We start from the raw sequence: 70,578 nt of genomic DNA on the forward strand, positions 1-70,578 counted from the left end.
AGCATCTCACACGGCACAAAGTGCACAGCCTGAGGTAACCCAAGTCTCTCCCTTGGCCCAGTGCAGCCTTGGAGGACAGGCAGAAATGGGTAACTGTGATCATAAGATCTCAGCAACAACCAGGGCTTCCTGTAACAGGAGGGGGAGTTTCAGAGGTAGCTGCAGGCAGAAAAAGATAAAAGGCACAAAGAATGCATCTCAAATTGCACTTTTCTCACCCAGGGCATGAAACACCTTCCTGGACAGCTTCACCTCCCCAGTTTCAAGGCCATGTCAGCGCTGTTTCTTAACACAACCTCCTCCTACCCTTGACTGAACAGGTAGAGCCCTCCAGATCATGGCAGAGGCCCTGTGTGCTCTATATGGCTGGGAAAACAGAGGTTGTGAGCCCTAGAAGCACACGTCACGCCTGGCAAGTTTTGTATCAACACTTCTTGGAGGAAGAGAAGCATTGCCTCAGTGTGTCTGCAGGAGAGGAGACTCCACTGCCCTTATAAGGAGCGCCCTGCTCTGAATCACCCCTGGAGAAGCCTTGGAGACTCTGAGCCCGCTCAGGGAGCTGGCGTCTGTCTCCCGGGGCGATGGAGACGAGGTTGCTAAGAGAAGCTCCACAAGCAACTCCTCTCATAAATCTCCCTCTCATCTTCCTGCTGTAGGGAGAGCAGCTGTCACGTGAGGAAAACAGGCCCAAGACAATAGAAGAGACAGCAGACAGTGCTGCTTTTTCAGTAACTGGCAGTGCTGACTGAGGCTGGGTATTAAATACCGCCTTTTTTCCCCTTCAAGTGATGGAAGAATAATGGGATTTTATTTTTTATCCCTTAGCCCCAGTGAGGATAAGAATGAGAGCTCTACAAGCACATCCAGGGAAAGGCACAGCACACTGCCACAGGGGGAGTATCAGTGATATGACCCAGATTCTTCCATTTATTGACAAAGACATTGCCATCACACTGCTGTAGTTTGAAGATGATGTCTGCTGGGCACTGCCATCTTTCACTCTGCTTCAGGGCAGAGTCCTGCTCCCCCAGAACAGCAGAAGAGGCTTCTCCTACCTGACATTTGTTCCTTCAATCTCCAGCACCAGTGACTGAATGTCATTGTCCGTGATTCGTTTGATGTGGCCATTGCGCACCTGGAACAGAAGTGGGGCAGACAGCACAGACGTCACTTGAGAGGGGAAAAAGAGGCACACACAGCTGCATTAGGAGAAGGACTAAGACCCCAGGAGGACCCATCTACATTCACCTGGCTCCTACTCTCCTGGACCTTGCTGTTTCCAAGGATTTGATCACTTCCCCAGAGTGCCAGCAAGAGTTTACAGCCCAGCATGCTGCACATAGACTGAGTGCAAGACTCTCATCTATCAAAATATGCTGCAGTGAACACAAGGGACTCAACCTCATATCAGACGCCCAAATAAACAAACATAAAAGAGTGAGAGTCAAACTTGAGTGCAGTAAGGGGTAAAAAAAGGACAAGCAATACAGGGGAGCCACCAGCCAGCCACTGGTCACCAAGGGAACTTGGTTTGTACTGCTGGGCATGGCTGACTGCCTCTGGGGAAGGGCTCACACACTCAGGCACACCCACACACACACACTCTCTACCAGCACAAGCAGTGCACGTCCTACTAAGGCCAAAAAATATATGGGTTTTCCCCACGTCACAAAAGCTTGAGATATTCCCTGAGATCTACAAAAAGTAAAAATCACAGCCTGCTGGTTCTTTTTGCGAAGATATGAAAGTCTACATTAGGACAGCTATGAACCCAGTAATCTCAGGCATGTACCCAGGACACAGGAGAATGTCAAATACTGTTTCCAGTTCTCACCAAAACGACAGGGGCATTCCATGCACTGCTGAAGAGAGCATGGCAATCCTCACAACAAGCACACCCAGGCTGGCCATGCTTCATGCAAGAGAGACTACTGCAAGGCAATTGCAGCTGAAAGGACCACTGCTGACATCCACCCTGCAAGTAGAGCTCCTGCTCCCACTCATGGGCCACACAATCATAACAGCATCACCCTGCACAGGACAATTCACATGGGAAGGTGCCTCCAGAGGTCTCCAGTCCAACCTCCACCTTCAAGCAGAGTCAGCACAGCCTGCTTATGGCTTATCCAGTCTGACAGCACACCCCTAGTCTAAGAGTCTTTAATGTGTCCTGTCCTTGCACCATCCAAATAAGCTGTAGATCCTTTTTCAAAGTCACAAATATTTGTGCAAGACACAGACACATGCACACGGGCAGTGTGTGGCATCCCAGCTCTTCACAGAGCTACATGGGTACCCACCCATGGGCAACCGGATAGGTCTGTGCTTCCTGTTGCCCATCTCACAACTTGTAAATGCTCGCACAAGCCCACTCAGGTCAAACATCACAGCACAGTCTGAACTGCTGTGAAGGCTTTTGTTTCTGCTGAAACCACAAAACAACTCAGCTAAGGCTCACGCACAAGCAACCAAATACAGGTTGTAGCCTTGGTCTCAGAAGTCACAACAAGTATTTTGCAGAATCACTAAACCATGGATGGTTTGTGATGGGGGAAGCAGCACAGCTCAACATCTCCAAACATCCCGAGGACGGCTCCTTGATGAGAGATAGCCTGGAGAAAGCACAGGGCCCTGAGCAAAACCACTCTAAAAACTGACAGGAGGGAGAAACAAAGTGATGAGACGTTCCCAACTTCTCCTACACCCACAAGCCGCCACGCAGCCCACTTCTGAATGTCTCTGGAGAGCCTGTCTGAAGGTGGGTCACGCACCAGGAGACCCCACCTCGGCCCCACAGGGCCCCGGGCATGCCGCAGCCTATGGCCGCTGCTGGCCACTCCTGCAGCTGCCCCACAGCGCTGCAGCTCCTGGTGCCGGGCGGGCTCCTCTGCCCGGCAAAGGCAGAAAAGGCTCAGAATAACACATTCCCCTCAGAAACACCCCAGGGGCCCGGTACCGGCCCCGGGGCCGTGCCGGTAACCAGTACCCGAGAGATCCCGCTACCCCGTTCCCGGGGTCCCGGTAACCCGGCCGCCGCAGCTCCGGCCCGGCGGGGGCCGAGCGGCCCCACAGGTGTCCGGAGCGGCCCCACAGGTGTCCGGAGCGGCCCGGGGGTTCCGGCGGCCCCGGGCCTGCCCCGGGAGGCTCCGCCGCTCCCCGGGCCGCGGCGCTGGCCGAGGCCGCCGCCTCACCTTCTTGTCCCAGATCTGGAGCGGTTTGCTGCCGATGCTGTAGAGCACGGAGAGGAAGCCGCTCTGGAAGGTGTTCTTGAACATGCCGGGGCCGGGCGGGCAGGGCCGCGCCGCGGCCGCCGCTCTGCCAGGACACGGCGGATCCCCCGCGCCGCGCCGCCGCCGTCACCGAGGAACTACTTGGGGCGGCCCCGGATGCACTTCCCGGTGACGGGGACGGCGTTGCGGGAGCGCTGCCACGGCAACCGCGGCTCCGGCCTCTGCCCTCCCTCGCTCCGGTGAGCTTCCGGAGCCGAGCCCGCTCCAAACCGTGCCCGGTGCCCTGGGGTCGGTACCGCGTTCACCCAACGCCTGGGCTGTGGCAGGGACGCCTCTCAAACATCTCCGTTCTTCACGACCCTCAGCCAAAGGGGACGCCGTGGTTTGCTTTTCCCTAGGATGGTTTTTGCTTTTTGCCCGGGGGATGTTTCTCGGCCTGGGCTCTGCTTGTTCCTCCCAGGGGTTCCCTGAGCTGCTTTTGCAGGACTGGAGAGCGTTTGCTCCACTTCATTGCTTCCTTTAACTGCACTCAATCCTGGGTGCCCTTGGAGCCTCCTGTGTGTTCTTGCTGCTCTAAGCCAGGCAGGGATAACATACAGGACCCTGGCAATATTGCTTTATGGCTGTGAGAATCTCTCTGAGTAGAGACAAGGCCTTGGCACAGCTGAAGAGGCTTAACAGGAACAGCTTGGGCTGGAAATTACATTTCTAAGGAGACATACATTTCTTCTGGCTGTAATAACAGCTGTTTACACCATCTATATTCAATGTACAGACACTAAACAGCATAAAAATTACCATTCTGCACCAGCTTTATGGTTCTTCAGGTTAACTCCAGGCCTCTGTTGCTGACTAATGCCCCATTCAAATCCTGACAATGTTGACTGCTAGGTGTGCTCGTCTCTCCCAGGAGCTACAAACACTCCCTCACAGCAGCTGGGTTAGCAGCACTTTCTATTTCCTTCACAATTCCTTGCACAAACAAGTAGAGCACACAAAAAGCAAGGCATTAGTTAGAAATGATCAGCTATATTTAGTCAGAGGGTTAGAGTACACTTTATATGGCAGGATGAAATAACTTGTTCCCTTAATCAGATGGTAGGAGACAACTGGGACAAATATCCAGCTGCCATTCCTGAACAGCCGGCTCATTCACATGCTCTCCACTTACCCCTTTAATGTCATGTTCTGCTGAACACAGAAATAGGTTGTGGTTTCAAATTTTCCCTATTTCTCAATTAATTTTAAGAAAATGTAGCACCCGTTGCCCCTCCTCCTTCCCTGGGCATGTGTGGGCAGAGACAGAGAGCCCTGTAAATCATTAACCCATATTAATAATTGAGGCTGGCATTTGGGAAGAGGTCTCTGAGGGATGTATTTCAGAGACTCACACCCTGATGTTATCCACCTGGAAGATTGGTAGGAAGATGTTGGTATGTTACCTTACCCCTGCTTCCAATTCCCAGGGTGTACAGGGATTGAATTTGGGGGAGCAGATGGAGGAAAAGGCCCATCCTAAGAAAATAATCTGGTCCAAGGAGTGAGCAGAGAGTGCCTGCTCCAGAAATAACTGCCCACTAAAGCATTTCCTTCCCTTCAGAATTCTCAGCAATCCGATGCCTTCAGAGGAATGAGATTTTCAGGAAGCTTCTGAAATGTTGCTGCTCTTAAGTGTCACATTGCTGGGTGCAGTTATGACACCAAAATGTAGCAGGTCTCTCCAGTATCACCAAGTCTGTGCTTGCCTTGGAGCACCTGGTCCAGGTTCAATGGCCTGGGAAATCCTAACCCAGGCCATTGCCCTCTTGACTGAGGCTGGAGAGCAGATGGCCAGGGCTGGGCCAGCTCCAAGGACAGAGCTTGGACCAGTAAAAACAGCACCAGATTCAGTCAGTTCCTTTGTGAGCCATGGCAAAACCAAGAACAAAGTATTGGTTTGTTCAAACCAAAGAACTCCTGCAAGGACTGTGAGATCCTGGGATTTGTCCAGATGACTCCAGCTGGCTCTTCCAGCCTGGATTTTCCTACAGGAGCAGCACTGGGTGAACAGCAGCTGTAATAGGAAAATCGAAAAGACAATTGGGCAGGAGATCCATAACCACCACATGCAAGGAGAGGCAAGGCCCAAAAGTCGCTCTGGGTGCTGAGGCAACCTGAAGGCTTTGGGCCTCACACTGGCTGAACTCTGAACAGTGCACAAGGAGGAAGAGGAGGAAGCTGGGCTGATGCTGAGCAAGGGATCAGAAGAGAACAGAGGTGTAAACATCAGGGGGTGCAGAAGGAGGCAATGTCAGCATGTACTGGAGCAAGGTGGCAGAGAAAAGCAAGGAAGGAGGACACACTGCCCTGGAGGGACACCTGTGCAATCGATGGAGCAAGGGGCCAGAATGAACAAAACCTTTTTGACTCCAGACAAACTGGAGACAAAGAAGGATAGGCAAAGAAGAGTTTATATCTGACAAACAACAGTCTAAAAAGTCACTGAGAGCATTCTCTGGGGACAAGCTGTTAACTTGGAAAGGATATGGGCTGCAACAGGCAGCAGGTGGCAATGGGGAACATGATCCAAGAGCATCAGGAGATGGATAGATCCAAGCAGCAGCAGTGCTCGGATGTGCCACCTGCTGCAGGGACCTCAGCTCAGCACATGCTCACAGTGCTGCTTCTGCCCAGTGTGGGCCCACTGTGGGCTCTGCCATGGGCTCTTCTCTGCTCTCACTGCTGGCCAGAGCTACACCCACCAAAATCAGTCTTGATGAACGTAGATGCCAGAGATCAGCACAGTACTGGATACAACAGAGCTGCCATTAAACTGTTCCTTGGCAATGGACCATGCCCTGCCTTACAGCACCAGTAGGTCAAACTTACCTGATGCCCATGTCCACATCTGGGCCACAGCAAATCTCCATGTGTGACACACCAGGACAGTGCCTTCCCACACCTGTACCCATTTACAGGGGTAATGCAAGGACTCACTCGTGCAATTCCACTTTGGCCAGTGCCCAGGGCTGGGTGAGAGCAGTGCTGAGTGGTTCTGTGCTTGGCAGGAGCCCATGGCTGTGCTCCCTTCCCTGGAAACCAGCAACAGGTCTCTCTTTCCCAGACAAGAGCCTTGTCTCAGAGGTACCCTTTCCCCAGGGCAGCTTGAGAATAGGGGAAAACTCTATAGGGAAAAATATATGGGCAATGAAGGAATGGGACAACACAAGAGAAATGACCATGTACAGTCATACAGAACCCAGCTGGTGGCTTTTAGACAGAATTTCAAGTGGTTCATTAATACCTAAGACCAGAGCCCAGCTTGGCCAGCAACCATTATTGCAGGCAGACTCTCCTGAGCTCTGCCAGTGAAGGACCGCATCTGAGAGGAACTCCTGCAATGCAGTGGCCCTTGGGCAGGACCTCCAGGCTCACAGCTTTGTGGTCATGGTGCTGGGGAGGAGGAGGAGAACCTGAGCCCAAGAAAGAGGAAGAGATGGGAGCTCCAGTGGTTCACAGACAGAGCCATGCCCAAGCCTCCCCAAGGCCAGAAAAAACAGGTACCAGCATTAGCACTCAGGCCACCACTCAGGCAGGCACCTTCAGAAGAGTGTGGGGGCCTAAGGAGGGAAAGGAGAAACACCTGCAAAGGTGGCAAGTGGCTCCTTTGCCTCTGCCCACACTGACTTTGTACGATTTTCTCTTGCTTTCCTCACCCAACCTGTCCTAGCTGGGCACAGGGAACAGCTCACTCTGCCAGCACTCTCCAGCTCCCTCCCCACTGAATACTCCTCCTTGCATGCTTCTTTTAAAACTTTTATTCAACAATATAGAATTCTTTTAATTATAGTATAGAACTGTCCATCACGATACTACATCCCCTCCATGTCCTGGAAGAGACAGGCACAAGCTGTCCAACCATGGTCCATCAGAGGTCGGGGGGGAACAGCCGGAACAGAGGAAGGAACGACTAACCAACAACTGCTTTGCACACCCTTCACATTTCCACGCTTTCTGGGTCAGGAAGAGCTCAACAAGGAAACAGAGGCAGAAGAACCTTTAACACTCGGAGGGAAGGGCTGCGGTCATGGCGAGGCGAGTGCCGTCCAGCCAGGCGTGCGCCCCGCTCGGAGCCCTGCCCGCGCCGCGCAGTCCGCCCGCCGTCGCTCTACCGCGCCGATGGGACGTTTGATTTGGTTCTCATTCTGCTTATGGAAAATTGGGAGCAACAGCATCGGACCTGAGGAGAGACGGGAGGAGGGAAGTGAGCGTCGTGGGGCACTGCCAGCTCAACAAGGAGCTCCTCGGCTGGGCACGCTGCCCCCGATCTGCCACCCCACCCCAGCCAGGCCCAGGTGCACCCTCCATGGCCCTCTGGAGCTGGGGACAGCAGGGAACCTCTGCAGGGACCTGGGCACAGCATGGAACCTCAGCCTGCTTTGGAAGAAGTGAGAAAGGAAGGCAGAGCTGAGCAAGGCAGGAGAGAGATGCAGTCCCGCAAAGCAGAACTGTCACAGACATCCAAAGACAAGTTTGGAGTTTTTTCCATGACCTGCTGTTTGGAGTTTCCCTCCACTACCACAAACACCTCCCACAATTCCACTTAAAGCACCCATCGTGCCCAGCACACTTGCAACAGACAAGCTGGCAAGGCTGCTTGCTGCATCCATTTCCTATTGCATCCCTCAGTGGCTGTGGGGCTCAGTTTTGAGTCTTTCCTCTTACAAGGCACTCAGCCAAACCAGTGCTCTACCTCTGCTAGAAAGCTGGAGCCAGGCCAGCTGAAAGGCCAGGAACATGCACTAGGACTCTCCTAACTTTCTCCAGGGGAAAGCAGATGAAGATGCATGTTCCCCAGTCCTCTTAACTTCCTAGGTACAAAGCACTCTTCCCCAGCTCCTGGCTGTCCTTGCAGCCAGGAGAATCTTTGCTAAGGCCCAGAGGAGAGAAGGATTTCCTGCTCTGAGTGCTGGAAGAGCCACTGGCTGCAGAGATAAACTGGTGCAAGCTGCAGTTAAACATCCCCACTGCCCTGGGATCAGGAGACTCCACACCCTCCTCATTCCCAGACTACTCTTGCTCAGCTGCTGTTTCCCTCCAGGATGAATCTGTCACTGCTCATCCTACCCTAGAGCTGGGGTAGGGATGTGGGGAGATAAGGGGCAGGTTGTTCCAGCCTCTCTGCTTACTGCAACCAGGGAAAGCCATTTCAGTCTCTGGAAGAGCAACTCTCTTCCTCTGCTTGAGGGTACCAGGAAAGAATTCCTGACGCAGGTTTACAGAACAGACACTTCCCCAAGTAGCACCCTGAAATTTCACCATCAGGATCAGACACTGTAAAGCATTTATATGCAGCACACTCATACACAGTGGTCAACAATGTTCACCTACCAAAGTTCCCCCACTCAACCCATTTTTCTTCTCTCCACCTCTTCTGCCTTGCCCCTCCAGAAGCTGGGAATGCCAACACACAAGAGCTGGAAAACAGACAAGCTTCTCCCATAGCAACTTGGACAGACCACGAGAAACATCCACTTCTCAGTGGAGCAATTCAATAGATATTTAAAATCAGTTCAAAACTTGATATTAAAACCCCAAACCAACCCTGCTGCTACTGGCACAGAGTAAGAGCACAAGAGACCCCCCTGCCCCTCAGGCCGGGCAGCCAGGAGGGTGGGCAGATGGAAGGAGGGCTGGGAACACTCACCAATGCCCTCAGCAGCCTCTGCAGGAGAGCAAATGCTAGCAAGGCCCTGCAGGATGGCAGCAATCACGGGCTGCACCTCAGCCAGACACCCAGGACAGTCCCCAGGTGCAGGGAGACAGCTACTCCCTACTCAGCACATCTTTAGACCAAGCCATCCATGCAGGCTGAAAGCAGATGAGCAGGGGGGTGCCCAGGTGGAGAACCCCGAGTTCCAGCTGTGCACTGGTGCCCTGGTCTGACCCACCAGGTAACAGCAGTCAGGTCTGTCCCTCAGTGCAGCACAAGAGCTGAGCCCCACGCTGTGCCCAAACCCTCACACCTCCTCTGCAGTGGAGACAATCTGTCCCAGAGAAACTCTCAGGGCTGACAGCAGGAAGAACTGCAACCAAAGACTGAGTGAGAGATCCCAGAAAAGCACAGACAAGAGGGGCTGGAAGAGCCGACCTGCCCTCCTGGAGGAGACAAGGCCTCCAGCTCTCAGGCCTTCTGGCTATCCCAGAGATTTGAGACGGCAGACGTTCAGACGTATAGATATTTATTGGTTTCAGTGAATTATACAAATGGATTGACCTGCTGTCGATGCCAATAGAACTTTATTGGAATATGGAATGTAAACAGATGTTTCAAATAGAAACATTGCAACCTTATAAAAAATTAACTATTTCAACAATGCCGCAGAAGGAAATTCTGTGTTTAGGTGCTGGTGGGAAAACACTATCTCCAGCGTCTAGGTTTGAGTGTCACCAGAACCACTTGATGAAGTTACACACAGAACAAGTAGAGGAGGCAACTGTGAATTGTGGGGCTATAAAGCCATCGAGGGATCTGATGAAAGAACCCATAAGACGAACCCCCCACCCCCCAACAGGATCGGCACCCCGGAATTCAACAAACGGCTGACTTTGTTCAAACACTGTGTGGGATTCCAAGGCCTGGATCAGGAGCTGCACAGCCCCCGCCCTGACGCCGCTGTTTGTTGATCCTCCCCCCTCCCTGTGCTCTCCTCCCCGGCCTCCTCTCCACTCCTCCATGCTGCGGTGCTGGATTGAACCGCTCCAGAGCTGTGCTCTGGCACAAGTCTGCGTCTGGCACGAATTCTCATGGGAGCCACGTCATGAGGTACGTGGTTGCACACCTATCACAAGAAATCTTGCAACACTGACTTTCCTGAGCTCGGTGGGAAAGTCTGGATAGTCCCTCCCCTCTCCTGCCACAAGAGCAGCCCTCACATTCACAAGTTTCCAAAGCAGGTCTATTGAGTTTCTTCTCAGAGCGAGCCTTTGTCAAACACACTGGAGGGGGGGATCTCCTCTCCCCAGCAACTCGGATCAGTGCCTTCGTGTTAATGCTCCAAACCAATCCCGAGATGCTGCTGGGTTTGTGGGTTGTTTTTTGTCGAACTCCCCCCCCCTCCCCCCCAACCACCCCGGCATTCACAATTGAAACTGGAATTCAAGGGCCAAATTCAAGCCCAGAGTGAGCAGTAAAGACTTGGACCTCAAAACAGAGTTGCACCTGCTGACCCCCAGCCTGAATTTGGTTCATTCAGAGTCTACAAGTCAGAAAGGCAAGTTTAGAAAGAGGCATGCTAAGGGCTGATGGTGGAACAACCAATTTGTCCTCACCAGCATGGTGGGGAAGGCTGGACTGAGAAGGAAGAGAAGGATCCATAGAGATGTGAACCAGAATCAGTTGTGTGGAGCCCTGGGGATATCACTACATATTTAGCTCTTGCAAGACCATTTGCCCAGGGCTTTGGTACCACAGGGTTAGAGTTACATTAACCACAACCACCAGAGAGGAACTGAGGTTTAAGACCCCCCCCAAGGTTAGATTTCTGCCAAGTATAAAGGGGAGGGAAAGGAGGGGGGGGTCCTTGGTTCTTTTCCCTTCACTGTGTGACCGAAGGTTTTGCTTTTATTTGTAAACATCTTGAATTACCCGTCGTTTTCCAGTCCTCATCGTGCTGTTGTCATGCCACTGGAGAGCACAGCATTTTCTGAGCTGGGCTGGGACTGCTCCTTCACCACTGGATCTGCAGGAGACAGACCAGGCAGGAAAAGGAAACAGCATTTAATAAAGCGGAAGCTCCACCCAGGCAAATCCTTCCAGAGAAACTGCCCTGAAACCCCACAGAGCTGCTAAGGCTTTTGCAGAGTGGGGAGCCAAAATGTGCCCCCACAACTCCATCCCTGCTGGCCCCAGCTACTGCACAGACTCACAGAAATAGGGGTGATCCATGGCCTCCTTGGCAGTCAGCCTCTGTTGATGGTCATATCGCAGCAGCTTGTCCAGGAGGTCAAGGACTTCAGGACTGACCAGGTGCCTGTTCTCACTGTGGATGAAGTTCTCCCAGCGCTTCCGGGAATGCCTGCAAAGGGACAGAGGGACCAGCTGTCACTGCACAGCACTGCCCCCATGTCCAGGGGAATCACCTGCCACCAGCCACTTCTGAGTATAGGTGGCTGTGATAAACAGCTCACAGCTCTTTCTTACACAAGCTACCGCCCAGAAAACACCTGCCAAAGGTGGAAAATCTTCTTCTTTATGTAGACAATTGTATGATCTCCTGTGCCAGGAAAGGCACAACATTGCACATTCTCTTCTGTCTACAGGGACTAGACAACAGCATGTGGTAGGCAGGGTGACACTCTTGGGACTAGAACTGGTCTGGCTTGCCAGCCAGCCTCACAGAACCTGTCCTCACTAATCCCAGCCTCACAGAAGCTGCCCTCACTATTCCATCCATTCCACTTGTACTTTTCAGAAATCTCAGCTGGAAGACTCTGAGCTACTCAGCCCACACTTAACTGCAGTTTCTACAGCTCCATGTAAAGGATGTGAACATGCAGGAGAGAGAAGAAATAGGGGATGGCACATGAATCATGGGAGACACAAAAGGAAAGAGCCTGCATTTCAGTGACTTCCTGAGATGGCACGAGCAGCTAGATGTGAAGCCTGCAAGCAGCACCGTTATCCAGAAGATCGAGCAGGCCTTTGTTGAGAGTGCCTCAAGGGTACAGACATCAGTTTATCTCCCTCTCTGTGCTTACAAGGAAAAAAAGGCAGCATTTCACTTCTCCACTTACTGGCCCAGGATGTCATTGAAGTGTGGGTCCAGTTCTATGTGGTACTTCTTGAGATACCCATACAGCTCATCTGTGCCCAGGACCTTTGCGATGCGAACCAGCTGGAACAAAAGGAATGTTCAGAGAGCAGAAGGGCACCCCAGCACTCTTTTGCAGAACCAGAGCTACCCAAATCTAAGAGCCCTCCTTCTGGAAACATCCAGACAGAAGGATTTTCTCCCTTGAAACTTGCTTTTGCAAGATGTGCAGAAAACAAGTTTCCTACACAAGGCAGCAAAATCAGAGATGGCTCAACCAAACATAGCAGCATCCTCCCAGCCTGGCAGCCCCATCCCCAGAGCCTCCCCACTGTACACACAGAGATGAACTGGGGACAAACTTTTCACAAAGCAAGCCAGGTAACAATGTCTTTACTTGGTCATAATTGTCCTGGCCGTGGAAGAAGGGCTCCTTTCGGAAGATCATGCTTGCCAGCATACAGCCTAAACTCCACATGTCTAAGCTGTAGTCATACATCTGAGGGAGAAAAGGAGAACCTGTCAGAAAAGGCACACTCACCACAGCCTGGTTCCCCACAAGCACAGGCAGCCTCAGTCTTTGCACTTCACAGCCAGCCTCTCTCCAACCCAGGCAATGCCCTGACAGGCAAAACCAGACAACCCAAAGGTGGCTGAAGTGCAGCCACAAGTGTTATCACTGGATAGACAGCAAGGAGGAGACAGACTCTTACTTGGTAGTCCACAAGGAGCTCTGGTCCTTTGAAGTACCTAGAGGCCACACGGACGTTGTATTCCTGAGCTGGGTGGTAGAACTCGGCCAGACCCCAGTCTATGAGCCGCAGCTGGGCAGGCAAGAGAGACACGGAGTCAGCAGCCAGGCAGGAGGAGCCACACTGGCCAAACCTCAATCCCCTGCTGCAAGGGTGGAGCCCAGGGTGGAGGGAGGCCCTCTGTGGACAGCAGATGCCCTCAGCAGTTCTCTGATCAGGTTTTTCCCTTTCCCCTAACATCAGCTGGTGGGGTAAAGCCCAGCTTAGAGAGCTCCACTGCCTTCTGAGTCCAAGCACACTTTTACTGCTGGGCAGCTGGCTCCCCACCAGCACCACCAGGTCCTTGAGTACTAAGGGACAGGCAAAAGTCTCATCCCACTGTTTAGAAGGGCTGAGCTGAAGGCAGTGTTGATTTAACCTGGGGACTGAGAGCAGAAAATGGGGCAGGAGGGGCTCAGCACATCCTGCAAGGCAGCCCCTCCCCACAGCTGCAGGGATGGACAACCTGCTTACTAGGGATGGACTCCAGTAAGAGATTCCCTTTTTTATATACAGCCACTGCTGATTTGACAGAGAGGGACCTGTGGACCACCAACTAGTTCCCTGACACAAATTCCAGGTCCCTGGGGCAGGCACGCTCAGCACTCAACGGGACAGAAGTACCATGATGGGATGGGGTAGGCCCCTGTGCTGCCCATTTCCTGTGCTCTAACCAGCACACCCCAGCAGTGAGGAAGCCATGGACTCCCACTGAGGTACTTCCCTGTGGGACTTTGACCATCTCCTGATGCTGGCACAGGTGGAGGGGAGCCAGTAAAGAAAGGTTACAGAGGTTTGTGCAGATTAGAGGGGTATCTGCCAGGGCTATGGGCACAGAGGCAGCAGAGTTTTCAGTTTCCCTGGAAAACCCCTGCTTGTAAGCCCTGGTGTCACAGTACCTTTTTCTGTTGGTGGTCTATCATGACGTTGTGGGGTTTGACATCCCTGTGCATGATTCCCATGCTGTGACAGTAATCCAGGGCCTGGCAGACACACACACACACACATTAGACATGGCTGTAACCATGGGCACAGCATTACCAATGAAACAGTTCTCAGCCAGAAGCAAGAGCTCACAAGATGTGCCATAACCCTGGCACATGAAATGAGCAGTTTCAGCTCTTATGCTGCACATGATAAAATGACAAGCTGGCAACAAGACTGTATGGACCTTGTGCCCTACTGCAGTCACAGGTATTCCCTGTGCTCCCTGCACAGTGGTTGAAGAACACAATGCAGAGAGGTGTCCCACCTGGTGGTAAGCCCAGTGCTCCAGCCTGGGGTAGCCCTGTGCTTCCTAGGTCAGGCGGTCTTCCCTAGCAAGGGAATGATTCCTACATGCATGCAGTTTCATGGCCTTCCAGTGAGGCTTTCCACTTGTGTCCCAAAACACACTCAAGTTAGAAAGTCACCTCTGCCCTGCTGATTTAAGCCAAACTGCACTTTAAAAAGGCAAGTGATAGCACATGAGGGAGAGCAAAGCTGCTTCAAGCTTGTAGGCAGGAGCACATATAAGCTCCCCAGCTCCATGACCTTGCACCACTTGCCCACCCAGCGCAGCTGTTCCCTTGAGCAAGGGGTGAGAATGTTGTTTTCTCATCTCCAAGGGGAGGGAGATCCATCCATCAACATCTATCAGATGCTATGGCATCTCCAGCAGCACAGAAAGAGGGTACAGCTTGTGGTCATTCAATATCCAAGACACCAGTGCCAGGGAAGCAACGCCGTCCTTGGGCCTGTGCCACAGAGGGAAGCAAGGAGGCAACAGCTTCCATCCCAGCAGAGAACAGCCCTGCAGGGACATGTGGCCTCACAGGACTCACACAAACTGTGCTCCTGGATCTCCAGTCCAGGAGATCTCTAACAGGTTACACAAACTGCTTCCAGGGATGAAGCTCTTCTAGTGTCTTGTGTTTCAAGTATCAACTGAACTTCATCACCCCTCCCATCCTAATCCCAGGGTGCCTCAGGCTCACTCCCACACCCAGCAGCAGGAAGGTCCTTCCCTTGGAGGGAAGCATGGGGCTGAAGAGAAGAAAGCCTCCCTTGAGCCCACTGGATCTGTTTCAGGAAGTCTCCTTCAGTCATCATGTCCTGGAGCACTAAGGGCTTCCCTAGCCTGCCCCACTCATTTCCAGACAATGGGAGCTGCAAAGTGCCAGCCCAGAAGTGCCAAGGCCCTGCTAGGACCTGAGACAGCCAAGCTGCTGCTCCAGCAGGTCAGCCCAGAGCAGCCCTGGGATGGGTCAGAGCTGTCAGCTCTCCCTTGTGCCCTGGGGCCTCCCCTGTCCTGCAGCTGGAGAGCCCCAAGAGCCAGAGCAGCACATCCCACAGACCTGCCATGGCTCCTGGAGGGAATTCCCATGGGGAAGTGCAAGCTAGGCTAGTTAAGGGGAGGTATTTAGGGCACTCCTCATCTTTCATCAGAGGGGCAAGGAAAGCTTTGGCTGGGAGGTGTCAAAGGAAAATCCTGATGTTACATGTAACAGCTGCCATAACTAGTGGCAGCATTCACCTTCTGGGGCTGCATTTGAATACTGCAGCAGAGGAAAGCCTGGAGCTGCCAATCCCTCTCTTCTACTCTCCCTGGCATCACAGCTCCCCAGCCCTGCCTCAAGGGCCTTGTCCTGGCTCTGGCTGTTTTTCTGGGAGTTGATTTTCCTCACAGCAGCCCAATGGTGCAAGAATCATGGGGAGACCAAGCACAGCTCTACCTGGTGACACAATCACAAAGACTTCAGACCTCAGAGAATCACAGACTCTTTGGAAGTTACCAAAGCCCCCCAATTTGGCTGCAATACCTCACAGCAACAAGCCAGGTAACCTGATCTCTTCCCAAACCTTCCCAGGTTATGAGACTTGGATTCTGCACTGAACACAAGGGAAGGAACCTCTTAGCAACAGTGCCCCATGAGCCCCACTACTGCCACCCTCATTCCTGGTCTCCCCATCCAGACTGCCATGTGCAATGCCACTCACCTTAAGCAGCTCATACATATAAAACCGAATATCAAAGTCTGTCAGGATCTGGTACAGTTGCTGAAACAGATTTAGGGAGGGAGGAAAAAAAGAGAGAAAATAAATACTCCAGATTTGGATTAGTTTAATTTCCTGAACCTCACCTGCTTCCAGTCATTGACCCAGTCCAGATTCCCTATGAATGCTACCATTCCTGAGGGCTCTCCTGATCTCAGACTGATCTCATTTCTGCCAGGAAATCTAGAAAGGATGCAAGAGCTCCTGTGAAATGCTACTGGCATCATTCAGGCTTGTCACAACTTTCCAGCAGGACATGTCTGGCTGTCTGTCCAAGGTGAACAGAGCTCTGGAGGAGGCACAGACAATTGTGACTTTCTTTCTGTTGTCAAGTCACTGTGATGACTTTGTAGGTCAGCACTGACAACGGCATTCAAAGAAGGCGGGCTGGGAACACATGGGAAGGTGTCCAGGTGTTCAGGGTGTGACAGGGAGAGGAAAACATCAATCTAAAGGAGCATGGGATTGGGAGGCACAAAGAGAGCCAGCCTTAGAGCCACAGGGCTGTATCCTCTCCTCTATCCCAGGGTAAAAGCTAATGCAACTGAAGAGCACAGGAATGCCTGTGGGACCAAGGAGAGCACAACTCGAGTTGTGGGGAAGTGCTCACTGCCACCACTCTGCTGTCCTGTGTCCTGCAGCAGCTCATGTGGAGGTGACAGAGCTCCAGGGGGGCATTTTAACCTGCCCTGTGCCACCAGCACCATCACAGGAAAACTCATCTTCCTGCTGCTCCCACACCAGGTCACAGCTGCCCCCAAATCTGCCTTCAGAATCTTTCACTGGCTGTGGAGTCAGTCCAACCTTGTTGAGCTGTTCTCTCTCTCAGGGAAAGCAAGGCAAGATGCCAGGGCAGGGCAAGGAAGGACATTCACAGGGCAGCAGTGGGACCAGACCTCTCTGGCCTTTCTTACAAACAAGGATCATCTCACAGCTCAGACAAATCACCAATTGCATCAGCATTGGAGCCCGCTGTCCATCACAGGCACCCCTTGGCAGCTTCAGGAAAAATCCCAGAGCAAGGGATTGAAATTCACATTCCAAAGAAGCAGCTCTGGCCCTGGCTCCCCTCCAGGCCCATGCTGAGATCCTCAGGTTCCTGCCTTACTGAGGGCCATCTGCAAACAGCCCCTGCCCAGCCCCAAAATCAGAAATCATTTGACAATATACAAGTGTCACTTACACACACAGAGCTTTAACAGCCTCCAGGACACAACTGCATTGTATTCTCGTGAGCTGGGATGATCCTAATGCTTTGGAGCAACCCAGTGAAGCAGACAAGTGAGCAGGGAGCAAAAAAGACATAGCCACAAGCTACAGAGCCATAGCAGGGATGGATTTCCTGACTTGTCCACAACTGATGCAGGACACAGGGCCAGCAGAGGACAGCTGAGTCCTTCCAGGTCTGTTTAAATGGCCTCCTAGGTTACAAACACTCTAAGAAATGTGTAAAATATCCCCCTTCTGGCATTCACTGCCCTGTTCAACTTCACCTGGCAACACCAATGCACCTGGGGAAGAAGGAGAGCAGGAAAGGCAGTGGCATTACCAGTCTAGGCCTCATTTTCCCTATTCCCTGGCTCTCTGCCTCTTGCTGCCTGTAAGTGGGAAGGGAGGGGATGGAAGGGAGGTCACCAATGTCTTTCTTCTCAGACCTGCAATGCTGTTGCTTCTCTGGCTCGTGGCCTTCGGCACTGGGCCATGATAAGCCCAAACACTGTTGGGCAAACAGCATTCAACAGATTTCCCTGGGAGAGCTGCCTGTGCAACCCAGCCCCTGTGACCTCTGGCAGTGCCAAGGCCAGCAGTGCCCAGCTCTGCTCACCACAGGGAACAGTCCCTGCAGGAGCCTGCTCAGCCCTGCAGGCAGCCAATGCATGCAGACAGCTCTGAAGGACAGAGCCAAGGTTTCCACTGCAAGCAGCTCCTGCACAGGCAGCTGCCTCTAGCAGGCTTTGACAGTGGGCTCCAAATCCCCTTTGCCCAGCCTAGCAGGGCAGGACAGACACCCCCTTTGCAGACATACCCAGCTCAAACATCTGCTCAGCACTCAGGATCCCACAAGGCCCCAGAGGACCTGGGCTGGTCTCCTTTCTCCATACAGAGCACCAGGAAAGGCCAAAGCCACCCACAGGCAGCCACTACCCCTCTCCAGCTTTCGGTGATATTTTGGCACACATCACAGAACCAATCATAAACCAATCCTGTTTGTGCCTGAGGAGGCAGAGACACACTTCCCCCAGCATGGGGCTGACAGGAGTTAAATGCTTATTCCTCTCCCTTGAGTGAGCAACACAGCTGGCTACGTGCAGGAAGCAGCATCTGCAGAGCAACAGGGTGGCTGTGAGGAGACACACTGCTTTGGGGTGCAGGGCAGCAGCAGCAACAAAAGGAAAAAAAAAAAGGAAAACAGTTCCCAAAGCATCCAGTCTTGGCAGCCGCCACACAAGGGAGGAGAATCTTTTCTACTTTTGCATTGCTTATGCAGGGCAACAACCATTTTTTTTAAACAAACTCTGGATGTACAAGGATAAAACCCATGCACTCATTTCCCTCACAGCAACTGGGCCTGAAAAACCACCAAAATGCAGGTGAAGTGGAAGACTTGACTCAAAAGCCCACTGTACCCACAACTCCAGCAGGCTGAACATCCTGGAGCAGCCTTCCATTGCTCACATTTCTTACCCATCTCATCTTCAGCTCCAAACCTGCTGCTCCTTGAGACCTGTCTCTGGCCCCATTTGCCTTTTTGGGGCAATGAAAGGCACAGTACCAGGTACAAAATACACGACAGCTGACGGTGGCTGAAGTGCAGGCGTCTCATTTCTAGTTTGAAACCAATTAGCAATAGACATTTAATTTCACTGATGGCTCCTCAGTTGCATGTGGCTCTGCAGTGCAGCTTTCATTTAAGGCAAATTGCTGTGGGGAGCTTGAATGCTCTCAGATGACAAGTAATGCAGCAGGTCTGAAGAGAAACACTAACCCTGTACACAAGCTGCTGTCCTCACACAGCAGAATACAGAATACATATCCAGCCTGGCTCCAGCTCATCCTCCTGGCAAGTGCTGTCACTTCCAGAAGGGACCAGACAGGTAATTTAAGAAAATGTAATCAGCTCTGGGGGGGTATCACCTAAGTCTCCTGTTTATACCATCATTTAAGAATAGTGAAATAAAAGCTTGTGCTTCTGATCTGGGATCATCACAGCCCCAGCTTGGATCCCACAGAACTGCAGCTTCTGCCCAGGCACAGAGAGCTGAGGAAACCCAGCAGCCACTTCCATGGTGCACTGACATGAACAGTGTTCTGCCATTTGAACAGGCAAAGGGGTCAAAGTATAAGCATCAAAGCAAAAAATAAAAATGCTGGAGGAAAGGAACTTCCAGAAAGGAGACAACTGAGCAGACATCCAAGTTTGTGAGCAATTACTGCCAATGGGACAGAGAAAAATGAAAGCCTGTGGAGTGGTCAGCAACCACCTGGTGCCTGCAAGCAAGAGGAGCTAAGGCCTCCCAGCCTTCCTCACAGGAGGAAGGTCAGCCAGGACTGCCAACACTGCAGCAGCATTTCCCCTCCAGAGCTGCCAGCAGGCTGGGAGTCACAGCCCTGAGCCACACAGGCTGCCCTGGGAACCCCTCACACACCCTGAAGGTGATTTGCCAGTGACATGCTGGCTCTCATCAATGCTGCTGAATCCAGATGCCAACACAGAGATGGGCACATCAGCAGCAGCCACATCCAAACAAAGAGAAGAGGTCCTTGGCACCTGGATTAGCTCCTGTGGCACTTAACTCCAGCAGAACTTGGCTGCCCAGGGAGGTAAGGACTATGGAGCAGGGGGACAATGACTGGGTGCTCTCCAGCTGCTTCACATGTGCAGGCACAGAGCAAGCTGAGACCAACACAAGTGGTCTCACATACTCTGAACTCACTGCTTGGCACTTCAGAGCAAGAGAAGAGACATCTTGGGAGTTTCTATATAGAAGAAGACACCCACAGGCACCCTCAGTAGAAGCAGCTCTATAATCTGCAATCAGCTGCAGCCCCAAGAACCTACTCAAACAGGCAGACAGCTCATGGGAGTGGAGCATCAAACAACCCACACACTCCATACACAGCTAGGGAAATTCAGGTTACAAATAAGCTCTGAACACAAGAAGCCACACTGCATGCCCTGGGGACACACTTGCATTCCCAAGACAAGTTATTCCTGCCTTGTACCAATCAGCATCAAAAGCATCAATACCTTCTGTCTTGGACTTGTACAGCTGTGAATCTGGACTTCCCCAAGGAGCAAGGCTTTCTCCCAGGAGCCTACAAAAGTCTGCTGCAAGCTCATGTAGTTGTTTCTAATGCAACAGCCAGAGCTGAGCACTGTCCCTTGTGCAGTGCCAGTCCAATGCTGCTCACTGCTGCAGCAGTGCCCAGCCTGGCTCTCCATGTGGCCAGGATGGCCAAAGGACCATGGACTCCAAGCCCAGCATTTTCAGTTAGGAGTCACCAGCCCCAAGGTACAGCTGAAAACTTCACTCCATGGACACATTTCAGTTTCTGGGGGATATCCTTGAGGAATTTTTTTTTCCTCTAACGATACAACAGAGTGGTGTAATCACATTTTGACTTGGAGACAGAAAGCAATCCCCAGCAACGTGTACCAGTGCCTGAGCAATGTAGCTTATCTCAAGACATGTATTAAAAATAAAAATCAATGAAATAATTAAAAGGTCTCTAAAGAGAAAGTTAAAAACTTCTAGGACCAGCATTCCAAGGAGGCTGTGGGTCACAGAAGCACAGAGGCACTGGCACAGCTCAGCTGATGTCAACAAAGCCCAGGCAAACCAAACCTGCTTTAATTAGCCCTGAAAGGTCACCACAGAGCACTCCTCTCATGGCTGTTTACTTGATGGAGGCAACACTCCTCCCCACCCAGAGCTGTCAGGGCAGATGCTGCTGCAAGTTGCTCTGATTGTGGCTCCTGCAGTTATATCTACATGAGATTAAACAGCACTCAGACCTTCAGTGCAGCATGGCTGCAGCTCTGGCTACATACACACATCCCACCAGGCAGCATCCAGCTCACCAGCCCACCCCAGAGGGACACAAACTATGTGTGCTGCCCCTCAGCATGCAGGGCTGCAGGAGCTGCCTCCCTTATAACCAACACCAGCCCAAGATCCTTCTCTGGGTGTTTGGTACATCTGCTTCCTGCAAAACGTGTACCTACATAATGATCTGTGATAGAAAGGAAGAAAAATCCACCATCCCATAACATGGAATGAAAGAGATCCCTGAATGGAGCAGGAGGGATGACTGCTGGCTTTCTAATGGCAGCTGCTCAATTAATTCCCCACCACTGACTTAGTGATTTAGGGTAAAGGCTCACATGGGGGAAGCAAAGGTACCATTAAGATAGGTGTGGCTGCTCATTATAGATCCCTTTTGTCTGGAAGCATTTTGGAAGCAAAGGCAGTTGTAGCTGCACTCAGACAGAAGGACCCTCATTTTGGGAACAGTAATATCCCTGGAAGTCCCCAGACATCAGAAGAGCCAGGGAATATGCTGCAGCCTCAGACAAGGAAAAAAAGCTCTTAAGATGTATTCAGGAATGTTCAATCCCTCACTACCAGGCCCACTAGCAGTGGGAGATGAGCTCTCCAGCCTCTGCCACCCCACAGTTCCCAGGCCTGAAGGATTCCAGAATAAATCAGTGTCATCAGCTCCATCAACTGCACTGCTGTAAACAGAGCACTACAGCTCAGGGATTAACTTGGGCTGAATATATAGCACAGCAGTGATTACTAAATTGAGAGGGGAGCAAGAATATCTAAACCTGTTGACCTTACTCCTCAGAGTTGGGACATTCAGCACACAAATCTTTTATGCCTTTTCATCTAGAGCCCATTAACAGGTTTCTGATTTACATTGAGAAAGAAAAGTGAAGCTGACAATTGTGAAAACTCTAAATTCCCCCCACAGCTCTTGAGAATTATATGAAAATCACAGCATTTTACAGAAATGGGAAGCCTCCCTCCCCTACACTCAGGCAAACTCACCTTAAAATCTGTGTTATTGATGTACTCAAACACCAGAGCAGGGGTCTTTGACTGCAAGAGAGAAAAAGTCATGGTTTAAAATACACACTTGACCTTTCTTTGGCTCCAAGAGACCTGAGAAAGCCTTTGCTTCCTGCCCAGCCCTCACTAGGGACAGCAAGGTGGGAGCAGGACATGGCAAGTGCAGCCCTGCTCATACCCCACACTCTGAGCACCAACTCAGCATTTTGGCCAGCGCTGCTCCCCCCTCGCCATGGAACAGGGAGAGCACTGGGCAAGGCAAACCCTGTCACCAGCAGCTCAGGCCTCCCAGCCTTCCTCCCAGGAGAGGGGTCAGCCAGGACTGTGACACTGCAGCAGGATTTCCTCTCCAGGGCTGCCAGCAGGCCAGGAGTCACAGCCCTGAGCCAGCTGCCAGTCACAGGAAACTCCCCAGGAATGGGGTAACTGTGGCAGTGCAGACCATGACATGACCACTGGTCACTGGGTAGGACAGCAACCAGAAGGATTAAAGGACTTAATATCCAGTTGCCCTGGCTGGTGCTTAAGTTACAGATGCCAGACAGAAGGTTACAGGCTCTGCTTTCTTACAGAAAATTTGTAGGACTTCAAAACTTTCCCCCATCAGCTGGGGCAACTCATGAAGGACACAGAAGGGTGTGGAGGAGTCTGGGGAACATGGAAAGGAAGAGGAGCCCATCCAAACCAACCAGCCTGTGCCTTCAGCTGGTGGGAAGGCAATCCCAGCACACCCTCCCAACACAGGCACCTACCACTGGATCCTTGACAGTGTCAATCAGATTAATGATGTTGGTGCCACCACGGAGATTCTCCAGAATCTTAACCTCGCGTTTTATCTTCTTTTTCTTCACTGGCTTAAATAGACAAAAGAAATTAGAAGTGAGAGTCCTTTCAGAAATTAACACTGATTTCTGCCATTGATTTTGACTGGAACAAATCACCTCCCCTCCTCTCTCTGCTCCCACCCTCACATGGGAACATTTTTAGCACCAAGAGGAGACAGACACTTGGCATGAGCTAGGATTTCCCTCTCATCCATGAAACCCTTCCACACATCAGGGGGACAATCAAACCGTGCCAGACAAACAGAACTGTGACTCCAGTAACTGTGGTTAAAAGTGCCTTGGACTGCTGGGTGGTAACCTCAGCATACTGATTCATGCTGTGCACTCAGAGTCACAGGACAAGCATGGTGGACCTAGCTCTGCTTTTGTTTACCAGCACTAACCAGTCCTTCACTTTTCAGCCTGTTTCCCAATGAGTACTTGAATCCCATGAAATGATAACTTGAGAGTCTCCAGCACCAAGATTACTTGTAAGCTCAGACACTGCTGTGCCTCACTTGCAACCACCTCAAATGCACAGAGCCAACTGCACTGCATGTCACTACATCCATAACCATGATTATTTTTAAAGCCTGAAGACATTTTAAACAGTTTTGACTCCTCCTCTAATCTGCTCAGTCTCAGGAGCCCTCTTTGCAAAGTAAGCTTTCCTTTGGACATCCCCCTGTGGAGAGTGACAAAGAACAGCTGCTCCCAAGGCAGAGGCTCAGTGCCTGGGCTGGCTTTTACACTCTGCTGATCCAGTGGTTCCCTTCAATGCAAATGATCCTTTCTGTAACTCATCCACTCCCAGCACAGCCCTAGCTCCATGTCTGCTGGAAATGAAAGGCAGTTTAGAGCAGATAAAGAGGTGAGACTTTTTAATGAGCCTTGGCTATTGACCAGTGTGGGCAGCACCAGCTGCAAGTCACCAAGTCTGGCAGTCCTTCATTCCATAGCTGGAACATCCCCTCCTGCCCCACCAGTACCACTAAAAAGAGCTGCAGAGACATCTTGCAGGGACTGGTAAAGCCCTTTGCTAATAAAGCCCCATCTCTGAGGCTGCTGATGAAAGCACTCCTCTCCAGACTTCTAGCTTTCTAAAACATTCATCATCTGGCACTGAATCTGGTATGTGTGGAGGGGTGTGATGAGGAATGGCAAAGGTATGAGGCACCTTCCCAAAGTAACACACATTAGCAGATGTCTGTGTGAAGGACAAGGAGCTACAGGAGCTCAGCAGCTCATGCTCACCACCTCACCTCTGCCACAGCCTCCCACTTCTATGACAGCCACAGAATGCTGATGGTACAACTCATACTCCCCTTACAGGCAAATGCAAGGCAATCCCTGTTTTCAGACCCCTGGCAGAAATGTATGAGCAGACAGGAGAAGGAACAGAAGGTTTTATATAGTGGGAAAATATGGCATTTATGTAAGTGATAAAATATGCTGTATTTCCAGGCTCTTCAGGTGGCTGAAACCTTCAGATTCGAATCCTGCTCTTCTCCTCTTGCAAGTTAAAAGGCATGAGCTAGACTTTAAAGCCAAAAGATGAGAATCTCAGCCTGAAGCAAAGTGCCAAAAATAACACCAATGCCAGCACAGGGAGCGTCAGCACCTCATAAAGCCACTGTGGAAAATGGCAGCAAGGCCACTGCAGCTGTCAGAGCTGGAGTGATGCTGGGCAAGGCTTGCTGGGGAGTGGGACCAACAGCCCCAGGGCAGCACCCAGAGAATGCTGGAGCTCCTGGGAGCTTGGACACAAAGGGACAATCAGCCAGAGCAGGGGCATGTAAACCAGCAAGAGTGAGGGCTACATCTGGGAACCTGAGAGGAGGATGCTTCATTAGGAACTAATTTAATTTATGTCAGCATGGAGACAGACACCGCCCTTGTGTCACCCACATGCACAGATCTTACCAGAAGGCCAAGATGGAATTAGAGGATGTAATTTGGTTACTCTGCTTGTCCAGTGAGGCAGATGCACACACAAGCTGTTTTCCAAGGAACTTCAAAGAGGAATTGAGGCACTGATATCTTGAAGGTGCTCCCTGAATGGCCTGGCTATGACAGACATGCCTTCCAGCCTCTCTGCTGCAACACTTGCACTTGATTGGGAGCTGAAACAGTCCCTGAACACAGCCAAGAGAACCCAAAGCCCAGTCTGAAACACCTTTTCCTTTGTACTGTAGTTATTTCAGGGGCCTTTTGCATCAGCTAGGTAGGGGAGGATAACCCTCAATCCCTCCAAGATTCCCTTTTCTTCTTTCATAACAACCACTGCTCCCATTGGGGCAGAAGTTGTTGTCTTCCAGTCACTTCCACATGTTTCTTTCACCTTTTGCAGGATGGGAGAATGATGCTCTGCATTATCTCCATGAGAAATTCCATGGAGATAATCTCCATCTACCCTTACCCAATACTCATTAAAACACTAGAGCAGACAAAATCAGTGACTTTTAGAAAAAAGGAGAGAAGAAAGCTGGTCTTTTTTAATGAAATGCCTGCAGATAATCACCACCAGCAGCATCTCTGACATCAGCAAGGGAAGACACTCGGGTGAACACTGTCTCAGCAAGAGGGAGAGTTAAAAGCCACTTGCTGTTTGCACTTTTTCTGGCTAAGCTGCAGGACTGCAGAGCTCTGGCCAGGCTGGTCACACCATCCCCACATCAGCTGTGAGCTGAGGCCAGGGCCCCACCAGCCTCCAGGCAGGGCTGGGGCTGGGAAGCTCTGCATCCTCAGATGCACTCGGAGTGGGGTTTTCCACCACTAAGTAAACAAGGATGAGGCAAAAGAAATGCCATTGGCTGAAGTCATTTCAGAGGAAAAGCTATTGCCTAGAAGTGTCCTCAGAGAGAGCAATGGGGGGAACAGTTTCCCCATTTCTGTGGTGACTGCTGGCCTGCACCCCATCCTGCACAGCTTTCACCTACCCAGCCTCATGCCACCTCCTTCCCACAGGTCCCACACCACTGCTCCAGCCACAGCTGCACAGTCCCTGGATGTGCTATCCAAGGGCACATCACTGGGGCTCCTTTTTTTGCCCAGTAACCCATTCCAAGCCCAAGCTCTTGCATCTGGCAAGTCAAACACCTTGGTGCAAACCACTCCAGCACATGGCCAGCACTGCATTGGGGGTCACTGTTCAAACCAGAGAAACTTTGCTGACTTCCTCATGTCCCAGAGCCCAGCAGAGCTGAAACTACAGGCTGGCAGCAGCATATCAGCCACACACCAGGATTAAGTCTGGGTTGCTACAACTGTCTCTGAGAGTCACTCGATCTGTCTCTCCAAGGATGTTGACTCCAAACACACATGGATTAAATGTGAACTGAAGCTATTATGGCCTCCAACCATCTGCCTCTCCCAGCAGGGATAGCTTCTAAAACACCAGCCCTTGCAGCCAGAGTATTTTTAACAATACTCATTTAAGGCTATTTTATTAAACCAGGTTATGAACAGCAGCATTTCAGATTGTGCTTCCTACACAGGCCAGTCCTCCTGCACTGAGAGGGGGATTTCCTGCAGAGGAAAGGAGCAGGCACCTCAACAAAATCAACTGCTCCTGAGTTTGATCCACCTGTGTTTGTAAGGCAATGTTTTACACAGGTACAGCCTCCAACTCCATCTGTTCCCACGCCAGAGGTATTTCAAAGCTTTCCTCCATGCTGGGATTCTCCAGTGACCAGTATGGGTCAAAGCCCTTCCCTCTGAAAGGGGCTCCAACACAGTCCCTCTGCTCTGTGCAAACACCTACTTCTGTGAAATCTCTACAAACTTGACAGCTTGGAGACTTCTGTCACATTTGGTTGAAATTGGCCAACCAGTGCAAAAACTCCTGGGGGGAGGAGGGGGAGAAAGGCTGACAGACAGCAGGATTGCGTAAGACTCGTTTCCATAGGAAACCAGGCTAAAAGACATGTCTCACTTTAACCGTGTCTACACTGGGAGGGGTTTAATTACTTCAACTGCATCAGTACCCTTAGAACAACATTACTGTCTAGCACAAGCCAGTTCTCCAGTTTCCCAGAAAATTGCTTCCTTCCTCGGGCAAACTGGAAGTGAGGTGGCTGTGGATTGTGGAGACAAAACATGCAGCTCACAGCTGAGTGCCCAGAGCAGAGGGACAAGATCACCTCCAGCCTCAGGAGGATGGTCTCTGTCCTCAGCCACCTATCCTTGCCCACCCTACCAGCCAAATGCATAGAGATGCTTCAATTCCCTTGAAAGTCAGGCAGAAGAGGCAGTGACAGTGACCAGAGCTATCCCAACTCTCTTTGCCCAAAGACTGGGGAGCATCATGCAAAGCTATCCCTCTGCAGAGGTGAAAAATGTCACACAATAAGCTTTGCAGTCAGGTAGATCCAGAAGAAAACACCCTTTTGTGACCAAGAGAACAGATCCTGGGTCATTTCCCACAGGATCATGCAAACTTGTAAGCAGGGAAGGAGTCCAGCTGCAGTAAACACCAGCTGGGAGAATTAACATTGTTTGCTAAAATAAACCTTTAAATAAAAGACCGCAACCATCACTTCCTGTCTAGAACGAATAAATGGCTGCCTGGCTAAACATCTTTTTTGCTTGGTTTCTAAAGCAAAGGGAGAACACTGTTCTGTCAGATGCTCCAGTTCCAGCCTTCCCCAACAACCTGGGAAGGCATTGCTTGAATTGAAGCAAAGAGAGAAATCAGATTTGTTATCCAAAGTTCTCTATGCATTTTCTCACTGTGAAAGAAAAGCAGTGACCAGGAAGGCATGTGAAATACGAGTTAAGTCCAAAGCATAAAAATCATTTTACATTAGCCCAGAGCAGGCAGCCTGGCAGTGCACACATGCTGCCAGCTGAGGAGCACACGTGCTGCTCTGAAGGAATCCCAGAAGGTGCTGGGCTTTGCCCAGCAGGTGCTCTGAAACAAAACTGGGGTTAGCACAGCAGGAAAGAAGGTTTAGCAGTCAAAAGATACAAATCCATGAGAAACTAAAGTGATGTATTCCACCATCCCATTTAAAAAAATCAATTATTTGCTCACCAAGCCTGAATAGCCTGGAAATACAACGATGCTTCCAGTGAACAAGCAGGGAGATGTGAACACACAATGTCCAGGACCAGTGAAAGGCTCCAGCAGCATCCCTGTCACAGGCTTTGAACATTTAAAAGCTGGCACTAGAAGCTCATTTGTCTCTAGCAAGTATTATCAAAAGGATCACAATAATCGGCCTATAAAGCCCGACACCAATTGCTCAATAGGAAAATTGGCTTCAGAGCAGCTCTGCTTATTTTGCCAGACATCAGCTGGGAAACCAAATAATCGTATTCCAAAGAGCTACAAAATCGAGGAGCCCACTTATGTTAACATTCTGTTGGTTGTTTGCATTTTACCACTTCCATTGTGGAAATTCAAACTTTTGTGAGCTGCTCTTGAATTTTAGAAAAGAGGGGGGAAAAACATACCTTGAAAGTACAAAAGTACCATTGCTTTTTTAGTTAAATAAAATACACTTAAGTTTGATAGAATATCCCAGCATGTATTCTGAAGGTAGTTTCATTCTTTCCTTCAGAATCCTTTTCATTCCAACATGGCACACCCCAAACCAGCCCTCCTGGGGCTTCAGAACTGCCCATGATACATCAAGAATTCTGCAGTCAGCTAAAAGGGAGGCACATGAGGACCAAGCCCTGATCCCCACCACCATTCCATGGGATGGGAATCATTCCTTCAGGCCCTGCAAACAGACACAAGGCTGTATCTCACCCTTCTCCACGTGGGAGCTGCAGCTTTGCAGTTCATCAGTTCCTTGGTGTTACACCACCACCAGGAGAGTCACCAGCTGCATCTCCAGGCCTCTGCAAGGCACCCAGTGCTGTCCCAGTTGGTCTCAGCTCACACAAGGCTGGACTCCAGCAGCCAACTCTGCCAAGCTCATTGTGGGCAACTGGTGTTTGAAAGACCAGAGCTGTGTACCCATCTCTCTTGCAAAAGGGCTCATTTCAAGACTGCCAGAGGAGGAAGTGGGCCAGGGGGAGCTGATTCAGTGCATGCAAATGCAGGAGGAGCAAGAGACACAGAGTTAGCAGGAGCAGGCATTGAACGGCTTTGGTGGAAGGTCACTGATGCAGTCAAAAGCTCCAGCCTGAGGGACCAACAGCATCCAATCCTATTTCCCTGTGCAATCCCTTCTGCACACCAGCATGAGAGTCATTTCAGCCTCCCTCTAGAACAAGCTGATGTATGTGGGCTCTAAAGCTTGTAGAGACAGAAGAAAACTTGGCAGAGCCACCATCCCAACTTGGTTCTCTAGTTACTAGAGTGATAACTGGAGTTCAACACTGGCAGGATCTTCCAAGAGTGCCTGGTATAAGGAGCAGCTCTGGAGGGTTCACACAGCCCAAATGGGGGAACAGGGGAAAAACAAAGCCAAACAAGCAAGAATGCACTTGTGAAACCATGTACATGGTTGAAATTTCCAGTGCATGGACTCAGCACAGAGGGACAAAAGCCACCAAAGGAGAAAAAGGCTATTTCATCACTGCTGCAGGACCTCCATCTCACTGGTCCCTCTCCTTGCATCTGCATTCTTCCCCTACCTCCACCCATGTTGTGCCTATGCAGAGTAACCACACTAGGAGACAAAACAGCCTCTTCATGATGGGTTTAATGCTTTGCAGGCAAGCAGAGCATACATGGACACACAGGTGCATCACAAAAGCAGGATGACTCCTGATTCCTGCAGAGACCTGCCAACATGGATGCTGTAATCTCCACCCCCATGGAGGGGTGCAGTAGAGATGGAGGCAGTACAGGAGACTGGGAGGTGAAGGACACACCTACCCAGGTGGTACAGCAATGCTCAGCACCAGCACTAACTGCAGGTAACTCATTATAACAGCATCATTCCCACTACATGGTATCACCTGTAGCAGTTACAAACTATGTGGAAAGTCAGCCTTTGGCTTTTAGAGTGGCAACTTGCAACACTGTTCACATCCTCCAAGAACACTGTTACCCCAGAACAGAGGATTCACTTTAAAGGCATGCAGGGAGACATTTTGGAGCTGCATTAGCAGAAAAACAAAATGCAAAGCTCAAAAAGACAGCGCAGACTGACCTCAGTGGTCCATCAAAAACTTCTGTGTGGTAAGATATGGAAGAGGAGAGCTGTGCTTCAGATACCTGCATTGTATGTAGACAACACAGGAGTCACTGGCAACAAGGATGTCTTAAACTTCCTCTGTACATGCTGAGGAATGTCAGGCCTCATCCTGGGAGTCAAACCTTAGCATCAGATATGAAAACATGTACAGAACACTTTCACACACTCCCCCTTCCTGGTGTGGGCTGCCCCAAGGCAGGCAGGAAGCAGGGCCACAGCTGTACCCAGGCCAGGCAGATCAAAGAGCTGACAGGAACCTCCATCACCAGTGAGGGACTGAGGAGCAGAGCTGCTGCCTGAGTCCATGCCCCACTGACCTGAGGGGTAGGAAGGTCAGTACAGTGCCGAGTCCCCACACTTCTCACTCTTTGCTCCCTGAATACACTGAAAAGGGGGGGAGTTGTCCTCTGCCTCACTGCTCAAGATAAAAGCTTCTGGAGGATGTTGGGCAGGAGGTGTCTCGTGTGGCAAACCAGGCTCCTGCCCCACTGCTTTGCACACACCATCCTCCACAGTGTATCCTGATGTCCTGCTGCAGTGGAGTGAGAAACAACCTGCTTGCTTTATTTGCCTTTTTAAAAAAGAGCTGCAGAATTTTCCCAGGAAAAGTGACATTAAGAGCACCATATTTGTAAGGCACTTAATCCAGAAAATGGTAACGTCAAAGTCATTTGCATGATCTTAATTCTCTTCCTTTACTGATGCATGTTATGACCACAACTAACAACATCCCATTTCCCTGTAGGATATGCCTGGTTCTGCACTTGGGGCAGCAGAACTGAAAAGAAATGCCAGGGAAACAGGACACCTTGCTTTATGGAAGCCCAAAAGGCTGAGAGCACTGTGGTACCAACCAGAGCCCTCAGCTCCCTGGCCTTGTCCAAAGGTAAAAAGTCTTCATGGAGCACTTACAGACAAACCAGGCAAGTGGCTGCCCTAAGAGGAAGAGCAGTTATCTCTCTCATGCAGCCCTAAACCAGGACCTGTGCTCTAGTCTCAGCTTTGTTGAGGCTAAGGGACTTGCCCAAAATCACACAGGAAATCTCTGTGGCTCAGTTCTGCATCAAAGGGTGATAAAATTTCCTGACCTCTGTGGAGGATGGTACAAGATGTTCAGGTAGTGCAACACCAAAGCAGGGGAAGCACTTCCTATATGCTAGCTGGAGCTCAGTAAGGACAAGCTGCTTCAAAGAGCAAAGGCTAGGAAGACACACCAGTGACTTCCCATAAAGCTGAGATATCAAGACAGTGACTCCTGCTAAAACTCACTCTAACACCTAACATAAATTGTGCTCTCAAAAAATGTTAAAGAGAAAGGAGCAACTGTGCTAAAGAATTACATCCATTGCCCAACCATGGTACTTCCCTTTGACCCATCCCTACATCACACAAAAACCTGAAGACTTTTGGTTGCATTTCTAATCTCACAGAATCCAATTTTTTCTCCTGTTAGTAGGAACAGAGACACCCAGCCCCTTTGCTAAGGCTCCCCTGTAGATACATAAAATTACGTTTGCAATTAAGTTTTGAGTCTAGTTACAGGAAACCAGAGGCACTTTCCACAGATCAGAGTGATGCTATTGCCACACTTCACAGGTTTTCATAATGTACACAACGTGGTGCTCTGAAACTCCCTTTTCACTGACCCACTTTCCACTAAGGAGAAAGTTCATCTTTATTTATCTGGACCTTCTGCTTTTCCTTGCTCACTCACAGGAATGCTGTCTGCATGTTAATGCAAGTGGGGAGGGCCAAGGGAACCAGTGGCAACACCAACCACTTCATATCTGGGACAATCCAGTCTCCTGCTTGCAGGGCATTAAGGCAACACATTCAGGCCCCAAGGAGAAGGAGCACCCAGCTGCCCTCAGATGACTCTTGCCAGCTGACTCACCGTCCAAGGCTGACAGGCTCCCCAGACGTGACAGAGTTCAGCTGCCACAGGCAGGGCAGCATCGCTCCAGGGGAGGCTCTCTGGGCTGGGAAGAGGCAAGGAGCAGGGCTTCTGATGACTTTCCCTGCAGCCTCCTCTCAGCCTCGAGGTGCCTTTCTCTGTGGGACAAGACCTAGGATTTCAATAAACCACAACTGTCCCAAAGAGGCCATCAGGGACTCCAGAGCAGCATGCACAAGTGCACAGTTTCCCCAGGCCAGCCACAAGGCATCTTGCTGTAAAATCCAGCTCTGCACTTGCCACTTGTGACCACTGTCTCGCAGCAAAAACTTCTGCCTGCATCTGCTTCAAAAAAGACAAAACCCCAAACCACAGAAAGCATCCAAAGGAGGGGGAGCATGCCAGAGGAACCTGGCTTGGCAAGGACACGTGAACCTCACCCTGACGTCAGGCTCAGCCACAGAGGCTCTCCCAAACAGCTCACCTGGCCACCTCCTTGCCCACAGCCAAAGCTGGGGTTTGTGTGCCTCCTCCCAGAGGCAGATGGAAGATCACACCTTTCCCAGGAGTGCTGGCTGGACAAACCATGACAAGTTCTTTGGGAAGCTAATGCAGATCTCAAGGAAGCAGGCACAGTGAGAGTGGGAATGTCAGCAGAGACAGCCAGACACGCTATCCCAGTGGATCCAGTGAATGCCTTAAGGCTACAGCCCTACAGAGATGCATGTCCTGGAAAGCTGCTCTTGTCAGTGGCTGCAGGGGCACACTAAGCTCAGAAGCCCCTGCACACTGTGGATGAACGTGTGCCCAAATTCTTAGGACACCCATGGTCAGACACTGGCTCCCACGTGCTCTTGGGGAACAAGTGACAAGTGTCACTGGTCCAACAAGTGACAGCCACAAGTGTCAGCCAAGCCAGAACCAAACATACTGCAACTCTAACCTTTCATCTCTGTCTTAACTCCCCTGCCTGCCCCAAGATCACCAACACAGAGTGCTGGTAGTTAGCACAGCTTGCTGTGAGCTGTTACTTCAGTGTCAAACACCTGAGACATGCCCTGCAGTGTACAACCCGTGCACAGCCATCCCAAACTACAACCTCCCAGTGCTGCACAAAGGTCCCCACAGCCCAACCCCACCAGGATCAACACACCAGCACACAGGTCACCAACACTGCCAAACTTTGGTAGGTCTCCTTGAGCCTCCTCAGTGTTTGTAGTCTGGCTGTGATGAACTTATTTTTCACATCAGATCCTCTAAAGGACTGAATATAAAATATTGGTGCTTTTTTAACCGCTGAGCATCCCACAGCCTGGCTCTGAAAAGGCCACATGCTGGCGGTCTAGAGATTACCAGAAGGATTCCCCCCTCCAGGCTTCACATTCCTGTTGAAATGGCAGTCCCTGGGCTGTTTTAGACAGGCATTGCCAGACACGATTTGCCAAACACAGGCAGAACACGCAACGCTGTTCAAATGTCAGGACTCAGAGCTCTCCCCCACCAGAGGAACTCTCAGCCCTGAGCTACGCTGGACAAGGAGAGGTGGAGACATCAGAACATCGCTACAGCACGCAAGACACCAAATCCATTTCCAAACACACCATCCCAATGTCCTTAACGAGAAAACAGGAGTTTTGGGGTGAAGAAAGAGATCCAACAGTTCTTTGGCCCTGCCAACCCAGCTCCTCTCTCTCTCGCTCCCAGCCACCACAAGTCCCTACATCATCAACGGGATACTCACCTTGAGGATCTTCACGACGACCCTCTCGTTGTTGGTGATGTTGATGGCCTCAAAGACCTCGCTGTACTTCCCTCGGCCGAGCTTTCGAACCAGCTGGTAGTCGTCCTGGTTGCTGCGGGCACCAAGAGGAGAGAGGCGGCGGTGGGGGAAGAGTGGATAACGAACAGGGCAGCGGGCCGGGCAGCGGGGTCCCCTCCCAGCCCCCCGGGACAGCCCAGCCCAGCACGGGAGCGGGGGATCAGGAACCCTCCCCACGGGCTGAGGCCCTCCCGCGCCAGGGAGGGCGGGTCCCCGCACGGCGCTTTACCCCCAGCTCGGGACGTGCGCCTCGTAGTCCCAGTACTCGCGGCTCCTCAGGCTGTTCACCTCCGCGTACACCCGCGCCCGGCTGCCGGCGGCCGGGCCGGGCATGGCGGCGCCGGGCGGCGGCTGCAGCAGGAGGAGGAGGAGGGCGCGGGGCCGGCGCGGGAGGCCGGCGAGACGGGGCGCGGCGCGCAGGAGGGCGGCGGCGGCGGGCGGCAGGGCTAGGCCGGAGCGGGGCCGGGGCGGGGCGGGGCCGGCCCGGGGGCGGCGGGCGCGGGGCCCGCGGAGCTGCCGAGGCCCGGGCCCGGTGCCGGCGGCTGCAGGCGGGGCCGCCCCGAGCGCCGCGCAGCCAACCCGGAAACGGCGCCGCCGCCGCCACACCCGCCCAGCGCCGCGCAGCGCCCCCCGGCGGCCTGGAGGTCCGGCCCTTCGGCTGCTCCCGCCATCGCGCCCGCCCCTCAGGCGCCGGGTCCCGCCACGCGAGCCTCCCGTCGCTTGTCGCCTGTCCCGTGTCACCGCCCCGCCACACCCTGACACCCCTCTGCAGCCGTGTCACCCGCCCAGCCTCCTCCTGCCTGCGCCATCGCAGCCTGTCACACGCCCGCCACTCCCGCGCCACTCCCTCACACCGCTGCAGACACTGTCACCTCTGCCACCCTCACCTCTGCCGCCTCAGCCTGGTCACAGGCCTGTCACACTGTCACCCCATCGCCACCTCCAGTCACACTCCCTCGTTATTCCTGTCACCCCACCACATCTCGCCGGCCCCAAGGTGGGATCTGGGGTGAACAAAGGGCTCCATGTTCCTCTGGAGGAGCTCCCAGAGCCAGGGCTGGCTGAGGTGAGGCACCTCCGGAGCTCACCTGGTCAAAGCCCTGCTCCAGCAGGGTCACCCAGGGCTGGCTGTCCGGGCTCATGTCCAGACATCTCTAAGGATGGCGTCTCCACAATCTCCCGGCCAGCTGTGTCAGTGTTTGGTCCTACTCATAGTGAGAAAGTGTTTCCTGAAGTTCAGAGGGACCCTCCTGTGTTTTAGCATGTGCCTGTGGCCTCTTGTCCTGGCACTGGGCACCATTGGGAAGAGCCTGGCTCCATCTACTTTGCACCCTCTCTCCAGTCCCTCGTTCACCTTTGTGTCCCTTCACTGGCTTCTCCCCATTGTGTCCCAGTCTCCCTGGCACTGAGCAGCCCAGCACTGGACACAAGGCTCTAGGGGTGATCCACCATGGCTGAGCACAGGGGAAGCATCTCCTCTCTTCACCTCCTGGCAATGTTTTGACTAAAGCAAACCTTAGTCTTCTCTGTGGCTTATGTTCAGTGTGGTACCTACTAAGATCCCCAGATCCTTTTCAATAAAGCTACTTCCCAACAGAACTGCATGTGGTTTTGACCCCTGAGATACTGTGCTAGTGACTGGCCTCCAGCTAGGCTTTGTGCTCTAATCACCACATTCTGGGCCAATTTTCAATCCCCCTCACCTCCGCGAGTCCCAGGGGAGCTGCCAACCCCAGCTCTTTCTCAAGCCCCTCTGGGCTGGGTGCAGCCAGGCCTCAGCACCAGCCTCCAGCCTGAGCTGACAGATCAGAGCTTGGGACATGGGGCTGCTTATGGCTGGCCCCAAAACATCAGCTTAGGCTCAGGTGGAAATCAGCCTTGACTCCAAAGTACCCCTGGAAAGATAAGCATGTGGATTCAACCAGACACTGCAAAACCCAGTGAGCTTTCCGTGATGAAAAAACCCAAGAGGACTTTAAAATTTCATACTTTGAGTCCTGATTGAATGCAGTTCAGGCAAGACTTTTGCAGGATCTTTGGAAAACAGGGAGGATGTGTTCATGATGCTTGCTCTTCCAGGGCATTCAGCCCTGGAGAGAAAAGCCAGATGTGACACCCACTCCTGCTAAACCTGTCTTAACAAAGCAAGAGGAAGATCAGCTGTCCTTTGGGAAGGCTGCTCCATCCTGAGCCCAGCTTACTGGCCCTTCCTATCACCCTTTGTCTTCACCAGAGTGAAGACAAACATCATCTCCTAGGATCTGGAGGAGATGTAGGAATGCATAAGCAAAGCATCAGGCCCTGCATAAACTGGAGTCCATGGCAGATATGCAAAGGCCAATGCCTGAGTCACTGGTTGAAGCAGTGCTGTGACACTGGGATGTGCAGGTGGCTGTTTTGCAGAGTGAGGTGGCTGGAGCTGCCCTGCTACACAGCTGAGATGTTTTTCTCTCACGGCAAATTCTGCATGGGACCACAACAAAATCTTGTGCTAAAAGGGAATTTGTCTTCCACAGGGTGCTACTATTTGGGCAGAGATGCTCAAGCAGAGAGTTGGCAATTTAAATTTTTTTTTCTGATGGATAATTTTCCTGGTAGAGTACACTGGATTATCAGCAATTTCATCACTGGTGACATCTTCCTTGATGCTTTCCAGTGGGACACAGGCAGGCTATTGAACTGGCTTGCCAGGCTGATTCCTGGCAGGAAAGCTGGCCAGTGTGCTGCCAGCTCCTCCAGCTGGCGCCTGGGCTGCCCAGCTCTGGGCACCACGGCTGCCTTCTAATGCTGCCTGGCACTGCCCACAGCAAAAAGCCCTGTTTGCAGTTATGGGGAGTTTGCCAAGCTTTACCTACTTTCACTGAAATGCTAGAGAGCTGTTTTTACTATTATTATTATTATTATTATTATTATTATTATTATTATTATTATTATTATTATTTTCAAATCTGGCCATAAAAAGCCCAGCTATTTCCCAGAGCAAAGTCAAGGAAAATATTTGTTCAGCCATTAAAACATCACCTTGTCTGAAGACAAGATCTCTGGAGTCTGGTGTTTAGCAAGGGACAAACCTGGCAGAAAAGTGCTGGGTCTCCTGCTGACCTTTGAATAGCTTTGTGTGGCTGGACAGAGCTATAAACACCTTAAAAATCTGCACCCCATATTTCTGCATCTGCAAAACCTCTTGGCTGTCCAGTGATGACATCCTTGCTCACCATCCCATCATGGCTCTGCTGGGTCACTCAGCTGCCTCTCCCCAACCCACTGAATCATGGCCTGTGTCAGGCTGAGGCATCACAGCCATGGGCTGGTGTGGAGACCTGGTGTTACAGTTATCTTTGCAGTCTTAATCAGCCAACACACACAAGCACTGCTTTGAAGACAGCTTTTAATTCATGTCCCCATGTTCAGCTTTTCCATGGGATCCCCATCACACCTTGCATGCAAGGATGAGCTCCAGGCTATGCCCCCCCATACATGCTGTTCCCTCCTCTTCATCCCAAAACATTCAATTTCTGGTACTGAGGTCTGTATGTGGTGAAGGTCCCTCAGTGAAGGATGTTCATCCCTGCACCCAACAAGGCCAGGAAGCAAGGTTCCTCCCATGAACTGGATGCATTTTGAAGATGAGTTTTGACATGTTCTAGCCAGAAATGGGACTGGCTTTGCCAGGGCATTGATTTTTCTCATGTATATATGATTAGATTGACTCGTACCCCTCATCCCAAAAAAGCTGTGACCACATCATCAGCTTTTGGGGGAGACACACACATTTAAACAGACCTGCTACCCACTGCCATTGGCCCTGAGCATCCAGCATGGAGAAGTCAGAGCACATTGCTATTCCATGGTCTGGATCCAGCAACAGGGATACTTACAAATGATTCTCCACACCCTCACAAAGCTCCTAAAACTAGGCATGCCTGTAGGGACAGCTGCCTTCAGGACTGGTGCTACTGTTCCCCCAGTTTTACAGCCAGATTGTGACAAAGCAGAGTCTGTAAGAGGAAGATTGCAGAGTCATGGCCAGAGAAACACCCACTGAGGCACAGATGTACCTCAGGTGTGAGCAGGGGGCCAGTGTTTGCTGCAGCCCTCTGGAGTCTTCACCACCCAGCTGTTGGACTGAGTCCTGCCTGGTGGCAGTGCCTAATCAGGAGCTTCTGGGAGCCTGTGCTGCAGGAGCAGGAGCGACGTGCACCCCAGGAGACCCCTGGGAGGGCTGTCCCTTTGCCATCACACCCCCTGCCACTGCAGCCAATCCTCCACAGATGCATTTGTACTGCACCTGATCCGTTTCTGCATTTGTACCTCTATCAGAGCAGTTTACCTTGCAGACCAGCTGCTGGTGGAGCCATGACCACCCCGTGTCCTAGACCCACAGGCCATGGGTTCCCCTGTCTTTGCAGCTCTCCGAGGAGGTCAGCACTGCCAAAGAAGCACGACCCCCATGGCAGCTCTCTCAGGCAGCATGGAATTCCTTTCTGAGACCAGCACAAACATCTTCCTTTGTCCAAAGGCCTGGCTGCCTCCTTGCCAATGCTGCTGGGAGACAGGCACTTCTCACAAGGAGCTGGAGCCTCCCAGCAGCCTGGCTGTAACCTCGGAAATAATGAGTTTTCGGCTCCGTGGAGAACCAAGCCAGCCTGACTCTGCATGGAGACAAAGCCTGAAGCCTGCTGCCAGTTCTGCCCACAGCAAGATGAACACGGCTCTTCTGTGAGCTCACACAAAGCCTCCCTTGTGCAGGAAGGGATCCAGCCAAACAAATGATCTCCTTGGCTGCATGTCTCCTGGTGCTCCATCATTTTTACTATTTGCTGGATTGTTCCCACAACCAAGGAAAATTTAACAAGTAAAAGCATCTGATAAAAATCTATCAACCACAGTAAAGCACCAACCCAGCCAAACCAGTCTGTATAGCACAGCCCTCACAGCCTTCAGGACACGTCCATTCAATTTACCACCCAGAAAAACAAATGCTGTGTGGTACTTGCAATGTCACCAGTGTGGAGTCTTTGAGTACAGCTTGTGTTACCAAAGTGCAGTGAGATGTTTGAAGGTCGCTTCCTTCCCCAGGCCTGGTTTGCTGTTGTGCAAAGACAAGTTCTTATGTCATTTCCTTGGCATTTTGTGCTTCTCCTCTTGTGTTTCCGGACCACACTGCTCCCCTTGCTGCTGGCCTTAGCAATGAGGTCCTGACTCCTGGTGACTCCTGGTGACAGCCCTCCTGGCCAGGTGCCTGGCAGGAATGATGCACCTTGTCTTCACTGAGGAACTCTGCAAGAAAACAGCTTTGGCCACTGGTGCCTTCAAGTCTCACAGTATTACTCACAGATGGTTCAAATCTTGCCTTGGAGACAAATCTCAAGACAAGTTTTGACTCCAAGACAAAATTTGAACCACCTGTGAGTAATCCTGGAAGACTTCCAATGCTGTGATGGATGGTGTTAGTTCTGTGCTGGAGGCAGCAGCTGGAACAGAGACTCCCATGGCAAAGGCATGCACAGCCTGGATGGGTCAGGTACCAGCAGATCGAGGCCACCAGCGTGCTTGTCTTGGTTGAGCTCCTTTCAGTAGATGTTGAGCACACATGAGCAAACCCATCTACCTCCCAGAGATGTTGGTGTCTGCCATTCTCAGTGAAGGTGGCCTGGGACTGTGTGGCCAGCAGGGAATGACTCCAGGCAGGCAGAGTGATTGCACAGATCTGCTGTACAGCTTACTTAGCCAGCTCCTGGAACACACCTCTGGATGGGAAACTTGCTTTTTTATCAGAGCACACATGGAGGCTCTCGAGGGTGCTGCCTGCAGGATCTGTTCCCTGGTGTGACCCTCCAATGCATGGCTGGTGGCAGCTCAGGGGAGTCACTTGTCTGGAGTTTGCATGGAGCATCCTGGTCATGGAGAGGGCACCAAGAGACATTTGTGAAGTGACTCAATACCTTTTGCAGGACACTGGAATTAGTGGACCATTAAAATCCCTTTTAGCCCAGTTCCACATGAAATCCCTCCTTCCCAATAAGAAGAGGATATCAAATCAAAAGAGAGAAGGTATTAAGAAAGCCAGGGCAGAAGAGGAAGTGTCTGAGGAGGCCTTTGTCCACTGTCATACCAATGGTACAAAGAGCTGATCCAGGACAAACACATCTTCACTATGGACAGACAACAACCTGAAATTCTTCATTTTTCTCTCTGTAACCAGATGGAAGTTTTACAGTCTCTGCAGACTCTCACATATTAAGGAGAAGAGTATTTCAAACTTGGGGTTGTATTGCTATGTTTGTATAGAAGAGAAGGCAGAAAGTAGAGGGCAATTAGGTTCTGGGCAGGAGAACAGTCTCCAAGCCCAGTCCCTCTAGCAGTGGATGATGCAGTAGTCCTGGAAGTAGAGCAGCACAGTTCCAGGGGGGCCCAGGATCAGGCTGATCCTACATATTACTGTAGAGGACATGGATAAATCATTTCCATAGGCAGGACAGTAGGATCTGTCAGGAAAAGCAAACAGTGGTTAAAGCAGAAGTCTGGTTGGTAAAACCATTCTCTGAGGGATGTGCATGCCCTCAACTGGAGGACAGATCCATACTGAATTAGCTTTTCTATTATAAGGATGATGACTCAATTTATTTCTACAGGGTGCCCTTGCCAAAGGGCTCTGTGTCTGTGTAGTTCATAATAAAACAATTAAAAACCCCATTAATGCTAAAATCTTACCAGGCTAGCACAGAAAGGGTCTTTCCCATCCTACAGAACCAAGAGCTGCCAGACTTACAGGTCTCATGGGAATGGAAAGAGTATGGAATTATTTTTAAAGGCTGGAAGAGGCTAGATGGGAAGGATTACAGGAGGCCACAAGTTTTGCACTCAGAAATCATTGCATTTGACAGATTGTTACAGTGAGGAAATCTGTGTGATCATGTCTTGTATTGGCTCTGTACAACAGCAGGTGATGTGTAGTTGAGGAAGCATGAAGGATCCAAAATTAGTGGGAATTCATTGACTTCATTTTGGAGGGAAACTTAAGTTAAAATTAATCCAAAAAAGGGAAAGAAAGCCTTGAGATTCACAGCTTCTGCCAGGCCACCAGTCTGGCACTGTTCCCACTAAGTGGAGTAAAATTGAGTTGGCCAGCCAGGACACCTGTCCCAAGTAAAAATTTTCCAGTTTTGTCCATTTTTCTGATGGTCCCGTCACTTTAGTCTAAGCTGTGAGAATCAGATGTATACAGAGAGAAATCTCCTTAACACTCCATTCCTGCCTTGGATTGGGGCACCACTGGCTTCCCCAGGCTTCCCCAGAGCAATAGCTGGAAGTCACAAAGCAATGTCCTTGGTATAAGTGACAGTATGATCTGTGCTACAAATTCTTCTGCCTCAGAAGCAGGAGATGCCATGCAGACCAATGGCTCATCCAGTTTCTTTATTCTGCCTTTATTCCTGCCTACATCCACCTATCCCAACTCATTGGTGTGAGGATGCGAAAGTTCCCTACATTTTCTTGCGTGACCTATCCCTAATCCCTGTGAAACTGGGCTGTTCTAACACCTGCAAAGCTGTAGGATGCCCAAAGACATGAATGGCTGATGGAGCACCCAATGATTAATGAAACAGTTTGCATGGCAGAACAGGGTCAGACTTAATGGTCTGTGACAGAAAGCTGGTCAGGGCCAAAATGCAGGGGACAGACACTTTCATAGACATCCCTGCCTCTTGGGTACTGGATCCTTTGCAGTGGGAGGCAGAGCCTGGCACTGCCACATTTGTTAAATTGCCACAGTGCTGCTTTCCTCCAGGCATACTGACCTTTAACTGACTCTTTTTCCAGACATTGTGTCCTAGGTCCTTGGAAACTAAAAATTTTCTTCAGAGGGCAGCTAAAGACCTCATCTTTAACCATTGAAACTTCTAGCTTAATCCAGAGTTTACTCTGAACCCAAGTTAGCAGGTTGTCAGCATAGGGGGAAGATCAGGAACTGCAAGCAATCAAGCTACTGAGGCACTGGGGACCTGACCACTCAGCAGTGCCAGTACCAGCAGGCTGGAGTGTAATCTCATCAGTCTGTGAAGTTGAAGCATTATTTTGCAGTGTGATTCCTCTCACCAGAACTCACATCACTATGTAAAACCATTTGCTAGCTCATTCCCACCCCCAAACCTCATTGCTTTGGTCTAGACGTGGATGCAGCTAAAGGCAAGTTTGGGGTCTGCAGGCAACTAAAGCAAAGCACACAGTCTGAGCTGCTGCACATAAAACTGGAATTTCCATGTGTGAGAGGCTGTGGCTGTGACCAGGACAGCTGTCCCTGTGACCTGCTTTGTGGGAACACACAGGGAGGGGGAATGCAGCCAGCTGGGGCTGCCGCTTGCCATAACCATGGTGCAGGAAGGGCTTGTAGATATGCTTGTTTACAGAGCACAGAAAAATGGGAAAAAACTTGATAGACACTATTAGTCACTAATATCAAGGTTAATCACACACATCAGGAAAATGTGGTTGGTATGAGTCAGCCCCAAAATGCCAAGGAGCTGCTGGAGGAGCTGCTCCAGGTACACACACACCTGAGTGAGGGGAGCATCTCATGCAACAGCTAAAGCTTCTGCTGGAAACATGGTTGGTTTCCAAGACCTCAGCACTGAGTGATGGATCTTGGTAGGAGGCTGCCCCGAGCTGCTGAAACAAAGTCTAAACCTTCACACACTGCCCAGACCCGTGTGCTTTGATACAGGATCTGTTTAAACCCCTCCTTGGCATCTTTTACTGTGCACACATCAGAAATCTAGTGACATAGGAGGAGAACTTAAAAAATGATCTTTAGAGATGGAGAGGAGTGATGTCAGCGAGGTGGGTTCACACAGAGACGGGGACTCAGGAAGAAGAGCAAGACTTGCATGTCAGGAGACTGTGAGGTTATAAAAGCTCAAGGGTTCCTTTGTTGCAGCTCCTCCTTGGAGGAATAAATGGCATAATGGAAGCAGACAAATGAGACTCTGAGATAGGTTAAACTGGGAAGGAAACCTGGTCTGGCTGTGTGGTTAAGGAGTCCAGTGGGACTGGAGCTCACTGGATCCACCCACTGTGAAGGGGCTTCTGTCCCTACTGTATTTGCAGGGAATGCCCTGATGAAGGCAGGAATGATGAATCTGACTCCATGTTCTCAGAAGGCTAATTTATTACTTTATAATACTATATTATATTAAAGAATAATATACTAACTATACTAAAGAATACAGAAAAGATACTTACTCAATGCTAAAAAGCTAATAATGAAAACTTGTGACTCTTTCCAGAGTGTCAACACAGCTTGGCCCTGATTGGCCAAAGAGTGAAAACAACTCACAGCAGAATGCAATGAAACAATCACCTGTGGGTAAACTGTCTCCAAACACATTCCACACATGAATAAAACAGGAGAAGCAAATGACAGAATTATTGTTTTCCTTTTTTCTGAGGCTTCTCAGCTTCCCAGGAGAAAAACCCTGGGCCAAGGGATTTTTCAGAGAATGTGAATGCCACATATCCCAGCAGTGGAATTCTGGCACTGGGAGTGTGAATTCCAGAGAGTCTCTTGAATGGTCAGACTGGGAAGTTTCCTTAACACTGAGGGCACCGAAAACACGCAGCTTGCGTCTGCTTTTCGTGAGTGCTCAGTACTTACTGGATGCCATGAATACATCTGAGCACCTTTATTTGTCTTCTGATTTATTTGCCTTGGGAGCTTGACTTCATGGACTACTTTTTAAAACTAGGCAAAAGCTCTTATCACCAAGAGATTGACACAAGGGTGCTCCACAAAACGCTTGTGACTTTGTAGGGGCTGAGTCACCGTCACAGATGCTGCCAGTCCTGACCTCTTCACTGAAAAGTCTTGGTATTTACACTGCTGCCTTTTCAACACTCTTCAAGCAGTAAAACGGCAGCAATCCTGAGCTGTGAATCCACTCCCTGGCTGGCACTGGGTGACAGGTGACTGAGTTTCTCTCCTGGACGCTTTTGGGCTAAAACACGTCTCCATTTTTTACTTTTCTGAATCTGCATGTGGTGATGAACAGGCTCCCAGAGGCACTGATGGAAAGAAACATTTTCTGGCTATTTATCAATGTCAAAGGTCCAGTTTCCAGATGAAGTACTAAGCAGTAGTTTGGATTCTGCTTCCTTCCTAGGCATCTCCTGGAGATGCTCACAGTCTGGGCTTCCTGGACCTCCCCAAGATTTTGAGGTGAAGGAGCAGAGATGGTGAGGTCAGATTTATTCTTTGATGGGGAGTGCTAACTCTGGCCCTCATTTTCCTGCAGTTGGACTCTCCTCTTTGACCCCTCCTTAGAGAAGGGCTGGATTCTGGATTACTGGGGCTGCAGTGCTATTTCTGAGGAGCTTGTTGCCAACAGTATGAACCACGTGCTTACAGGAACTTTGACACTTTTAAATTAACATATTTCATTTTTGTCAGCACCCTGCTGATGCTTTGAGATTATGCTAAAATGTAGACTGCTTCTTAATTACTTCAAATGCCAAGATTTAATTACAATGCTTCTGAGTTAAATTTCAAGGCAGCCAAACTTTCAGAGCTATGCAGGAGACAGACAGACATTCCCATAGCAAGTTCATCCTTCAAAAAAGATGAAGATGGTGTGCCTGAATGCCTCAGAGCATTCATTTCTGGGCTGGGGTATTCCATCTGGACCAGAGCTGCAAGAGCAGTCTGCATTCCTGTATGAGGAAGAGTTAAACCAGGCTTTATTAGCTCCAGAGAAAACACACACCCACCCTACTGGATGGGCATCCTTCCCCATGGGCAAGGTGAAGGTGCATAAAGAAACAAATTGCATGTGGGCTGGTTTTTACAGCACAGCTGAATTCCTGGCCACCCTTGAATCCAGAAATGCAGGCAACAATTGCTGTTTGCTGCCAGCCATTTCTATAGCAGCATCCTATGTTATTTTCAGATACAGAGTTTAGAGGCCATGACCTCAAACACAACAGCTGCAGCATTGGTGTGGTAAATCAACTAACTTAAGGATAATAATTATTTTTTTTGGCCCTTGACAGACAAGAAGGTGTATCAGGCTTACTTCCAAAAGCACGTCTGAAGTCATGGGCCCAAGAGAAAGCCTCCAAAAACATCAGCTTTAGATTTTGGCAAAATCAGGTGCTGGAAAATATTCTGGAAATGATCTGCCAGCTGTAGGTATTTCCCAGGAGGAGAAAAGGAGATGCCTCTCTGCAGCCTCCACAGCTGGCTGATGCACACCTGAGCTGTGACACACACCCAGTGCTGCTGCTGGGGAGCTGGAGGAGTCTGAGCCTGTCACCCCAACAGCTCCAGGGCCAGTTTCCCTTTCACAGCTGTGGCAGCCAGGGAGAACAGGAATGGTTGGTCAGGCAGAGTGACAAACATCTGCTCAATGAGAGCTACCAGCACTCGCTGCCTTGGCTCTGACTCTGCCAGAATAATAAAGTTTCATCCTCATTTCAATGCTTTCAGCAGTGGAAGAGGATGAAGGATCCAAAGAAAACATCTTCTGATTATACTCTGGGGACTGTAATCTTGCAGTTCTCTTAGATGCTGTGTCTGTGTCAGAAACTTACAATTAATTCATACTGTCTTAAAAATTAACAGTCAGGATTTGAAAGACTGTGGAATGTTTTTGTATTGCAATATTTACTGATTTCCTCAGAGCCCAAGGTCTGAACCCACATTTCATCAGGAGAAAAAAAAAATAGTACTTTTTTCAAACTTGAAAATTGTTGAGAATTAGACATCATCGTGATACTAATGTTAAAAAATAAATCTCGGACCTGCTGAAAAACCTAAAACCTATGACTTCTAAGACATCTTCATGACTTTTAGGAACCATGGCATTATTTTCTAAAATATATTGTTGTCAAAGCTATGATTTCGCTCATAAAAATCTTTGTTGCTTAGGGATAATAACACATCCTGGGGTTAATGGATTCTGTAACCTCCTGAGTTTGGGTTATTTCTAAGAAGCAGGCACTGGCAGAGCACTTTATTAGCAGCATCCCCAGAGAGCAGACACTGTGACACTTGAGATCTTTTTGCCTTAGAGGATATGGCAAGGACACAGAGCTCCTCACAGCACCTTGGAAAATGAGAGAACAGCAATGACACAGCCCAGAAGCTGCTGTGCATCCCATGCCAGGGCTGCCCTGGAACAGGGATCCTGCCATCCCTGCCCGCCCTGTGCCACTGCCACCACAGGTCTGACCTGCACCCTGCCCTGCTGCAAGTGTCAATCATTGCTCGTTTCAGTATAAAATAATACTATAATATCTTCATTAACAAATCTGAATGCATTTTACACATTTTAAAAAATCTAATGATGTTTGAAAACAAAAGGCTGTATTCTTGACTAATGTGACGTGACTTGAGAGATCACAATCAACTTTTTTAACATCAGATCTTACATAAATTCTCTCTCTCTATCAGATCTAACCCCATCCTTTAGGCACTGCAGATCCTGTTTGCCTTCTTGGTCAATACAAGTTGCTGTTCTCTTTGGAAGCCCACATTTGAACTTCTGGGCATTCAACATTTAACTTCTTAATATTTTTTTCAAGAGAATAATTAGTGATATATATTGTGAATAGATATCTAATAAAATATAAATATATAATGCATGTCTATACATATATAGGTAATTAGTATTAACAGGTATGAAGAGGATTTTACTGGCTATAGTATGTAAGTATAATGAATTTATCTAGCCCTAAAGAAGACAAAAAGTGTTCATTTGAAAATGAAATATTTAAAAATCAAACAGACAAAATGAATTTCTGACAAAGTGTCATCTCACTTTAAAAAAAAAAAGTCAATAGATCAGAATAGTTCTGTCTCAATGGGAAATACAGCAGCTTCTGAAAGACTTCAGCTCTAGTCAGGAACCTCTAGTTGGACACACACATTTTTTGTTTAGCTGCTGACTCCTTGCCATCTGTTAGTGATATCTAGATGTCCTCCAGAACATCAATAACAATCCTAAATGTGAGAAACACCAGGGCTCTGAATTTTTTTTTGGTGAAACTCTTATCTTGCTGTCGTCAAGCATGGATTATGCACTGAACCCAACTTGTTAAATTCTGTCATGCCAGAGATCTGTCAAATTAGACCTGTGCCAGTGTTCTAGTTTGAAAACTGATTTGCAGTTCTTAACAAACTCAAATCGTGTTGTCTGACAGTCTGATTTCAAATGAAGCAGCAGCATCCTTTCTGAAAGAGGTGGAAGGCACCTTACCTGAAAGACACTGGTCTCAGTAAAATTGCCAGTCCCCAAATCACAGTAATTCTGCAACTGAAGCAGGAGGGAAAATACTAATAAAAAAATGAGCCAGATGAAATGATGTGTCATTTACAGGAGAAGCAGGCAATAGAAATCATATTTCCCTCTTGGTTCAATTCCACTCCTTCAGCACAGTTTGAATATAATCTAATATGAATGTACTCTTTCCACAGAAACTGTTCTTATAGAGAGATTTAGCTCATCCTGGTTTCAAGTATCCATTTGCAGGTCAAGCACCATGAGAAGCTTTAAAATATGACATTAAAAAGACAACAAATAAAAATGTTTCAGATATAAGTTCACAGACCAAAGGAGGGTAGGATACTATTGCAAAGCTATATGGGTCTATGCTGTGTAATGAGATAATTTTGGAATAGAGAGCATGAAAACAGCCCTTAAGGAAACAAGGCTGAGACAGCTTTAGTCTGTGCTTGTATTCCTCAGCCTCCTTCTCCAGGCATGGATGGAGGGGGTGCCCTGTGGTGATGGCAAACGTGTGTGATTTGTTATTTTAAGAAAAGCCTTCATTAAGATACAAGGGTGTCAGCAAACACTCAAGACTTTTAGTTCACAAATTCTTGTTTACTAAACACAGTGTTACCTTCCAGGAGTGTTACCAACCTGAATCTTGCCTGCACACAGCAGCTGTTAATTAAACCTGTTAATTGTCATGAACTACACCAATGTTACTCTCCAAGCATGAGGGCTCTTACACAAGACTAAAGATACTACTTACAGCTCAGTATTGTGATAAAAGCAGGGCAATATGAGAAATAGTATATTTCTCAAATAAATAGGTTCACAGAAACAGAAAAGAGAGGTGTGGGGCCCTTAGGCTTTAAACAGAGGCTTTCAAGGAATTCCCAGCCATCCCCCTGGCACACCTCTGGATCAGACAGGAAGTGCCTGGCACATTTTGGGAATCCTCTTTTGAGAGCCTGCCCATGCTCAGGCAGTGCCCTGAGCTTGTCCACAGGCCACCTTCTGCCTGGAGTCAGGGAGCCAGGCAAGAGTGGCAATGAACCCCATGCAGTCTGAATGCCACCCTAGAGGCCTTCAAAGCTAGTCCCTGAGCAGGATCCTGCCTATTAATACTCCTCCTCAAATATCACGGAATTTAACAACCTGAAGGGTGTGCAAAGAGCTCTGTGCAACAAGCAGAGACAGCAGAGCTGTGCTCAGTCCCTTCACACTTAAAATAGAATGGAAAAGGTTCAGATACAGAAAAGAGCAATGAACGAATCACAGGACAGAAATCCCACTAAAGTCAACATGAACGTTGCAGCCCATTAATTTCAGCAGGAGGTTTGGGGATTCAATTGGTTGTTGAGTCTGGGCCCAAATCCACTTAAAATAATATGAATTATTGGGAGGGCAATAACTGGCTCTAAAGGTCACCAGGGCTCTGAGGTGCAGCAGCAAAAGACCCCCTGCTCCTCCTGAGCAGCAGCTTTGCTCATAAATTCCCATGTAGGGGTTGCAGACCCCCTGAGTGGGTCAGGGCCAGTGGGTGGGGAGCTGGGGAGAGGCTTTGCATGGAAATATGAAGTGACTGAAGTGGGCAGAAATGAAACCAGGGGAGAAAAAACCCCACATGGTTCCCTCAGATATGGGATGGTTCTTCCTGCACAAGTGTTTGGACAAGAGACATGGCTGCTAAATAGTGCTGGAATTTTCACTCCAGCTCTAAAAAAAAAAAAAAATCTGTTTCTTGTTCTCAGCCCAGACTCTGTGTGTTCCTCTCTTCCTGGCTGTGTCACCACAAGTCACTGCATGGAGCTGGCTGTGAATGCAGAGCGTGTGCTGCAGCCAGCACAGGCTGTCAGTGCCCAGCTCACACACAGCCATTCACAGATCCTTCCTTAGCACCAACGGGATGCATGCAGTGCTGCTGAACCACACTTCAGCCCCCAAACCACCCAGGAGTTACACTGCCAGGACACTACAGCCCAAAAATGAGCCAGCAAAGAGCTGGGAATGAAATACTCTCCAGGGAGCAGATTAAGTTCCAGGCAGGTTTTAAAAAAATACTGCAAAATGCTCTTATCCAAAAAAGCCTTTCTACTGCAAAGTACAGACACTTCTTCAAGCCTCATAAAAACTGATTATAAGAGCCTACACAAAATAATGATTCCCACAAGAGACACGGGTACTCCAGGAAATCCATTGGTTTTGATATTGGTGTTTTGTGTGAAGGTGTTTCAGTAACACCACCATGAAGGGCAATGAATGGAGTTTGACAGCATTTAGAAGGGAACAGAATTCACGTGCTTGCATTCTCTGACCTCCTTTGTTCTACAGTGCAAGGTGAACTCTGTGACAAACACATCAGAGCAGCTGTTCAACAAAAACCTTGTAGATTGACCTTACTGCTAATTTCAGATGTATTCTGTAAGAAAGAAACACTCTATTTCCAGGAAAAACAAATAAAACAGACTAGAATATCACCTCTAGCAATGACATGAAGCAGAATATGCTTAAAGAAAATAAACTGGCACTATTTGCTCACATCTATTAGCTTTGCTGATTCATGTATATTTGGTAAAATGCACTGAAAGGAAAAATAGAGAGGAGTTGAGGTACACACAGTTTTGATTGGAAGGCCCTGCAAAGTGACTCATTATTTTGTGCCTGCTCTGCTGAGAAAACACAGCTGCAGCCCCTGGTGCATGTAAGTCCACACAGACTGATGAGATGCTGGCACTGGCAAAGGGAGGATGAGGATGGCTGTAAAGCCTTCAGCACTGAAGCCCCCCTGTGCAGGCAGGACAAAGGGCAGCAGGACAAAGTCCTCCAGTCTTCTGTACCCGAGACAGAAAGGCACAAAAAAGTTCTGCTGGGATGGTTTAACAGCCAAGAGCATCCACAGCAAATCCCCCAGTGTGAGCAGCTTGCAGGGAAGCTATTTTAAGTGCTTCAATAGAGCAGCGGCTTTAATACAACCATATCATACTTACTGGCATTAAAAATATACTTTATGGCCTCCACTAATTTTTAAAAAATATAATTTTACCATTTTCAGCTGCCCACGCTGTTGGCAGAAAAAGGGTTCTGGGGAAATTCTGCCAGAGGTCCTGCACAAAGCCAGTGACAGCTTCTGGGAGAGTGCCACAGGAAGCATGGAAAAGAATTATTTGTATTAATGCAGCTACAAAGCTTTTCTTCTGTGGATCCAAATGTCCTAAAAAATGTCAGTCTTTCACAGAGAAGAGAAAACATCCAGAGATCATCTAATAGGCCATAAAATGAGACAGGCAGCACCCCTGATCCCAGTGTCCTCCCTTTGCTTTCTCTACACAGAGCAGGCACTGGAATCATCATCTTGGGGCAGCCACTGTGTTTCAGGGAGATGAGGATGGGTACAGCCATGATGAAGAGGGGGAGCCCTGCAGGACACCAGCATCAAGGTGCTGCAGAGGAGGTTTGGAGAGCTCAGCAATGCAGGTCAGCCATAACTTTCCTCTAATGTCAGGGGCTAAGAACTGCATCCAGCAGCTCTTGTTAGATGTGACAAGGGGTTTTAACATTAAATAAAAAACCAACACCTGTCAAAAAAAACCCAAAAAACAACCCCAGACAAATCCCAGCATGAGATCAAAGAGAAATATCTGCAAAGAATACAAGACAAGACTTCAAAGCCCCTCATTGATTCTGTCACACTAAAGTCACCGTGTCCTGAGGCACCTCTCTGCATCTCTGTCTGTTTTGTGTTTAGATACCACAACCACCACAGTGTCTTCAAGTGTAATTAACTGACACTGAAATTGCTTATGGTGCTGCCTTCCCATGAAGGTCTCAGAGGCTGGCACACATCCCAGCACATTACTCACCCTAGCACAAAATGTCAACATCTCAGAGCAAGGACTCCTCTCACTGTCAGTGCTTCAGAGCTCTCACCATGCCCGTTCCTGCACTGGCAGTGAGTGCACCATGCTCACTCTTGCCTGTGATGAGCTGCTGGACCAGAGGGATTAATCTGGGCTGGTTCATTGGCAGGAGGTGAAAGCCACACATGCTTCATATCATGTCTGTGAAATCATGGGACCCTACAAGAGCCCTTCAAAAGGTTAAGCCTTGACAACCAAATAGCAACTTTTATTGAAATATCCTAAAAAAGGGGAGAGGGATTAGAAAAGGATGAGTAAAGTTGTCATGAGTAGTAAAATACCACTGTGTAATGTCTGAAATTGTCATTTTTTCACAGCAAAATTGCATCATGATTGGACCCAAGGAGAGGAGTGTCAGACAGCTCTGGTGATGGCTGCATTTCTAGCAGTGCATGTACAGTCTGCAGGACGTGTGTTTAGTCCTTCAGGGACCAGCAGAGATGAGAAAATAATTCTTCAGTCTCAGAAATAGCTCCCCACTTTTTGCCAAACAGCAGAAGGTATATTATGCCTTTGTGATAGGGCAGTGTTGGACACCCAGTTGTAGAGTCAGGATCCCAGGGAGCATTTGTCAGCCTTGGTGTGAATCTCTTGCTCAACACAAGAGCTGTTACCATCCAAGGAGAGTCTCTGAAGTGGACAGGGATAAGTGCAGTCTCATTTTCTCACTACTTCTGGAGCCTTTTAATGATAGAGCAGTGTTTGCCCTTGAATTTCTTGGAAAATTCAAGGAGTAGTGAACTGTGGGGTGTAGCAGAAAGTAGTATGAGTCTGGGAAGAAAGAAGGGAAATATCACATTGATTTTTAAATGAAAGATCTAGTGGAAAACTGTTCTGCTGTGACATTCAACTTGTTCTGTGGAGCTATGGGTGCTGTATCAGTGCATACCTGGTCATGGTTTCATTAATTGTAGCTGGGAAATAGATGGGAGTCACCATGCAGCTGAAACCCATGCAAACACACAAATCCTAAAGAACCTCAGGCTTTGTGAGGACCATTCCCAGCCCTGAGAATGGGGCATGTACATCCTCTTGTGCCTGCACAGAGCCACGACCAGCACATCACTGAATCCCTACATAAAATAACCCCAAGTAAAAAGAAGAAGGGACTTTAAGCTTCCTTCAGGACTAACAATGTGGCAGTAAACAGAATGGTGCCAAGCTCAGGACTGCAACATTGATGAGATAACACTGAATGACACAGAGAAATTACCTACACTGTCATGGCACTGGGTGATTGCTGCTTTGTTGAGGCCACCAAGAATATTCTTGATATTAAAGGATGGGGAACTGAAAGGTTTTTGTCCATTTTTGCATATCCTAAATGACAAAGTGCTCATCAGACTTACAGCCTTGGTCTAAGGACAAAGGTGAAAGAGCCTCCTAAGCCCCAGCTGCACTTCACAGCAGATAAAATCCTCTGCATCCATCCCCAGGGCCAGCACAGAGCCTTGTGCTGAAAGCTGAGAGGAGCTGTTTGCTCAGGGAAACTGAGCAGCCACAGAGCTCTGCTCCCATCCACGAGAGGACCCATCCCAGACAGCTCCTAAGGTGAACACATCCTCTGAGCAGGGCCTTATCTGTGCCCAGCAGACCAAGGAGCAGCCCTGCCCTGCTGCCCAGCGTGCAGGCACAGCAGCAGGGCTCTGCCTCGATGGCTTGCAGGCCTCTGAGACGTGCATCACATGTGCAACTCGTGAGGATGACTTTGGGGATGCTCAAAAAACAGATATCTAATGTTAGATTGCCATTTGGGAACCTGAGCTCACACCCTGACCTTCAGAACTCAGAAAGCTCCACAGCACCCAAGGAGTCCAAGGGAAGGGACTTTTCAAAGGTGCAAATTAATTTTATCAGTCACCAAAAAGGGATAATTCAAAAATGTGTTTGAAAATGTTCTCAGGACCTGCATGTGCCCTGAAATACTCACTAGCCACCAACACTTGTGATTTTCTAAAAATGCTTTCCATTTGAACTTTTTTTCTCTGTCTCCTGGTGAAAGACACAAAACAGACCAGGCAGGAGGAGGTGGCAGAACTTCTTATACCCAAAGTGCTGTCAAATATACAACACCAAGCTTGAAGCTGGCAATCTTAGGTCACCTCTGAAATCAGTAATTTCCAGCAAAGGTTGGATTTTGAAGGAATAATGTCACATCAAACAGATTATGAAAGGGATGGTTATTCCTTTGGTGGAAGAAGCAGCTACCCACTTGCTGGCCTTCCTCAGCAGCTTGGGGTAGATTTGTGATACAAATCCTGCTCTGCTGACAGAGGAGAGGGTAACCACTGGAAAGGGATGGTCAGTTACCTTTCCCTTTCAGGTTCACTGGCTATGTGATCTGCTCTGATTGCCCTCTTTCATCCTTCCTGGGGCAATGGCTAGAATGTTCTGCTGCCAACAAAATGCATAAAAGGGATCAAATGAATCTGAGGCCACAAATGAGTTACATAACCAGGAATGGCTGATCCTGCACTACTCAGCTTCTCATGACATCAGGTATCAGCAGGAATATTGCACCCCCTTCTGCTTTTGCTTTCACCCCTGGGAATTCTCCAGCAAACTGGGTCAGGGATCCCTCTGCTCTGTCTTCTGGGATCCATTGGGCCCCTGCAGCACCCCAGAGCCAGAGAACCCACAGTTTCTACCTGGTGTGCCTGCTTACCCCAACAGTGCTGCCCCAGTGGGACACAGGGAGCAGCCAGACCACTGCAAGAATCATTAATTGTGTCTCTTTGTGTTGTGGCACTTGGTTATGAACTCATCCACTGCCTCTTGTCTCTAAGGTTTCAGCTGTGAGCTGGGCCTCTGGCACAAATGGCTTCTTCATTGCCACACACAGACAGCATGGGAAACCTGGATCCAGCACTGCCATTCTTGGGTTACTTCAACAGGAGATCCTGTAATGAAAAATCAATGAAAAATCTCCACTTTGAGGTTATGAGCCCCACAAAATACTAGTAATATAACCAGAAAACATTGTGAATTACATTAAAGAGATTCATATGTTCTAAGAAGTGGAGAGCAGAGAAGTTAAAAAGCAGAATAAATAAGACTTTGACTAAAAAGAAGCATGCAGTGTAGTATTCAAAACAAATCACTCAGCATCAGCATAACACTGCTTTTAAATTTGTCAAAGGCAGAGAGGAACTGAAATAATTTTAGCCATTATTCCCCACACACTCAAGGCAAAAAGGCATGTTTTACACTGAATTGGTTACAAGATTGAGTCAGGCACAGTGTGTACACTCTAATATGACCCCATGTCTGTCTTCACAGAGGCTCTGCTTCACTCAGCCCACAAGACAGAGATGCAAAGGAACTTTCTGTGACTCACCAGATCAGATGAACCCCATTAGCTTCAAGTCAAGAGCATAGAGTGAATCAAAATGCCTTTTTCAAGCAGAAGAGCCCTGCTAGAAAGAGCAGCAGGAACAAACAAAGCTCAGGAGAAAGCTGAGCCTGAAGACTGGGCAGGAATATTTCTAAGTGAATAAGAAAAGCCAATAAGAAAAGCCAAGGGAGGCTTGAGGGAGACAGGGAAAAGAATTTATGAATTAACTTGCCCTGTCACTGTGGGGTTTGCCCACTCACAGGCACTTGGATCACAGTTCTCCTCCCTTCAAAAGCAATGATAAAACCTCCCTTGATGCACTGGTGCAGGGTCTTGTCCTGCATGGCAATTTCTGACTTCAAATGTACAGATCAACTGATCCTCCCAGTCTTGGTGAGGCAAGAGACATTTCCATGGCTCAGAGACACCCTCTGAGGGGAAACTGAAAGAGAGAGATCTGACTTTCCCCAGGTCACAAAGTACACCCTTGGCAGAGCTGGGGGAGTTCAGAACACTGTAGGGTGCAGAAATCCCAGTTCTGAGCCCAGCCCATGCACAAACAGATCACAGTTTATAGTGGCTGCTGCCACCCAGGCTGACAAAGGGCTCTGGATCTGCTGCCTTTGTGTCCTGGTGGTTCCTCTCACATTTGATTCACCTGGAAGTGGGGAACAGTTGCAGGGCAGTGCTGAGATACACAAACAAGGTCAGCTGCTCTCCAGCTATGAGAAAGGAGAGTAGAGCAGTTTCAGTGAAGCTGGAGCTCACACACCAAGTGAGCACAGCTACCCAAGTGCACACAGGGCAGGAAACTCTCCTGTCCTTGCCACTCTGACTGCAGACATCCCTGCAGTCCATGCAGTCTGCCAGATGCATTCAGACACCTAAACCATTCTCTCATCCAAAACAAGACACAGTGGCACTCAGCTGTGCAGGTAGGAGTTTATTTTAGGTGTGTTTGGAGCTAAACTCAGCCCAGCTGCTTGTGGACACGCTCACAGCTTCTGCCAGTGCTGCAGGGGTGGGAGCAGCCAGCCTGGTCCTGGTTGGGATTTGTTCAGCAGTGGGATACAGGGACCCCAGTGAGACACAGGGACCCCATGAGAAGCAAGCCCTGCCCTGGAAAGGACAGCCAGGACAAGCTGTCAGTGAGCACATCAGGAACACCAGTGCAAAGCAATCATTTGGCAGCACCTGAGCCCTGCAGAGCCAGAAGAGCTGTCATGTGCCCCAGGATTCAGGAGAGGAAGTGACTGTGGGAGGCTTTGTTTGTATTTTTTAATAGCAGCCAGTATAGATGGATAAAACCAGGGAACACAAGAGAAAAACTTGCTACCCTCACTCTAATACCCTTCTCTCTTCCCAGATACCACTGTACCATTCAGATGGTGCCATTAAATCCCTATTTGCACACAGCAACACTACACAGCAGCCCAAATAAAACCAGGAGCACTGAGAAAGTGCTCTCACCCACTATCATTTATTATTCCACTTGAGTGAATGTCAGCCACGTGCCTGTCAGCCCCATTGCTCTGTGGGGACACACAGAGAAGCTACAGAATGTTCTGAGTCCATTCTGAAATAGCCCAGCCCAGACACAGAAACACAGAGGGGAGGAACAGCACAGACCCCAGAAGAAAATAAATCCCATTTGCTGCAACTTTTTGAAGCTCCCAGTGATTTAGTTGTTTCAGCAGATGGAGCCATTGCAGTATTCACCATGGATTGCAAACTAGGCCAGTTCAGCCTGTTAAAAGGGAAAAAAAACCCTTCTGCCTGCTCTGAGGACATTTTCAAAAGAATCCTTGGCTGTATCCAGGCAAGTGTGTGTCACTCAGGCAACTACATGCTCTTTCAACAAATGAACTGGCTTGCCCTGAATGTCCTAGGACTGAATTTTAGATCTATAGGATCATTAGTGATTATACATTGGTATCACAACTGAAGTCTATGGTTTTAACCTGCATTTCAAAGCTGGTAGGTCCCCAAATGAAGCCCACTCAGTAATTCTGGTATAAAACCCCCAGCCTTTGCCATGAAAAGCACCCAGTTCCCCTTATTGGTGCTAAAATTAATTTTTTTTAAAGGCCTGATGTCACTACCATGGAAATGTCATCTAGCTGCAGTTGCTGAATTGCTGTGTTGCAGGAGAGCCCTGGCTGATGGAGTGGGGCTTTTGGAATATCTACACACACACATATTGAGGAAAGTAATACAAATAAGAACACAACAATTCAAGTTTCCAGAAATAAATTCACTTAAGAGCATGACTTCTTAAAGGTTGTAAGAAGATAACTATGATCATAAACTTGGGCATGAAACAGCAAGCAATTCATGGTACAATTAGAATTTGAGATAAATGGATTAATAATCTCTTGCTCAAGCATCTAATTAAGAAGAAGCTGAATTCATCAAAGCCTGCTGTTGACATTATACATTACTGAAGGGGAATGGGGATTTAATATCCCCTTGGTATGAAAACTCATTACCATTATCCCTCATGGAGGCCACACATATACAAGGGGCAAAGATTGTGACACTTAATATAGAAAGACAAAAGGACAGAACTGACCCCAGCTTTGCATCCTGCATAAGACACAATAACTTTGTGAGTCTTCCCCACATACTTTAAAATGCTTTGTCATTTTCAGGGTTACAGATTGCACAGAAGCTCTTCTGCAGTGACAGCCACCCCAGCTCTGGCACCATTGGAATTCAGGACATCCCTCTGGCTGTCCTGGATGGCCCAAACCCCTGCCAGGGGGCTCAGAGACCCTGGCACAGAGCCCAAGACACCTGTGACTTTGATTATGACCCATGGGAAAAGTTACCAACCTTATATGAGGATCTGCAAGCCATGAAAGTCTAAGTAGAATAATAATTAGTTTGTCACGGGGTGCAAAATAGATTTTTGATGTTTTTAGAATAGGGGTTCAGGAGGCAAGATGGAAGAATCTGGGCATGTCCAGCCTTTCTCCTTCTTCTTCTTGGCCTCCATCTTCTGCTGTGATGCTGGCACTTTTGGATTGGTTTAGAGTAGAAGCTCACTTTCTAACATAAATGATAGGTATTGGAAAGTAATTGTAAATATTGTACATGTAGTTTTTAGCATAAAAAGATAACACCACCCCGGGGGCAGGCAGAGTGCCTCTGTCTGTCCTGCTGAGCGGACCTTGGCAGGGCAGGAGAAAGAATTTTATAGATAAGAAACAATAAACAACCTTGAGACCGAGAATAGAAGAGTTCTGACTCCTTCTTCCACTGCTGGGCTGGGAAAAGAGATTTTCTAACACATCTCGGGGTCACTGTGAGCAGCAGAAGTCCAGAGATGGGATGTGCTACCCTTGTTCTGCTGGTGAAGCAGGGTAACACTTCTACCCCAAACCAAATCTCTCACCTGGAGCTGTGGCTTCCACCCCACAGCAGGAATGGCTCACTGGAAGCAAACTCAGAGGCTGCCACAGCAAACCCACATTTCAGCACCGCCAACCTGAGACAGACAGGAATGCTTTGGGAGACCTGGGCCTTGTGGGTAACCTGGAGTAAATCAAGGGGAATTTGGTGACATTGAGGACTCACAGAAAGGTTGGACAGAGAGCAAAGTCAGACATCCAAGGAATTTCTGCCAGGAATTTCCACTGAAGGCTGGAGGTCCAGCTTCTAATCTACCATTCCTTCCCAGACCCCAAATCAAGGACTTCTCACTGCACTAACTCCTGTGGTGGCTTTGGATTGAAACAGCTATTGAAATTGAGGCCACAAATCCCTTCTCATTTGGGAATAAATCTAAATTTAGACCCTAGTCTTCAAATGAATGCATGAAGCTGATCTACCTCACTGCATTACTAATGTTCTTTACAAATATGATGTCCTAAAGGCATTTTGTTTCCCTTTGTGTATATGTGGCAAAGAATTGGATTAAAAGGATGGATTCTGCTAGAAATACCCATCATTACACAGAGCAAACACAATTAGTAACGAACCAGTTCACCCACTTTTAAAGAATATCTTTCTATAAAAACTGCAGGAAGAACAAGCAAAAGAAAAGCTGAAAAGAAGGAAATAACAAAAATTATGAAATAACTGTACTCTCCACTGGTGTGAAGACATGGCTGATGTGTGTGCCCAGAGGCTGGGCTGGGCAGAACTTGCTGGGACCAAGGGCAAACTGCAGCTTCTTTGTGGATCATCCATCAGGCTCTGCAAGTCAGGAGCTGCATTTATGGAGCTCCTGAAGCTCCTGAGCCCATGGGCTCAGCAGAGTTTGTGTAGAACAGACCCAGTGAAAAGATGAGACTGAATTAAGACAAAGCAGATTCCTGGCCAGCTGCTCAGCCATGCTCCTGGGGGGTCAGATTGCCCTTGTGAGCACCTTCTGTGGGTGAGGCACCTTGCAGAGGCAGCAGTGGAAAATCTGGGCAGAGGCTCTGTGTGAATCAAGTTTTAAACAGCTCCTTTCAAAATTGTGTAGTCCAGCACCTTTTGTACAAACCTCCTGAATTAGGGAAGGAAATCAGTATCAGTCTTTGACATCTCAGGAGGCTGGGTTTCCATGAGACATTTTCTCTGAAAACTAAATGCTAATTTAGTTAGATTCAATGTTTTGAAGGGTGCCATTCCTAATCAGCTTTGCAGAAATAGCCAGCTGTTTTGGTGTGGGCAGTCAGAGCAAATTGGGATGATGTCACTACTTCCACAACTAATTATTTGGAAGGAAATTGAATGTGAGGGAAAATGTAAAAGTAAGTGAAAATGTAAAAGCAGAGGAACATCCTGAAATAACAATGTAACCCCTTGCAGCAAAGCAAGATGAGCAATGTTTATTAGGAGCAGGAGCTGAGTGTCTGTTTTCTGGTGTTCCTGATGGGTTGAGCTCAACCAGCAGCCAAGCACCCATGCAGCCTTTTGCTCACTCCATTCTGTGGGGAGAAAGAGAAGAAAAGACTCATGGATCAAGTTCAACAGGAAAAGCAAAAAGGATTAATTCACTACTTCCCATCAGCAGGCAGATGCCCAGTCCCTGCCTGGGAAGAAGGGTCTCAGCATGGGCAACATTGCTTGAGAACACAAACATCCCCCTGCTCCACCTCCTCTCCCTGAGCTCTTACTGCTGAGCCTGCCATGATAAATGGAATATCCCTTTGGTCATGTCCCTTCCCTGTTGGGCTGAGCTTCCCTGAAAATAGAATAAAAGTTTTTAAAACACCTCTCAGTTACCCCATCTCTAAATAAATAAATCAAAAAGCTTAATCCAACACTTCCCCATCTCTCAGCTCAGCCCCAGCCCTGACTGCAGAGGGAGCAGGAGGAGCCCTGCCCTGTGCCAGCACTGCTCAGAGCAGCCACAACTCTGGGCAGCAGCAGCAGCAGCATCACTGCTTCAGGCACAAATGCACCACCCAGGCAGCTGTGACAAAAGTTAACTCCAACCCTGACAGATCCAGTGCACTGCTCTGTCACAAAATTCTTCCCGATGCTTAAAGCCAGAGCAGGCTTGAGTGCTAAAGATGTTATAAACAACCTGCTGCAATTTTAAGCAGTTGCATAAGACCTTTATCTTCAAGGTCTGACTCACACATTTCACTGTCAAAAAGCTGGGACTTGTTTGTGGAACGAGCTCATTAGGAACCACAAACTCTATCATGTTTCACCTGAAGTGAAAAACAACCACCATCCAGTCTGACATCTCTACTAGAAAAGCTGTGGAATTGTGGGCATTTAGAATTGGAGCACAGAAACAACTCTGCCCTGCAAGCAAGTCTCAGAAGGGACATAAGGGAAAGGCAAAAATGTCTGTGACACAACTCTTAATGCACTCTGAGGCTCTAAGATGGACACTATCAGTCAAAAGAGAAAAAAACCAAAGCATTTGCATTGAAGCGCCCATCAAAGGTGTCACTGTCTTTAAGGACTGCTAATTGTAATATTGAATTGATACATGTTGATGTCATCAACAAAACAACAAAATCACCCTCAGTGTTTCTGATGAAAGCTGCACTTTCTGTAGTGGATTTACATCTATTTATACCATGGAGATATTTTGTCCATAATTCTGTGAGGAGATAGATTTTTGAACTCATTTTTTTAAAAACAAGATCTAAACCCATCAGTCATCTCAATAAGATTATGCTGTGTTTGCCAAACCTTCCCCACTTAATGTATTTTTCTGTTATTTTACTAGCTCTGCTTGTAAATACAGGATTATAAGAAAAATGAGCAAATCAAAAGATACACAGCTTCTCCTAGAAGAGGTTAAAACCCTGTCAAAAATCCTCATCTGTGTTTGTGTGATAAAGGCTGCCACTGAGTACAAGCCACAAAGTCCAGAGAAAATGTGTTTGCTTTTAACACATCTCATGGGGTTTTGTCACTTTTGAATACAACATTCCTGGATATTTAGCTGCTGGCTCTTGCACACTGCTGGCTTACTGGCAATGAGATATATTGCTGGGCATGTACAGGGGTGTTTCATGAAAACCAAGGTAAACTTTACAGGATCACAAGCAGTCCCTGCCTGGCAGAGCAAAGCTGTCAGATCTGAGGATACACCGAGACAGGATGTTCTCAGAACTACAGAGCCATTCAGCTGTCAGACATGCAAGCTGCCTGTCTTGTCTCTTCTTTGCATTCCCCCACACTGTGAATCACTGGAATTCTTCCAGATAGGATGCTCAAAACAAACTGCATTTTCCCCTCAGTCCCTGGTTAACCTCTCAACGTCTCCCCCGACGCTTCCCAAGCTCCCAGCACCTGGGATTGCCTGACTGCTCTGGCAAACGATGTGGGGGGAACCTGCAGGGTCCCCAGGGCACCCCTTTGTGTCAGGTGCTCTGCCTGCCTGGGGCTGAAACAGCTCCAAACTCACCCAGTGCAAAGTGAGCAGTGCTGGATGGAGGAGGAGGGTCAGCTGCTTTTGGTGGTGGAGAATGCTGAGACCAGCCAGACTCATCAACCCCAAAGTTAAACATCACAGGAGCAAAAGAGATTTGCCCATGATCCTTGCTAAGGGTGGGGAACATCAACCTCTACCTAATAATTATTTTGCTGGTTTGGCTACAATTGCCTTAATAATGCTGCAACAAATAGTGCACAGGTAGTGCACTACCTATTCTGTGTAGTAAATAATTCTGATTAAGATCTCTTAATCTAATCATCATCAATTCAAATAAATTATTTTATTCATATAAATGTATTTGGTTTACCATCCTTTCTCCTGAAGGACAAAGCAGTACAAAGGCTCAATTACACCTGTATAATCCTTTAGACATAAACCATAGACCAGCTCTGGGGGTAGAGGTGGAACCAGCTGCATCTTGTCTCTGAGAAGGGGTTCAGAAAGCAGGGGGGTTCTCATGGCTCAGTGGGAGGGTCTCCCTGATAAACCTTGTCCAAATCTCCCATTCTGCCTGTGATGCCTTTGAACAGCTCAGAAATTGCTGCTCCCTGCCAGCCTCTAGAAACTGATTTGCAGCAGCCACCTCTCCCTCTCCCCATGACACCAGGAATGCCAGCAAGAAACTGGGTTTGCTCTGCTCCTCACAGAACTCCTAGTTGATATTATATTAATAGTCTTTCTCACTGGGACACAGAATTTTTGGTGTGCTCATTTGGACTGTAATCCCATTATTTCAGCCATGTTCTCAGCATGTATTCAGTGTAACCTGACATTTCTACAGCATTTCTTTCCTTGAAGGATGAAAAGCTTCCTCACAAGTTAAGAACAAGATTCTCTACTTTTTGACACAATGCAGGGGGCTTCAGTGAGGCGCTGTTAGATTTCCCTTCCCATATCTGATCAGAGAATAAACAACTTGGATCTTTTCCTGCTCCAGTATGCCTCAAAAAACACAGGACAGCCTGACCACATACCCACAGTCCAGAACTGAAAAGCAGCAGCCAAGAGGCAATCAGGTTTAAAGAATTCAGAGATTCTGCTGCCAAAAGACAGTGAGCTATGGGCCAAAAGGAGCATTTATGCTCTGAAAAAGCCCTGGCATATCAGCATTCTGCTCATCCAGTGCTGGGAGATGAAGGGCTGGAGTAATGCTGAAACCATGGCTCAAAGAGCACAGGCAGCTGAGCACAGAAATGCAGATGAGTGCATCCTCTCCAGCTTGTGCAGAAGCCAGACAGAAGAAATCTGAATGAAGGCAGTGAAGAAACTGTTGGCATTTATGTTGTAGTAACTGACTGATTACTTTTATGTGAGTTGGTAGGAACCTGCTCTCTGCAATTCAGAATTCACACTCTCATTCTGGATCTTGTGAAAAACACAGGGTTGCTTTTTTTTTGTTTTCCAGTAATTCACTTTAAAACTCTCCAGAGTAATAAAAACAAGAGTGAGAACCTAGAATGAAGAACGGGAGTATTAGGATATAAAGAGAAAAGCATGAAAAATAACTGTAGCTGCATTTACAATTGCATATGTGAGTCTGAAAGACAAAGAATAATCTTTTCTTCACAGTAAAAGCTGCATATTTTAGCTTGGTTTTACTGGAAGTGTCCTGGATAGCTCAGAAAAAAAAGCTCCCACATCATTTAGAAAGTGAAGCTCATATAGCAACCCACCCCTGTCTCTTCCTTTCAAAGAGGTCACCAGCTTCTAGTTTTTATGTAATTTCCATAAAAAAAAAAACCAAAAAAACCAAAAAAAAAAAGAAAGAAAAAAAAAAGGAAAAGAAAGTGTTTGGTTTTTTTTTTTTTTTTTTCCTGTGCACAAAGATTGATTCATTAGATGTTTTTTTGTCTCTGGGCATTGAACAGCCTTTAGTTGAATAGAGTTGGAGTTCATGCAACTTAATTGGAAGAGCATCATTTCCAACATCTCCCTGGGATATTTACTATGAATGGTGAGACACAAGAAAAAGAAATTGCTGATTTTTAATGTTTTATGCTGTGGAAAGGATTCATTGTTTTACTCAGCAGCTTGAGTGCTTTATGAGTAGGAAGGGGTCTCCCTGTCAAGAATGAACACAGTACTTTTCTTTCATCCCCATCATGTGAGTGGATGTGAAAGAAACTAAAATACTGTGAGTTTTCTACTCACATCATCACAGTCACCTTGAGACACCAAAAGTTTGAGAAATGTCACCCTTTTAGAATTTGCTGCACAGTCATCAGCAATTCTGCACAGTCATCAGCAATTAATTTCTTGTTAAAGGAAGTTGTCACAATTACAATATTCCCACACTTCTGAACAAAAACAACAGTGAATTGTCATCTAGGGAGCCCCAAATGGAAGAAACATCAACAATTTTGGCAGCATTCCCAACTAAACCATCAAAAGTTTTAGCAACATGGCACTATTGCTTAAAACAAGAAACTTTCTGCAAATTCCTGCTGCTGATTTAACTGTGACTCTCCACCAACCAGAAAAACTACACAATGGTTGAAAAAGCCTTGGAAAGTGCTGAATCTACTCCTGCATAATAACAGAGTAAATGACAGCTGGGGAAAAATATTGGAATTCTAGAAATGTTTTTGTTCTTTTAGAATTCTTTTTTTGCAATGCAAGCTACAGCATCTGGTTGATCTTATTACTTCAATACTTCTTTTTTAGAAGATGTTTAAAAGATTTTGAAATTCACTGTATAAGCTGGCCAGACTCCCAGCTGCCTTCTGGCTAAGAGACCCTTGCTGGAAGATGGAAGCCAAAAGATCCTTCCCATAGCATGTTTGGTTACCCTAAATCCCATCATTTTATCTGTGGCTGATCTCCCATCCACAATATGTGTGGTTATGTGGGGACACAATCCTCCACACTTCCTCCACATGAAAAGGAATGATACTCTGAAATGTAAATATGAATATGGTGTGTCCTTACTGCTGCTGCTGAACATCTCACATTCGCAGATAAACTGAACAGGAAAGTGATTATCTCCTCAATTTAACGACTGATTTGTGCTGCTACCCCCTTTTCCTCCAAGAGCTGAAGCTGTGCTGGACTGCAGACCCTGTCCTTGGAGAGCAGAGTTTATTCACATGACACAGCACCTAACTCCCTCAGGATGATCCTACCGAAGCCAATTGCTCCACTTGAGTTCTACACCCGGATTTGCACAACAAAGGGGCAGCAAAGACAAAGTACGATTTACAAATGAAGTCTCCCACTGCCACGGGCAAGTTAACTGATTAGGAAATGCAAATTTGTGGAGTGGAACTTCCAGGAGGGAAAGGAGTAGCTAAGGAGCATTAGCTGCTTACTTAGTAAATAATTACCTAAAGCAGCTCAGCCATTGTGCCCGGGGCTGGGGGTGAGGGATGAGTGTGAGGGTGGGTGCTGCCCTCCTCTGCTCTGCTCTCAGCAGGGTGAGCACCACACGTTCGCAGGGCGCTACTCGGGATCCTTCGGCCAGGTTCGACAGGGAAGCTCTGGCTGTCAGATGTCTCATCTAGGCATGCTAAGGCAGCAATAAACCCTGCCAGCATTTCTGATTGCTGGATAACACATGCAAATAAGAAAAGCAAATCATTCTGTAATCCTCTCTACTTCAGAGGGGAAAAAGATTCAAGATTAACCTCAATTTGTGCTGTGGTTTAGTCCAATACGTGGAGACTGATGATTCCTCTCCCACTTTGACCTTAAAAAGTAGGGTAAGGAGAGGCCACAGGGAGAGAGGCGCTTCCTTCTCTCACCAGCATCCTGCATCTTTCAGCTGACTTTCCTGGTGGATTTAATGCTATTTAGATTGGCCAGGGTGGGTCCATCAGCTGCTCTGGCATCACCCCCATGCAGATGCTGACCAGCTCAGCAGCTCTGCAGCACACACAGACTCGGGCTGCTCTGATCAAAGGTAACAACTCTGCTTCCCCAAATTTATCTGATATCAAATTGGCTGAACTCTGTGGAATTCAAGATTTTAGAAGAAGATAGATCAGATGTAAGAGGCTGTTCCTCGATTTCAAAGATTTTACACTTTCCTGTACTTTGCAATCCTCTGATTTATCTACTCTACCTTCAAGTTATTTGGGTCTTATTCATCACAGCTCAACCTTAATTCTGTAACACTTTTCTCTGTCATTACTCAATTTTTGGCATATATCAGTTATGACACAGGACAATCCTTTTCCTCCAGGAAGGCCATGAAATCATATTTATGAAAATATAATATGGTTTAGGATGCTGGGCTCGTTATGCATATTTTTACACTAAGATTCACACAAAAGTGTTCAAGAATAAGAACCGGCCTGGTGCCTTTCTCTGGATGAGAAGGGTTGACATAATTTTGTCTACCAAACTCATTATTTTTTAAAATTCTCACGAAAGAACCATTCTTCAACTGATTTTACAGTGAGTATAAACATCTTTCCCTCTGTGTTTTTCCAGCTTTACCCAGTACTTTGGGTTTTCTGCAACTTGATGCTTCTTTCTGTATCACACACTGGAGGCTGAGGCATCTCAGGACACAGGGAAATTGTGCTTTTCTTTCTTCTTTTTCCAGATGTCTTAGCCTGCATATTCCATTTGCATTGTTCTCTCTTCTCACTCACAAAGTGCACACTTTCATATTTAGCAGAGATTTGTTTCCTAAACCTCATTAAGCAGGGAATACTTTTACTAATCCAATTCAGCAAATTATAGTTTTATCAGAACTGTCCTTTAGAAAGAGCTTTCAGAAATTGCTCTGCAACTCATCTGGAAAATGTGCACAGATAGGAGGATTTATTTTCCAAACTGAGAGTTTTAATCTCTCATTAAAACAAAACAAAAAAAAACCACCAACAAAAAATCCCAAACAAAACCAATACAGGACAATAGTTAGTGTTGCTAAAATTAATACAATGTTTGTTTTCTATGCTACAGAAGGAAATCCAGCATCTCACAAGAAATGAGCTTTACAGGAACTCTCTCTTTGGGGGCATGCACTGCCCTCACAGCTGCTGTCAGTATTTGATGTACCTGGCCCTGGACTCAGCAGTGTGTGGGTGTCACACTGACAAACACCCTTGGGTTCATTTCTTCTGCTCTCGCAGCTCACAACAGCTCACCCTGCCTTTGTTGGCTGGATTTTTATAGCACAGGCTGCCGTGGGACCCAGGGGATGTGGAAGTGACACACATCATCCCGAGGTCTCAGCCCACACTGCCTGCGCTTTATTTTTCTCAGTATGGAATAAAACAGCACAAGATTTAATAAACTGGTTCAGATTTTATTATTTTGCATGGGTCTGGCTTTGATGAAGATGTTGAAGTACCAACCTGCTAATTAATGATGACAAAACAGTAACAAATCCAGCCTGAGCAAACAGCAGCAGGAAGAATGCTGAGGTTGTACGAATTAACAGATGATTAAAGATGCATTGGGCTACGCCTTAGTCATGGACTGAAAATGTCATTAAAAAAATCATCAAACCCTCTATAAATAACTCCATGATTATTTCTCAGGGAAATTGTCAGGTGTTGCAACACTGCTCAATTGTTTATTTTCCTTCCTCAACAGAACAAAGACTGAAATATTTACTAGATTATTTAAATGTTATTTTATAGACCACTGTCTATAGAAAAAGTAGTGTTTTCAGCATGTACAGTTCAGGGAATAGCAAGAAAATTTTAATCTGATGAAAAATTAATTACTTTCTAAAAAACAAAACAATGAGCAAAAAACCCACAAGGTCAGGTTCTAAAATGAAGTAAAACACTGATCAAAATGGGAGATAACCACTTCTTTTATCCTTATACAACAAACCCCAGAATTTAGCACAGGGTATTTGATTCTGCCATCAAAATATGACTTGAATCTTTGTATTACAGCACTGAAATGAACTACTTTGGGCTGTAGCCTCCCCTTGAAACCCAAAGTATACATGGTTCATTTGCACTGCCTTCTGCCTACTCAGCACAGCCACATCCCTCGGCCTGATCATGTGCTCTGCAGGGATCCACGTCCTGAATTGCCAAGGAGAAACGCGGGCAGAGCCAAGCACACGGGCAGCATTCCCTTGGCTTCCCACAAACCGCCTGGAGGGTGTGGATGGAGGGGTTGGAGCCTGTGAAAAACGCCAATCACCTGTTTTGGTTTTTTTTTTTTTAATTTTAAAAGTTTAATGATAATAAAATAGTTATAAAAATAGCAATATAATTAAAGTAATAATAATTTGGACAATTTGGAGTAGGACAATATGAGACAATAGAAACAAAGAGTTATGGACAGTCTGGGTACCTTCTTCTGGGCAGCATAAGCCCGAAAAAGGACACGTTAACAGAGGATTAACCCTTAAAAGCAAAAACCTGTTGCATATTCATACACCTCATACACGATGCATAAATTCCATTCAAACACAGGATTCTGTCTGGTCATCGTCAACTTCTTCCTCTTAATCCTAACCAGTGTCTTCATGGCTGAGTGAGGCAGGAAGAAGTTCATTTCTTCTGATAAGAGAGCAATAAATTCTCTTTCTCTGAAAGATTTAGGTGTCCTGTGGCTGCTATCTTGGTGCGAGTCCTTTCTTAAAAAAAAAACTATCCTACATAGCATAGTTTCTATTTTAAACTTATGTTATAACCCAAGACTATATTTAACACACTCCATAAGAAAATTAATACAGCATAACTTTCTAACATAACACATAGAATATTCATTTTAATATTTGCGAAAAGCCAATCATAAAGAACGCATTTTCCACAGAGAACAGCGCTCTGAGGGCCGGGCCGGGGCAGCGCCCTCAGCGCCGCGGGGCTCAGGGGGACCGGGCAGGGCAGCCGTGCCCAGCCCGCCCTGCCCGAGCAGAGATCCCCGGAGTGCTCTGTGCAGGAAGGGCCTGCAGAGCCCATCCTGATCCGGCCCTGCAGAGCCCATCCTGATCCTGCCCTGCCATGGGCAGGGACACCCGCAGCCATCCCCGGCTGCTCCAAACCCGTCCGACGGGGCCCTGGACACCTGCAGGGATGGAGCACCCACAGCTGCTCCGGGCAGCCTGTGCCGGGGCCGCCCACCCAGCGAGGAATTCCTCGCAAACCCCAATCCCAGTGTGAGGCTGTCCTGATACAGCTCCGAGACGCCTCTTTAGCGCACCTCGGGCTGCGGGGCGGGGGGACGGACGGCAGCGGATGCGGAGCCCCGGCGCTGGGGCAGCCGCGGTGCCGATGCCTGTGCTAATCCCGCTCCCGATCTCCGATCCCCGATCCCCAGTCCCCGGTCCCGATCCCGATCCCAGTCGCATCCCGATCCTGATCCCAATTCCCGATCCCGGTCCCGCTCCCCCCTCAGCGGCGCCGGGCGGGCCCGGCGCATGCGCGCTGCCGGTGGCGGGCGGTGCCTCACGGGCTGGCGGGAGCCGCGGCCCGGCCATGTCCGAGGCGTATTTCCCCGTGGGCCCCGGGCTGGGCATGGAGGAGAATTTCCTCTCGCTGGACGATATCCTGATGTCGCAGGAGAAGCTGCCGGGGCGCGCCGAGAGCGCGCTGCCGCGCCTGGCCGTGTTGATGGGTCAGGGCGCCAGCAGCGCCGAGTCCGTCCCGGAGGTAACGGGGAGGGGACACGGGAGTGTCGCTCTCGGGATGGGACACAGGACACGGGACTGTCGCTCTCGGGAGGGGACACCGGACTGTCGCTCTCGGGAGGGAACGGGGCGCGGGGTCTCTGTCCCGGGGCCGCCGCCTCGCCCGCCCCTCCTGTCGCGCCTCCCAGGCCCGGCCGCCCTCTCTTGGTGGTCACTGAGGGGATGCTCTCCGCTACTTTCCCTAAAGTTATTCTGCTTTTATTATATACAGCTTGCCTGTTTGGGGTTTTTTTTTTCCTTCTTTTTCTCTTGCTGTTTCATCAGCTGACAATTCTTAAACCATAGAACGTGAATAGAAAGTCCCCTTTCTGAGTCTTGTGGTAATAAGGCCTCTAAGTGTGTCTGGTTTATGCTGCAGTGACAAAGGACTGTTCTGAAAACAAAATTGACTTTTTAAATGCTGGATCTTCATTAATAAAGTTCACTCTATGTCTTTGGGGCTGCTTCAGGTGTACTTTGATGGCAAGGATAACTTTTGGCTTCTCTGGTTCCCCCAGGGTTCGAAGCTGGAAATCCCCCTGTGGCTTGCTAAAGGGCTGCATGACAGCAAAAGGAGAATCATCTCTGTGGAACTGCCAAAGATTTACAAGGAAGCCTGGAGGACGGTGTTCAGTGCTGATGCCAATGTGGTTGATCTGCATAAAATGGGGCCCTACTACTATGGATTTGGCTCACAGCTCCTGAATTTTGAGAATCCAGAGAATCCAGAGATAGCTCAGACTATCCTGCAGGCAAGTATCTGAATCAGGTCTTGAAACTTAGATCTGCATTTTTCTGTCTTCGTTTAGTTCCCAGCTGCTTAGCAGTCTTCAGGAAAAATGTCCTGGTTTAATCCAGATGACTTCTGGATTGAATGTGGATGTCCCTCTTGGCAGCTGCACTGGCTGGGGCTGGACACCTCTACCATGTGTAACTTTAGCTTGTTGTTTCCACACTGTAAATATGGTATTTCATAAAATCCTGTAAAACAGGACTAGAGGAGATGTAGGATTATTTAACACTACCTGTCTTTAAATCTCTCTAATGCTGAGAGCTCACCCTGCTCTGGGCAATCTCTTTCAGTACCTTGCCAGCCTCACCTTAGGAGGTTTGCTCCAATGTCTGAACCAAAGCTCCTTCACAGCAATACAAGCTCTGTTCTGTTTGTCTCATACAAAGTAAATGCTGAGGACAGATTATTCTCTTCCCTCCTGCAGCAGTCCCAGTTCATTTGATGTTTCTCTATGGGTCATGCTCCCTAACCTCAGTGCCCTCATTGTGCACTGCTGGTGCCTCTCCAGTGGATCTGCATCCACCACACCATGCCCTGAACAGCAGTGCAGTCTCATGCTCAGGACTTGTGCTGCTGAAAACAAAAGGATTACTTTGTGAGTTTTGTGTGGCTGTGATGCTCTTGGCTCATCTTGGTGCAGCATCTGGTTTGTCACGATGCAGTCACACGGATCTGTGTTTGGTTTGCAGTCCTCACTGAGATGGTACAGGTTGCATCTGTGAACAAATAATTTCCTGACTCTGTGCTATTTCTGCCTTAATGTAAAACCTGCTGTTAGCCCTGGGTGAATGACAGCCTATTGTTTTCACACCATCTTTCTAATTAGTGAGGATTGCTATGAATTAAGAGTTCTGCTCCCCGACATGCCTGCAGTCAGCCCTTCTCTTTCTCCTGCATGTTGCATGCTGATTTAATAAGCACAGCTTCTATTCCTTTAGTAAGCTCATTAATTAACATCTCAAGCAGTAGCTGGTTCCACAGAGACCCCAGTGGAGCTCCACTCAGTGTGTTCTTCCCTCCTGACAGGAGCTGTGGATGATGGCTGTCTCCCCTGACAATCTTTGGGTGGTCTGGCTACATCTTCCAGCAGTGCCCCATGACAGATGCCCCTCTGCTGCTCTTCCTGCCTGTGCAAGGCCTGGCACCCTGCCCTAGCAGGAAACCAGGCT

At 48.5% G+C, this 70,578-nt stretch overlaps 3 protein-coding genes and 1 long non-coding RNA gene across 7 annotated transcripts in view; 1 reads left to right on the top strand and 3 right to left on the bottom strand.

Moving 5' to 3' along the window:
- CFAP20 (cilia and flagella associated protein 20) overlaps positions 1-3,385 on the bottom strand; it is a 6,425-nt gene extending 3,040 nt beyond the window's left edge. For both annotated transcript variants that reach the window (XM_071440719.1, XM_071440718.1), the window contains exons 1-2: positions 3,192-3,385; positions 1,056-1,135 (exon numbers count right to left, since the gene is read on the bottom strand). In XM_071440719.1, coding sequence (XP_071296820.1) covers positions 1,056-1,135; positions 3,192-3,275 — 164 coding nt within the window. In that variant the 5' untranslated portion in view covers positions 3,276-3,385. The remainder of the gene's footprint in view (positions 1-1,055; positions 1,136-3,191) is intronic.
- A 3,627-nt stretch (positions 3,386-7,012) lies between these two features.
- Positions 7,013-34,178, bottom strand: CSNK2A2 (casein kinase 2 alpha 2). 3 transcript variants are annotated; one of them, XM_071440715.1, is made up of 12 exons: positions 33,850-34,178; positions 33,543-33,654; positions 22,679-22,780; positions 21,906-21,956; positions 15,793-15,852; positions 13,713-13,796; positions 12,736-12,846; positions 12,420-12,521; positions 12,006-12,106; positions 11,139-11,287; positions 10,858-10,951; positions 7,013-7,449 (listed from the first exon to the last, which is right to left on the bottom strand). In XM_071440715.1, exons 1-11 carry the CDS (start codon positions 33,951-33,953, stop codon positions 10,875-10,877), a joined length of 1,053 nt encoding a protein of 350 aa, XP_071296816.1. In that variant the 5' UTR covers positions 33,954-34,178; the 3' UTR covers positions 7,013-7,449; positions 10,858-10,874. The 3 variants fall into 3 exon arrangements, with proteins under 3 accessions (XP_071296816.1, XP_071296815.1, XP_071296817.1); XM_071440714.1 differs by lacking the exon at positions 7,013-7,449 and having other exon boundaries at positions 9,435-10,951; XM_071440716.1 differs by lacking the exons at positions 7,013-7,449; positions 15,793-15,852 and having other exon boundaries at positions 9,435-10,951.
- A 32,970-nt stretch (positions 34,179-67,148) lies between these two features.
- Positions 67,149-70,578, bottom strand: part of LOC139596422 (uncharacterized) — a 16,518-nt gene continuing 13,088 nt past the window's right edge. The window contains exon 2 of the long non-coding RNA XR_011681314.1: positions 67,149-70,578. This exon is cut by the window's right edge and continues 5,441 nt beyond it. This is a non-coding gene — a long non-coding RNA (uncharacterized lncRNA).
- Positions 68,426-70,578, top strand: part of GINS3 (GINS complex subunit 3) — a 5,252-nt gene continuing 3,099 nt past the window's right edge. The window contains exons 1-2 of the mRNA XM_071440724.1: positions 68,426-68,599; positions 69,135-69,368. Of these exons, the coding sequence (XP_071296825.1) occupies positions 68,426-68,599; positions 69,135-69,368 (408 nt within the window). The remainder of the gene's footprint in view (positions 68,600-69,134; positions 69,369-70,578) is intronic.

The sequence above is a fragment of the Agelaius tricolor genome, unplaced genomic scaffold, assembly GCF_023055355.1.
Source record: "Agelaius tricolor isolate 1412-34295 unplaced genomic scaffold, bAgeTri1.0.p SCAF_15, whole genome shotgun sequence".
In the NCBI taxonomy this organism is placed as follows: Eukaryota; Metazoa; Chordata; class Aves; order Passeriformes; family Icteridae; genus Agelaius; species Agelaius tricolor.

Bases quoted from the DNA above. Each gene is read 5' to 3' on its own strand.
- CSNK2A2 (XM_071440715.1), bottom strand. From the start codon at position 33,953: ATGCCCGGCCCGGCCGCCGGCAGCCGGGCGCGGGTGTACGCGGAGGTG. The intron at 21,957-22,678 runs GTAGGTGCCTGT...TCTCTCTTGCAG, and splicing joins ACACTGTCAAGGATCCAGTG to TCAAAGACCCCTGCTCTGGT. The intron at 12,107-12,419 runs GTAAAGACATTG...CTTTTGTTCCAG, and splicing joins GCCAGGACAATTATGACCAA to CTGGTTCGCATCGCAAAGGT.